The following is a 67,712-nucleotide window of genomic DNA, read 5'->3' as shown; positions in this document are numbered from 1 at the left end:
TAGTTTAATTTATATAGTTGATCCGAACATTCATATTCTATTTCCAATTAATCGAGTTCTTTCCTGTTGGAGCATAACGATGCTTCTGATTTTCTTACTTATACAAAATGGCGACTGGTTGATTTTTAGTATCCATATATAATGATAGTGAGAACACATATATGTTTGAGTTTGTATTAGAAGGCTTCACTACTTGTAATATGTACTTACTTATCCCTTTCTTGTTATTGATGTCTTCTTTGTCATTGCAGGTGTTTGTTAAGGGAGTGGACAAGGGCGATGTAGTACTAATGGCTGCAAGAGCATCGAGGTTAGAGAATCAAGATGCAATTGATGCTGCTATCGTTACAATGTTGGCAGACCCTAAACAGGTATTTTTAGATGTTTTTAGATAATAGAGATGTTCCTCTTGTGATGCGAAGCAGCTAAATTATACTTGAATTCATGTTTTACTGAAGGCACGAGCTGGAATAACTGAGATCCATTTTCTGCCATTTAATCCAACTGACAAAAGAACAGCACTGACATACATTGACAAAGATGGTACAATGCATAGAGTTAGTAAATGTGCACCAGAGCAGGTAAAACTAGTTCTTGTAGTCTAAAGGTATCGGAGAAATTTCAGAGAATGCATTTGATAAGTTTGTTTGGTCTGGTGTTATGTAGATTCTTGACCTGGCACACAACAAAATCCAAAATTGAAAAGAAGGTACATTCAGTAATTGACAATTTTGCAGAACATGGACTTCGATCACTTGGCGTTGCTCGTCAGGTAACTGATAAAGATCTCATAGACAGTAGCTTAAGTACTTTTGATGCAAATGTTTATGTTAGTGTACTTAATTTTTTTTTCGGTTTCTTTCTACAGGAAGTGCCTGAGCGCAACAAAGACAGTTCTGGTGGGCCTTGGGAGTTCATTGCACTTCTTCCTCTCTTTGATCCACCGCGTCATGATAGTGCTGAAACAATTAGAAGAGCTCTGGAACTTGGTGTCAGTGATATTCTCCATTAGTAGTTGTAATTTCAAAAATCAGGTACTATGATATCGTATTTGTTTAAGTAAATATTTTATGTGCTTATCTATACAGTGGTAAAAGCATGGAGAATGCTATGCGTGCTTGTTGCAAAGGAATAAAGATTGGGAAAATTCTAATCCATCGTGATGGTGATAATGGTAAACAGGTATAGTGTTCTAATTTCTAAATTTATTTCTTTGAGTGTGTTTAACACTTTTTGCTGTTGAATTTTTTTCTCCTTGGTTTCTGAATAACATTCATTTGTATATTTACAGCTTATATACGAAAAACTTCCAAAAGATATCTCAGAACGACATGTCTTGCTCTTGGATCTAGTTCTTGGAACTGGTAATATTTGTTGCATATCAAGAGAGTGAGGGAGGGGGATTCCTTTTACTTTCACTTGTTTTCTGAAGTTATTACAAAATAACAAACTTCTTTCTGAAGTTATTTTGTTGGGAAGGCAATTTGGAGTCATTTTAAATGTCAAAACTAAGACTTTTGGGACATCACTTGTTTATAATAAAGCATCAGGGCGTTTCACGAGAGATGATGTGAACTTTGAACTTTGAAGTATTTAGTTTTTCACTTTTTTAGGGTGCCAAGATATTTTCTTTTCATATAGAGCTTTCTACTTGTGTAATATAAATATTGCCTGTGTCATCAGACAGTTGGTATTTCTTTCACCATATTAATCTGATGTAGGATAGATATATCCGCTACTGACTTGCATACATTTTAAAAGGCATTTACCTACAGTTTTTAGGATCTGAAAATGATACAATTTATCTGTTGTATTCATAAGTTGTTTGCTTCATTTATATTTCAGTTTTATGTAATATAATTTCAGGATCGGTATATGCTGGAGTTGATTTCTGCAAGAAATTGTGTGGTGTCTCGATTGTTCGAAGGTGAGCGCTGAGGAATCTTTAAAACAAAAGAGTATTCTGTTTAAGACTTCTGTTTTGTTAGTCATGCTATGAAGGAGTTGATTACATATTTCAGCATTCCCTTCTTTTAAACATATATGAAACTCCAATATTATGTTACACCAGCAGGGAAGGGATTCACTATTGCACCAGGCGATTGAATTACTCATACAGAAGGGAGTACCGGAATCCCATATTATATTTCTTAATCTTATATTTGTAAGTGTTATAAGTAAATTGTTTGCATTTACAGTTATGCCTTAGAGTTCCCTTGTCACTGATTCATTTGTCATTGATTCGTATAGGCTCCTGAAGGAATACATTGTGTCAGCAAGAGGTTCCCAACGCTTAAAATAGTTACTTCAGAGATTAATGTAGCATTAAATGAAGAGTTTCGTGTAATACCGGGTATGGGGGAGTTTGGAGATCGTTACTTTGGTACCGATGATTGATTACTCAGAAGAGTGATATCAGCAATTATCTTGGTGTTTACTCTCGAAGGACGTACCACATCAGCCTATGTAATATAGAGTTAGAGAGTGTAAATGTAGATCAACTCGTGCACACAAGTGAGTTTGTATTTTGTCTTTTATCTAGCAATTATGTTGGAGGAAGCTTTGAGTTTTGCATATATATATAAAATCTTTGGCTACTGCATGAGGAATGTGATGTATGATATTCTTAATTGTTTAATGGTATTATTAACCCAGAAACCTAACAGTTTAAGTTTGATTCTGACATTCAAGTGTTTGGGACCCGTACATATGATTATTGTCATCATACGGGACGAGGCTACATGAGCTTTAGTAAGGAGTGGGAAGATGCAGAAGAACGAGGGCGTTCCTCAAATGATATTTTACATGCTATTGTCGGTACCAAGTCAAATTCTTTGTATAGACAGTAGTAGAATATATGAATGGATATGTGTAGTACTTGATATTTGGATTAGACGAATCTGTTGTACCTGATGTTTGAATATTGATTGTTAGATTTATAGATGATTGGTATTATGCAGCAATTGGGTTTGGTACTTCATTGGTTTTTGGAATCTATAGTTTTAAAATATGCATTAATAAAACAGGTACAAACATCATTACAATGGAAAATGATGTCTGTCAAAGCTTAATACATCAGTTTTAGTGGACCATTAACATCAGTAAAAACTGATGTTAAATACTACAACAAAAAAAATTATTAAAACAAAAAACTGATGTTATTAAGTATTATAGACATCAGTTTGTTACAAATAGACATCGGTTACCAATTAAGAACCGATGTCAAAGGTATTGTTAACATCGGTTTTTGATGAAAATTGTTGTTACTGGTACTAGTAACATCAGTTTATTGGTTAAATTGAAAGATTTTGCTTAGCTCATATATATTTAAACTGATAAAAATATCATATTCTGATGATATATGAATATTAGATATGCATGAGAAATTTAATATCAAGATATAGAAATCGGTTTTAAACAAAGAACTGACGTTATATGTTGTATTTAACATCAGTTTAAAACCGATGTTAAATGGGGGGTCTTTAACATCACCCACGAAGACGTCGGATTTTTGCATTCATAGACATCGGTTTTTAGCCGATGTCTATTGACGTTTTTCTAGTAGTGTGTGGAGGAAGATATGGAGTTTTTGGAGAGGAAGGATAAGTTGCAGAATTTCGAAAATCAGATTAGTAATGCTTCTCAGCAGGTCTATTGAACTCTTTTGATGTAAATTATAAATTTTGAGTGCTATGTTTGTCGGTTTATATAATTAGTAATGTTTCTCGATTCAAATATATATTGATATTTGTCTGATAATGCTGATCTAGCGAGACCATTTTGAGTTGCGACATCTCAGACTTGATTGAGCTTAAATGTATGTTAATCAATTTCCTAGCTCCATATAATAAAGGAATTATCGATATTTGCCTCAGTGTTATATGTAAATTTGTAATATTATTACTGTCATGTAGTTAATTTAGGTACTAATAATATGTGTAATGAAATGGGAAGTATGCTATTGATATGAAATTAATTAATTGCAAGTTGAAATTACCCAAGGCTATCTGCTTATAAATCCGGTATTTAATATGATCTTGCAAGCTGAAACTCTTGTTAAAGCTCAACAAGATATTGGGGAGACGATGGGGCTGGAGTTGGATTTTGTCAAGCTAACGAAGTTTGAGGCGGATGAGGCAATGTTCAACTCTCAAAGGGTTAGATCTGCAGACATGAAAAATATGGCTACTGTTGCTGTCAAAGTTACTGGATTGTTGTACTTTCCCAGACTTGAATTGCTAACTTTTATCATGATCCTTTATTTTTTCAAGCATCTTGTTCCACTCGAAGTGCTAGATATTTACAGATGCTCTATTCTTATACTGCAGGATAAGCTTCATGACTATCTTGGGGTGATGTTGGCAGTTAACAATGCATTTTCTGACCGCGCAAACGCTTTGTTGACGATGCAAACTCTTTTATCCGAACTGGCCTCCTTGAATGTAAGGATTGAAAAGCTTGAAGCTGCTTCATCAAAGATTTTTGGTGGTGACAGGTCTAGAATTCACAAAATAGATGAGTTGGAAGAAACTGTAAGAGTAATAGAGGAAGCTAAAACCTGTGCAATCAGAGAATATGAACGGATCAAGGTAACATGTTCTTCCTTCTAGTGAATGTATTACTCGAACACTTCAGAAATTTTGGTGACACCAGTTATCCATAAATTTAGTGACACCAGTTATCCATAAATTTTGTTACAGTGTCTTAATTGGTTGACCTATTTTTTGAGCTGAGATAATATATTCTTTAACTAGTGTTTTCCTTCATCCAATAACAATCATTATAAAAAACTGAATACAATAGGAGGGTCTTGCACTAAGAAAAAGAGTTAATTGTGTGTGTCCTTAAGTGGATATTAGAACTATTTCTTCAACTGCTTTATAAAATAAATGTGCATAAGCTTTGCCCTTGCTTGAGTTATGCTGACAAATTAAACATAAAACAATTATTCATTTTGTTGAATTGGATCTTGATATTCTTATAAACGAGGACTTAATTTTTTAGCAAACAATATATAGTTAGCAGTACATAGTCACTCAGACTTATTGCTTAGCATGTAGCATAATAAGCGACGAAGAGTTAAGCACCTCAGATTTTTAGAAGCAAGCAAGCAAACAGAATAGGATGAAGTACTTAGCAAAAGTATACAAAGTAATTAACACAGAAGGAGCATAAATGTGCAACACTGAGTATATAATAGAAGCGGAGTCGGTCATTTGCAATGGGATCACCAAATTCAATATAAGTAATCATTATTTAGAAACACTGAATATAAGTTCTAGGGTCTATTATTTGATTGTGGCTACCAGACTGTGGTGGTATGTTATGGATGATATTGCTAGCGACATGGGAAGGTAGAGTATATCCATGCAGTCCCTTAACCACTTTTCATGGTTCTATTCAATTAGATAACAAGGCCACCTAGGTTACATGAAGCTTCCTATCTATACTATGACATTGTTGTTAATTCTTATTCTAAACTGTATATTTGTGTTGTATTTGCAGTGCTTGCCTATTACAATCGACGTCGGCACAAATAACCAAAAGTTGATGGATGATGATTTCATTATTGGGCTCAAACAAAAGAGGGCAACTGGGCATGTACTTTTTATCTTCTTTTCTGTAATTCATAGATATAATTACTTGCGTTCTACAACTAAAAACTAATTTTGTATGCATTCACCTGCATCAAGGAATTTGCCGAGCTTCCGGAGGAGTTTATGTCTTCAGTTAAGCAGAACTATGGAGAGAAAATCCTCATACAGGTCTGTTTGCAGTTTCAAACATTCAAGCAGATAATGGATTTTTATATATTATAAATTCTAATCATTTGACATTGATTCTCAGTTTAAAGATTTTGCAAACCACAATTCTTTTGAACTTCTGTCAAAATATCGCACTAGTCATCTTGTGTTTAATGATGATATTCAGGTAGCAACTTTCTTTTCAATATTTTTCTAAATACAGTTGCACCATCTCTGTTCTACATGATGTTTGTTAAACTGTAATTTTCTCCAACATAGGGTACATCATTCGTTATTTTAGCTGGGCTCATTGCATCTCTAAAACTAGTTGGTGGTACCTTGGATGACCATACATTCTTATTCCTCGGTGTTGGAGAGGTAATCCTATAAGCCCTTTATATAATTTGCATCTGGACTGTTTATTTCTATACTTAATGTACTGGTGAGAAGATCAAAAGTACTTAACTATCTGACTTGATGTAATTGCAGACCCATACACCTGTCGAAGAAAACCGCAAGAAGATTTGGAAGAAAACCGCAAGCAGCCATGGACTCACGAGCACGAGCCAGTTAAAATCTTTTAGATTTTGTCAAGGTAAACATCACATCTCTATCTTAGTTTCAGTTTTTCTAATGAAACATTTATAAAACTTTTTCCAATGCGAAGAAACAAATCAGTGCAATGACGGGACAATGCCTTTACACCTTTCATCTCATTATGGTTTTTAAATCTTGCAAGGGAAATCAAAGACCTTCAGTAGGAAGGCAGCTATAGATGTTAGCAGTGTTACATGCAAAGAGTGGATATTGCGGTACAGATGGTGGCAAACCTGTCACTTCAGCTTAAGTATAATTGCGTCAGAACTTGAAGCAGGTATCATTTTCCATATATATGTGATTTGGGCACCTATCTTATCTTAAAGGTTTTATTTACTTGATTATAATAAGCTTACTTGTGTGAAATAACATGCTGACTGAGCTTAATGTTAATTTTAAAACAACTTCTTGACTTTGTCAATTATTGTTATCCCTACAATGTAATTAAACGAATAATGGATATGCATGTTCTAACATCAACAGTTGATACAAAGCTTGTAGTGTGTTCTAGCGTTATTAGATGGGGAATCTTGTTATTCTTATTTTGTTAATTTTTATTTTCTAGGATAAAGTTCCATTTAGCTTCCTTGCATCAACATCGCCTCAGGGTCTATTTTTAAAAGGTTTTCATTCGAAGATGTACCACGGTTTCCAGTGATCAAGAGGAAAACGGTACTACAGTCATTCAAGGCACTCAAGGCACAACTTCTTAGTGACTTAGTTCTTTGGTATCTTTGTTCGTTTGAAGAAAGATTTGACGTACTTTTGGTGTTTTAAATTTAGAATTGGGCATATGTATTTTAGTATTTTTTGTATGTTTAAAACTTGTTGGATTCCTGATATAGATGTTTTTGTTGGATGCCACTTATGGCAGGTATCATATAAAAACAGACCAATTATGGCCAAATTTTTATGTTTTCTAGTGTTGCATATTCCATAGTATGATGTTGCATATTGCTTTTCACTGTGTTACATTTGATTATAATACTGTTGTAATTTAAAAAATGGCGTTGCATAATGTGGTATATATTGTTGCATATGCAACAAAATGGTGTTTCATACGCATCAAAATAGTGTTGTATAAACAATATGGGCCCCACATATGATGTGGCAAAAGGTCCCACTGCTGACGTGGCATTGTGGGCCCACATGCTGATGTGGCATTATGGTCCACAAAGCTGATGTGACAGGATGGGACCCAGCTGACGTGGCATGCTAATGTGGCTCTGGGGACCCCGTATTGCTGACGTGGCATCTGATGTGTCAGTTTCCACGTAGGACCAAGTGTACTATCTTGTCAGGTCTAATGCAACACTTTCTGTTGTTGCCAATAGGTGATTTACTGTTGCAAAATCTACCTGATGTAATACTTTCAAGTGTTGCACAAAATGTTGCATTAGGTGTCTACGGCCACTTCCACATTGGCAACCAACCCTTGGTGTTGCCTATTACCTTATGCAACACCATTTGGGCCTTATGCAACTGTATAGTAGGGGTTGCCTATGTGCAATTATGGCGTAGTGTACAGTATCAGTACCTTATATATCACCACCATCTGAACCTAGTTCTTACAATGAAGCTGTTAAGTATCCAGAATGGCAGAATGCTATATCTGCAGAATTCTCAGCCTTGGAAGCTAATCGAACCTTGTCCCTTATTCCACTTCCCCAAGGAAAGAAGCCCGTATCTTGTAAATGGTTATTTAAAGTTAAACAAAATTCAGATAGAACAATTGAACGATATAAAGCCAGGTTGGTTGTTAGAGGTTATACACAAATGGAAGGTGTTGATTTCACGGAAACTTTCTCACCAGTAGTCAAAATGACAACGATAAGAAGCTTGGTGGCTACTACAGTTAAGAAAGGATGGAGTTTATCTCATTTGGATGTAAACAATGCTTTTCTACACGGAGATTTATTCGAGGATGTTTATATGACTCCTCCTCCTGGACTTCATATGACAAATCGGTCTTTGGTATGTAAGCTTGAAAAATCTCTATATGGTTTGAGGCAAACCTCTAGAAACTGGAACACAAAGCTAAAGGCCACATTACTTACCAAAGGTTACACGGTTTCTGAAAATGATCCTTCCATGCTTTACAAGAAAAATGGTTCTTTAGTTGTATATTTGGCCGTATACGTATATGACATTTTGGTGGTTGGTAATAATGACACGGAGATTTCAGCTATTAAGACATATTTGGATGATGTTTTCAAAATTAAGGATCTGGGAAAGCTTCACTATTTCTGGGATTGGAGTTCATTGAAGTTCCTAATGGAATGGCCGTTTCACAAAGAAAGTTTACAATGGATTTACTCAAAAAATTTGATTGTACTAATGTTATACCTGTTGTCACACCTTTAGATTTGAACACAAAGTTGGTTCCTAATCAGGGCACATTATTTCCTGATGCATCTCTATATCGAAAGTTGGTAGGTAAGCTGAATTTTTTGACCAACACTCTTTCTGACCTTTCTTTCTGTGTCCAACATCTGAGCCAGTTTATGTCTGCACCTAGACAACCTCATTGGGATACTGCTTGTCGAGTTCTTCGATATCTTAGCAATGATCCATGTCAAGGATTACTATTCACCAATGATTCTTCTTTTACATTGGAAGCTTTCTATGATGCAGACTGGGCAGCTTGCCCTAACTCCAGAAAATCTGTCAGTGGTTTTATCATTTTACTTGGAGGAAGTCTTATTTCATAGAAATCCATTGTAAATTCTATATAACCTCACTTTCGTTAACCATTATGCTAAATTCTATATAACTAATATTCTCTTCAAGAATGTTGTAAATCTCACTAACAAATATAGCAACATAGAAGCAAGTGTATAAAGAATTTAGCAAGTTTAGGCCAAGACCACAGTTAACAAAATAAAACATGCAGGTAAACAAAATCAGTAACTGAAATAACGAAGAGAGAAAGAAAGATGTACCCGAAACCATAGCTTTTAACAGTGACTGAAATAAAGGTTCACAGATACAAAATGCCAAGAAAATGATCACAGCTGAGTCACCAGGCCTTGCTCGAAGTACTGGCTGCTCTTGAAGAGAATATTGCCCCTACCTGCTGCGTTTGGGATGCGCACAATATCTCCACCAGGATAAAACATCTCGGAGTTTATGTTAACAGCAGCAACAAAAGCTCCACTTCGACCAACACCTCAGTCGCCGGAAAATATCAGCACTTCAGGACTTTTGGGAGAGAAATGCAGAGAGGTTGAAGGGAAGAGAAGAGAATGTAGTGTGTATATTATACATTCAGTTTAGCCTCTATTTATAGGAGAGGAAAAATGAAACTGTCAACACACTTAATGTCTGAATTAAACTGCTTCATTAATGAAAAAATCAAAACTGATCAGATTTTGAATTCATTAATGAAAAAATCAAAACTGATCAGATTTTGAATTTAAATTATTTGTAACAGCTTTTCACATTAACACCCACATTATTATCAGAACTTAAGTTAAGTTCTGATTTGATTCATCAGTACTTAAGTTCTAATTCTGATATCAGAACTTGTTAAGTTTTGATTTTATTCATCAGTTCTTAAGTTCTGATTCTGATATCAGAACTTGTTACAGATCAGATTATTTGTAGGTTCAATATATTTAGACTAAGCCTACTAACAAAGTGACTTAGCCTATTTCAGTACCCAGCCCAATAATCCAGTCACCGATAAATAAATTCGAATTAAAATAATTCTCAAATAAATAAAATCCTCGCCCAGGTCGCCTCGCGTACGCGAGACGCCGAGACATTCGCCCAAATCACCCTTCGACCCGACCCGGTCCGGTCCGGTGCGGTGCGGTGTGGTGCGGTGCGTGGCGTGGCGGGGTGGGGCGCGCGTGTGTGTATGTCCGCGTGAAGCACATAACAACACAATGGACCATCACACACCTTAGTAGTTGTATACTACTCATGTGGGTAATACCATATAAAGCACACAACCCCCTTTATTTATTTCAATGTGGGACAAACATTCTCAAATTTTTCCAAGCTTTTCCAAGCTACTTTCAACTCTCATTTCATATGGATTTCATTAAGAAAATTCTTAAAACCATACATGAAAATTTAAGTTCAAATATCATTGAACAATTTCCAATCATTAGATTTTAGGATTAACATCAAGAACATAATTAAATTAAGCTCTAAAATCCTAATTTTCTAATAATAGCTTGGACAAAAAACAAAAACAAAAAGTATGTGAATGGCTAAAAGATCTTAAATTTCCAGATGGATATGTGTCAAATATGGGGTGTTGCATTAACATGAAAAATACAAGTTATTTGGAATGAAAAGTCATGATTGTCACATGTTTATGCAACGACTTCTTCCGATTGCTTTTCGAGAATTTCTTCCCAATAATATTTGGGAGGCCGTGACAGAATTAAGCCTTTTCTTCAGAGATCTCACTTCATGTACTTTGAGGGTAAGTGATATGCGTAGACTTGAAGAACAAATTCCTATCATACTTTGCAAGTAAGAGCACATATTTCCACCGACATTGTTCGACTCAATGGAACATCTCTTAGTGCACTTGCCATATGAAGCACGCATTGCAGGTCCCGTACAGTATCGTTAGATGTATCCGTTTGAAAGATTTTTACGCCACTTGAAGAATAATGTGAAAAATAAAGCATGGATTGAAGGATCAATATGCAATGCTTTTTTGGTAGAGGAAGCTTTCACTTTTTGCTCGCACTATTTTAAGCAACATGTTCAAACAAAACATAGAAAAGTTCCCAGAAACGATCCTAGTGGAGGTGATGAGAGTTTCGGGGGAAACATTTCTATATTTTCTCATCCTTGATGTGCACATGGTAGTGTCAATACACGTTATCTTGATGATCGAGAATACATGACATCTCACAATTATATCTTATTTAATTGTCCTGAGGTTGCACCATATATCGAGTAAGTTAATTGCAATTATTACGTACTTGTATGTCCACGCCATTAAAAAAAATATTCCATGTGATCTAGTTACTTTATTTTTGTTTAATAAGGATATTCATAAATCAACTTCGGGAACATAATCCACATCTAACTAGTGTTAAAGTTGATTGGAGCTTAGAAAGTGATTTTGCGATGTGGTTCAAAAATTATGTAAGTTAGTTGATACTTTCATAACTAATATTACAAAACTGTGAAATATTTTCTATATTTTAATAGTCACCACTAACAATTTTAGGCTCAAGATCTATCATTGGTTCCGAATAAATATATTCGGGATATTTCATTTGGACCTCTACATTTGGTAAAGTCATAACAAGTTTACTACGTGAATGGGTACAAATTGCACACACGGGAGTATGGGGCTGATAGGTCAACGTTCAACAGTGGAGTATGTATCAAAGGATCAAATTATAGTGAGACTTTTAATGATTACTTTGGAATAGTGGAAGAGATTTTGATTATCAAGTATCCACATTTTCCAGCAAAGAAAACAGTTTTATGTAAGTGTGAATGGTTCGATCCTACATTTAATATTGGAACAAGAAATAATCCACGGTAGAACATTGTTGAGGTTAACAAAAAAATGAGATTGCGTGTGTACGAACCATTTGTACTAGCAATGCAGGCCATGCAAGTCTACTTTTGTAATTATCCAAGTCTTAAACGAGAGATAATGGATTGGGTAGTTGCATGCAAAGTAAATGCTCGATCACTTGTTGAACTTCCTCAAACCCCAACATCAAATCAAGAACCGTTTCAAGATAAGATTCCTACACATCTAAATCATATTAGTATGAATGATATTCCCACACATCTAAATGATGAAAGCGGAATTGGAGTAGATTTAGATGATGGTGATGAAACTCCGGAGGAAGAAATGGAACATGAATCCGAAGATGATGGATCTTCAAAAACCGAAGATAGTTATAATTGTGAAGATGAATATATTGATTCCTCTGAATGATTTTTTTATCTATCAAAGTATGCACTTTTTTTAGATAAATGTATTTAATTATTATTAAATATATATATATATATATTATATATATTTAAAAGATAGATATAAATATAAATATTATAAATGTTGTTATATTATTGTAAGTTTAAGTTATTTCGTATAAGTGGCACAATATATCGAGTTCTATATTTTAATTGTATTTTTTATGAAAAATATAAATACAGGGACAACAGAGGATTGGGGCTGAAACACAAGCAAACTAGGGTTTTTCTCTCTATAAAAAGGCGCTGAACACAATCTCAATCGAGCTGTGAATGAAACCAAATGAAAATGAAAAAATTGGCAACTCTTTTATTTGTATGTACTTATTCATTTTCTTCTCTATATCTGTATGGGTATATAGTGTTCATTATCTATCTTTTTCTCTATCTCTATTTATGGATGAAATGGTGATATTCACTATTTTCTTCAATTAATTGAGTTTTGGGTATGTGTAACCCCTTAAAACTAGTTATTTTAAGGATGAGGGGTTGTTTTTATGTAACCCCTTAAAACCCCTATTTAATCTGCAAATTTAGATGTAAGAACAACCTAAATTGTAATGTAATGCTAGTGTACACTTTAGCTTTGTGTCAAACATGATTAATCAATGATAAATGTTGTATATATGATTCAATTAATTTGTTTCTTTTTTCAGCCCATGACTAAAGATGGTAGTCCTGATGAAGACAAGGGTATTAGGGATAAAGGTGTTGGTTTTTCTCATTATGTAAATCCAAAGAAATGCAGCGGAGGTGAAACTGATGGAAGTGCAGATGATATCCATGACTGTTTTGCTAAGGTGAACTTTAAATTCAATTAAAATTTCAGGTTATTTCTATGTATAACCATAATGTTATTGTTATATTTCAGATTGTAAAAAAAAAGAAAGCCAATCGGAGTGCAAATATTGGCAAGGAGGATGGTCTTGCTCATAATAGTCGGGTCCCTAAGATGACTACTGAGAAAGTTGGTTATAATGACCATGTAAGTCCTTAGTGTATAGTTTTTTAATGTAGTTTTATTAAAAGTTGTAGTCAGTGTCTGAGGTGTTTATCATCTGCGTTCCTATTGTATTTTTCGATTGCTTGTTTAAGGTGTCTGTCTTGTTGGTGTTTTTTTGCTATTTTTTAATTTTTGCTGCATCTTAAACTTGATATCATTACTATTCCTATAGAAGAGCTGACAGAAGTATGCCAACGCAATAGGACAGTACTAGAGATTGTTCAAGGAGTTGTGAGACCACTGGAGATGAATATATAGGTGATGTGTCATAGTGGGAAGTCATATATATAGAAGGCCATATTTTGCTTGGGCGTGGTCTATTCAGTTACAAATAATAATAGAGAGTTGATTTCTTTTCTCTCTTAATGCTTGGCTGGGGTTCTCGAGTAGTTGGGGTATGGTGAAGGGGGAGTTGCTGGTGTTGGGTTTTCAGTTGTTTTGTTGGTGAGAGCGAGTGTGTTGGTGTTTTTTTTCTCCTGGTGGGGACTGTTCGACCTTTTACTTTGGTTTTAAGATTATTATTCAACTCTATTAATTTTTCTATTTTTTAATTTTTGATGCATTTTAAACTTGAATTGTAAATATATGTTTAATTATGATAAAAATACTACAATGATAAATACATCATCTATAAGTCTACTTGTTCATCACCAGGTTAATGCTCATTCAAATTAACCAATTTGTAATGTATATTAGTACAGGCAAGAATGGGGAGGTATGTGAGTCCATCTGAAGCATACCATAAAAATCAGGACATGGCAATTCAACTCAGTCAGGCCAACGGATTTCACCCCAATATGCACGTGTACCAGAAAAATCTGGACAGGGCAACTCAAATCAGCTAGGCCAGCCGGTTCTACCCCAATCTGCACGACGCCTACCAGAAAAATCCGGACAGGGAAACTCAAGTCAATCAGGACAGGGCATCCAAGCCCAATTTGCACAGCGTGTAAGACAACATCTAATCTCTGAGTGTCTGCGACTTCCCTGCAACTGCGATGATATGTTAGGTCGCATAACATCTCGTATATAACTTGTTACATTAATATGTTAGGGTTTTAAATTTTAATTGACGGTGTTGTTATCGCAGGTAATCTGAACTAGCATGTGAATCAGAGATCTTGGAATCTTATAGTATCCTATTAGAGTTTAATCTGTATAAATCTTTTGTGATTGTTGATGGTTTAGGGTTTAAGGTGTTAGATATGTTGAATATCTAATTATAATTAGGAATGAAGCTGTTGTTTGGTGCATTAAGCTGATACTCTATATATTTCGTTTTGTGTAGCTGCATTCCTGTCTTATAAATTATATATTCTTACACTAACGATAAAGCTTAATAAAAAATATATTCATTCATATATATATGAGAAACTTTTCACCAATAGGGGAGAATTGCTGGGTAAAAAATTGAAGGAAGCCACTCAGCAGCGACCTATAGTGTTAAGAAAAGGAGGTGTATTAAATTACAGCTCTAACTTGTACTAGATATTAGAAATCAAACTTGTGAATATTTGTAGCATTGTGAATGTGGATGGCTACTAGCTAGGTAATGGCATCTTTGTGTTGAATCGATTATTTCATATATGATGCAGTCTTTTGAAGTCCGAGAAGCGGAGGTTCTTAACTACCATCCCTGAATCATATACACATTCATTTTAGGTTAATGAGAATATGGGGTAGGAGGAGAACTATGAGATCTTTTAAAACCAATATGATTTAACATCACATTGCTTAAAATCTTAAGTTGTTATATATGGATGGCTTACGAGATCATAAAATATAAATCTTTTTCACCTTTTCAAGGAATACTATTATCTCTGGATAGTGATTCATTTTTCACTCAAATTAGGTTACCACACTTTATAGTAGACATCCAGACACCGAGCCCTGTACTTGACCTTCTTAGTTTTCACAGTTCACCGTGCACACGCACAAACGCCCTCAACCGCGAGCCAAAAAGAACATATCAGCATGTGGAGTCACATTACACGCATTCCTGTTGTATTTTTCGATTGCTTGGCTGGGGTTCTGGAGTAGTTGGGGTATGGAGAAGGAGGAGCTGCTGGTGTTGGGTTTTTCTGTTGCTTTTTTGGTGAGAGCGAGTGTGCTGGTGGTTTTTTTGCTAATTTTTAATTTTTGCTGCATTTTAAACTTGAATCATAATTATATGTTTGATTTTTAATTGTATTTCTAGAAATTAGCTAGTTAATATTACTTTATTACTGTACTTGATTTTCACTTAATTAATATTACTTTTTGAACTAAAATTAAAATGACAATTAATTTAAGAAAATCAAGGAGCGCGTATCGGAAAAAGCTGGACAACATAAATCATCTCAATCAGGACCGCGCATACCCGTCCAACCAGTAGAGTGTGTACAAGAAAAAATTGGACAACGCAATTCACATCAATTTGGACAGCCGAATCCTTCTCGATCAGAACCTCAGTACACCATCCAAGTAAATCACGAATTCAGTCACATTAGAAAGTCTGAACACAGTTTGCTTGTTTACGTTACGAACCTCAATAACTAACAACGTACAACATATGCAACTCTGAAAAATTTGTTTGGAAGCTTTAGGAGCCCTGCTGGAAATAGACCAGCCCTATCGCAACATTCACCTGTTCTATCAAGACAACATGCAGTTCACTCAGGACCAAGCACCCCGGATCAATCAAAACAATCACTGCACCTTACTGCTCAATCACGTTAACTCACACTAAACACACAAAATGTATCTTCTACAGCTGGAAATGATTTCGGTTATTGCTCTATTGGCACTACACATACTGATGGACGAATTCAAGTACAAGTCATTGAAAACGTGTAAGTTTTAAGTTAATCTTTTTTACTTATGAAAATGGGGTATTTTCTGCAAATTCAAGCAGTGTTATTAATATGCCTTGCATAAATTTTATTTTTCAAGGTTGGAACCTTCATATCAATGTTCTGCTAAGATTAGAAAAACCTTCTATGAAAGACTTGAGCCCAAAGGATATAACTGGAAGTCAGTTTCAAAAGAAACCCAAGATTTCTATTTTGAAGAATTTAAGGTAATTACATAATATCTTTTCATGTACTTGAATTTATTTATAAATTGATTCGTGACAAGTATTTGTTTATTATCGTAGAAATAATTTGTGTGGAGGCAATCAGATAAAATAATATATAAGGGCTGTTTAGGAAATGCACGGAAGAAGTATTTAGAAATTTGTAGCGTAGCTCGTGTTGGATGGGAAAATGGTGAAGAATGAGATAAAAGAATTGATGAGATTGTTCTTTTGAGCTGGATTAAATTTTGGGAAACTTCAGAATTTCAGAGGAAGTCTATGATTCAGAAAAATAATCATTCCAGCGGGGTTGATGGCCACCATTCAACACATACTAGTGGTTCTGCTTCTCATAGGACAGTTGCAGCTCGTTGGGTAATCTTGCAGTGATTCATTTATCAACTTAGTTTTTAAAATTATTATCACTTGCTCTAATGTTTGCAATAAATACAATTTTATAGAAAATGAAGTATAATCGAGAGCCGACTGTAGATCAGGTATTTTTATTGACACACACTAGATGTGTGAAGAAAAAAAAGAATATAGATGGTGAGAATGGAAACGATTACGATGATGATGAGGATGGCGAGGACTCTGATGAAGAAAGGGTAGTATGTCTTTTGGCCAAAAACATTACAAATATATGGTGCTAGTACTAGTGACTACTGCTTTCATGGGTATTATATAGTTCTCCTCACTTATTTTTCTATCATCTCTTATGAGTTAAATGTCACAATACAAGTAGCAAAAATGGTTTGGCAACTTTTCTATGATGATACTTTATAAATTTACCTTTTTTTTGCTAACACTACGCCATAGATGACCTATTTGCACGTTTTTTCCTGGTGTTGCCTTAGAAAACGTTGCAATAGGTATGAAATTATGGCTCTATCACAACACCCAGATTTTGGTGTTGCGATAGGTATAATAACATGTTGCAATAGATCAATAAATCTTTGGTATTGACATATATGTCTTCTCTATTGCAACACATAGACCGTGTTGCCATAAGTGGTTGATTTTTTTTAATTTGAATTTAAAATTAATTTTTTCTTTCAAAGTAGTATATTTGAATAAAATAATTTGTAGAGTTTCTTATAAAATGAAAGCCCAAAAGATAAACAAATTATTCTTAAATTTATAGAAATTGAAATATTTTATTATAATTTAAAAATTAAATGAAGTATTTTATAATTAATTTAATAAAATAAAAAAATTAATTGATATCCCTAAAATATTTTATAAAAAATAATACCCTGTAGTACTATTATTTTTTCATATTTATTTAATTAAATAAATTTATGATAATATTCATAATATCTATGATTTAATAAATCATAGATATCTATCATTCAACAATATTATAAAATTTATATAATTAAAAAATGAATTAATATGGGCTGCTGAAAAATTGGATAGGGCCACTATATTTTAGAGAACTGAAATATTCAGATAATAGGGGAAAAATAATTTTAGGGATTCACTTTCGGTTTCTCACCTATCTCCTTCCTTCTTCATTCAATGGCCCCTAGTTTCTCACGTTCTCCTTCCTTCCTTCCTCTCAGTTTTCTCTCTATTCGCTCTTTCTCTTGACATTATCTCTATCGGTCAAGCTCAATTAGGGTTTAAACAATTTTGAACGCGGGCACATTTAATAGCAAATTCGAGTTCAAATCAATTGGGTTTCATCTAGGTTTAGATTTGATTCAATTAGGGTTTTGAATGTGTACGGAAAGCGGAGGAGATGGAGAGTGAAGGCGGCTGCGAGGAGTGATGTGAATGGGAATATGTTTGTGATTGAGAAGAGTAGTGGTACTGGTAATGGTATTGGCGGTAGTAATCTGAATGGTAACCGTAGTTGTATTGTCGATATTCCTGTCTCTTGCTACCAGGTAATTTGTCTGTGTATGTGTGTTAAGTTGCTTGTGTCTCTGTGTATATGAAAGTGAGAGAGAGATAAAGCTAAAGAGATAAATACGGATGGAGGGGGAGAGAGGGGGGTGTAATTTAGAAATCAGTATCTCAATTTAGTTAATTTGGTAAGGAGCTCGTAATCTTTGACAGGGTGTTCTAACTGATATTTATACATATTTCTTAATCTTTATGCTCAATCCTTTTGATAACAAATCAAAAGGACGGAGGGAGTATTAGATTTGCGCTGCTAAATAATATACTAGAAAATATGCTTATTGCTACAAACATCTTGTCAGATCACTTCTGTATTATATTTTAATGTACTGTTAGGCATTTTGTGTTACTAGTATTTCTAAATGCTTGCTGTTGACATGTTGTGTTTCAATGTTACTAGTACTTCTAAATGCTAATGGCGAGCGACAATGTTGTAGAAATATTTTATATTGGAGGTCATTAAATTATGAATTAGAAAAATGCGATGATAGACGTGCAACTTATACTACGTCAATTGCAATAAAATAATATTAGAAATATATACGCGTATACGAATTCACAGCATCTTTCCAAGGGATTCTTGATTATTGGCCTATAAATTGGTAGATTAGTAAATTGGAAGTTTGTACTGGCAGGTGTTGCTCAGGAGACACTGCAGAATGTCCGTTAATGAAGAAAAACAATCACAGAGCAGGAGGCTAGGAAAATTCTTGGTGTGTATTTTTTCTTTTTTCAAAAAATTAGAGAAAGTTAGCTAGATTTAATTAGCAAAGAAAAAAGGTTAGCTCGCTGCAGTTTCTGGTTCCTTTGAGAAACAGAAAAACTAACTCTAATATAAGATTATCCGGATGCTTTAAAAAGAAATATTATCTTGTTACATTGATATTTATTTATGTTCTTTATAACCATATCTCATTTATATATTAGCTATATATGTAAAATTTTGATGTTTCCTCTCAAAAATCTCTAATAAATTCATCATTTGAATAAGAGTATTTTCTTCATTCTGAACAGAAATATGATACTTTATTTGAAAGAAATGCCGAGGGGAGCTGTTATCTTCAATCTAAAGTTCACAGAGCTAAAGAATGTTTAGAGACGGTCTATGGTCACAAAGATCAAGAGAGTCCAGGTGGGGAAAAATGACACGGGGTTAAACTTCATCCTTATTTTTCCCTTAAAATTGTGGTTTGCTCTAGTGTATAGTAAACATCTAGTACAGGGTGTTCCCTGATACTGAGTTGCCAAAGAAGTGTCAAATTCCTGTTATTGACTAGATGGGCTACTTGAAGTTGTGATTTTGATCTTGATTTATATATATCATGTGCAGGTTTTGATTCTATCAAGAAACAAGATTAAAGTCTGGCCAAGTGCAGTTTTGAAGTCACTATCTAATCTCTTATGTTTGAAGCTTGATAATAATCTACTCGGGTAAATAAACTAAATTTTAGTGAGATACCTCAATCCATTCAGAAACTTTATCTAGAGTTTATAGAAGCAGTTGTATTCTTAAGAGGCGACATTTCTTAGTGGGGGTATGATACTATGATCACATAGCTGTAACATTTGTACCTAAATAATTTATGGGATGCGTAAAGATTAGATAGTCTGAATTGTAATTTATATTTTCAAACAAATCATATTTAAGTTTAGCTCTTCTTTATTATAGATATAATTGCGTGTTATCTAATAAATATGCTAATTATTCTATCTCCACGGAAGTTTATTGCATGGTACCATATTTCATGAAATTCTGCATATCAGTTCTATTTTACTTGGAAGATCATTTTTTTTGTATATATAGCTTGAAGGTTTTTCTTTCTCTGTTTGTGTGTAGGCTTATCACGATGGATATAACTATAAGCAACATTTAAGTCTTTAACTGATTTCAATTCTAATGTTTCCCTCTTAGTACAGACCTGTTTAGATTCTGGAAATATTCAAAATGTAGTCTAACATTCTTACAAAAGGACTTGAATAGTACCGTTAAGGACTAACTATGATGCCCTCCAAACCCGGGGTCTACATCTGGGGGTCACTAGCCACTAGACTATAATAAAATAATCCCAGCGGAATAATATAATAAATATGAGCCCTTGCATGCACTGGATCGATCATAGGTTATAGTATGGAACAGGCACTAATACAACTGTTATTACAAACCATAAGTCTAATTAGTTTTACAGATTATTCCAATTTTTATTACAAACCTCTAGACTATTCAAGCGTACCAAAACAGCCTACTTGGAAAACACACCAAACTATCTACAAACACTTGACTTCTGATCAAACATGGAACTCAAGCCTGCTCTGGATTAGATGAAAGATTAGATTAATAAACAAGTATGAGCGAAGAGATGCTCAGCAAGTGATATGAAGTTTGTAAGTGAACAACAATAACAATATCTGAGTAAAAATTAAAGCTGATATAAACTTTAAAGTTTAAGCGACATTTTAATCAAATACCATTATGCACTATTATGATGTTCCTGATGATCAGTCATGAAACAACACTGGTATCTCGCAGCCATACCGTAAATATAGGTATCGATATCCCGCAACCATATCATACCTATTGGATATCCATGAAAAGGCATATATTCGCCTAGCAAGATATTACACTTTCGCATAACAGCTCACGCTGGACCGGTGCCTCGGCCTCTTACGCTAACCAATAACCAATTCACCAAATCAATTTTTTTAAAGGAGTCGGATCAATGACATCCTTATCTATTCAACTCCCCATGTCACATGGTCCGGAGTTATCTCAACAACTGATGGTGAAATAACCAGAACAATTAGTTATTCGCTAATCTCAACTCAAAGTTTCACTGTATAGAGTATATCTGGATAGTATAGTTATTCACTATCTATCGAATCAAAAGATTGGTTCTAGAAGAATGATTGTTAGAATAAGAGAATGTCATTAAATCTAGGAGTATTGATATTCAATGCGCTATCAGAGTATTTATAAACAGTTCTTATATTTTGAATATGTAAAACAATAAACTATTCGGAATTTAGAATAGGGGAGAATACTTGCCTGGTATGCTCAATAACTTTTCACTAAAACCAAGGCTTATAACTGCTGGCTACCAACTCCGTCTAGTACTTGATTGCACTCCTTGCTACTCGATTCTATAAACAAAAGTTCTATCTAAACTGACAGAACCAAACTCAATCGACGTAATTATACGTCTCGACATCTACCCGATCGTTTATAACTAAGCATGACATTTTAAAACTGTAAACAGGTAGCATGCATATCACATAGCACGTAATCCTGGTATTCGTATAACATGTAATCACATATTTCATGTAACATATAAGTCAGATCGTTAAAAGATATGTCTCAGTGTGTTCAGAATTAAAATCAGGTCAATATTAGCATTTACCAATCAAATACCGATTCAAACTTATACACAAATCAAATGTCATTGCAATACAAAATAAATTAGGACTTAAAAGTATTTTTATTGAAAGCGTAATATTTTTCTGAGTCTGTACACGTTCGTTTCCTATTAAACGGACGAACATTTTAATTATTACAAATAAAATAAGAATTAAATGGAATTAAATCAATCAATAATAACATTAATTGACTTTTAAATACCAAAATATAATCATTAAAAGCTTAAAAATAATTTTTAGGAATTATTTGAATTAGTTATAAATAATTTATATTTATTTAACTATTTATAAATAAAATTAATTAATTAAATGAATTAATCAATCAATTAAACTCATAATTAATTAACTAAAATAAATTATAAATAATTAAATCAAATTATATTTTTGAAAATAATAAAAGAAAACAATTTTAGGAATTTAAAATAATTAAGTAAATAATATTTAGAATTTAAAATAATACTAAAATGATTTTTTTGAAATTAAAAGAAAAGATTTTTAGAATTAATAAAAACTCATTTTTGATTTTCTAAAAATATACTAAATAACTAATTATTTAGAAACAAATATCAGGAATTCAATTTGAGTCTGAAGGATCAAAACCGGTTCAACCACTCGAGTTGACTCCGGGTTCTGAAGAACAGTAACCGTGTTTCGCCGACCGGTTAAAATCCGGCGGCTTTACCCAGGTTCCGGCAAACCTTGTCCCCCTCCAAACACAACAATTTCGATCGGGAAATTTCGGGTTCTTCTTCCCCGTGACAACAAAAACACGACCCAGCCCCCAGTCGCCTTCAACCGCCCCTGCTGCGTCTTCTCTGGCCAACGCCGCTCCTGCCATCGGCGAGCTCAATACCCAGGTCTGGCGAGCGCGATTCAACATCAAAACAAGATCGTTTTCTTTGATTCAACCCTCCATTCCATTCAAAATCACACAAGCAATTCACCTCTACCATTATCCAATCCAAACAATACCTCTATTGAATTCTCCGGCTAAATTAAAGAAATTTCCGGCCAAAATCCAAAGTAACGATTTTATAAACGAAAAATTGCATAATAGCTTTAAATAAAGCTTAACACTCATATAATCTAACCCCTATCATCACATTAACCTCAGCTTACTACAAATTCAAAAATGATTAAAATAAAATCTGCATAAATCCTAGAATATGAACAACTACGCCCAAGGGTTATATTACTCAATTGAATACACAAAATCATTCTTGAACTTCATATAGAGCTACTGAAATCAACAAAACAACCAAAAAATTCATGAATCATAAACCCCTAATTCGAGCATAAAACCTAAAAAAATGAATTGAAAATCAAATCAACAAAACACGAAATTGATGGTATGAATAGAAAGTAGAGATCAAGAGGATTGTTTTGGTTACTCACATGATCAAATCAGACAACAGAATCACCTTCAAATCTAGGGATTAATTTCTAGATTGTTCTTCACCAACACAACCTATTTCTTGATTTTCTAAATTTTTTTTATAAAATAAAAATGAATAAAAAATCTGTCCAGCTATTTATATTAGTGTAAAAATTAATACTCTAAAATAAATTAAGGGTGTTTTTATCCCCTAATTATAATAATTAGACCCCAAAATAATAATTACGGGGAATAATTTTAAAAAAATGATAAAATATAAAATTAATGTCAAAATTCCCCAAAAATTGAGAATAATTAAAAAATGCGAAGATATTGGGGTGTTGAATTACGAGTAATTTTATAAAAATAAAAATACGAATGCTGTGGACTTTAATGTCCCGGTGGGGACCCGGTCCGTTGATTTTTTGAAAAACAGGAACGACTCCTAAATTACCAGAAAATCCTGAAAACACCTAAAATATATTCAAACACGCATAAGATGAAATAAAACGAGTACCTTAATAAAGACGCTAATAAACCCCCGTCCCGATTGCAGATAGATTCATATAATTGCAGTTTAAGCATATATTAATCAATTGAAAAATTTTCTAGCCCGCACAAAAACACACATAATAACTGTAACATCTAATATCATGGCAATAATCATTTCAAATTTATAAAATATATAATATTTACTCATTTAACATATAATATTCACATATTTTTCTCGGATATTACATCCTTCCCCCCCTTCACAGGATTCTGTCCCCAGAATCAGCCTAAGAAAACAAATGAGGATACTTGGATCACATTTCACTTTTAAACTCCCAAGTCGACTCTTCAACCTTGGGATTCCTCCATAAGACTCGTACTAACGACCCGGACTTATTCCTAAGCACTCTTTCTTTCTTATCAGAAATTTGTACTGGTTGGTCAACAAAAGATAAATCTGGCTGAGTCTCGATTAGCCCATATTCTATCACATGATTCGAATCAGGCAAATAACGCTTCAATATTTATCATACATGGAACACGTTGTGAATATACTGCATGTGAGGTGGTAACGCTAACTCGTAAGCAACCTTTCCCACACGCCTCAAAATCTCAAAAGGGCCAATATAACGCGGACTCAGCATTCCTTTCTTCCCAAATCTTGATAAACCCTTCCAAGGTGAAACCTTCAATAGCACTGCCTCACCAATTTCAAATTCCATGTCCTTTCTGGTAGGATCAGTATATTTGCGTTGACGATCTTGAGCTGCTACTAATCGTTTCCGAATGAGTTCTATTTTCTCTTTCGTCTGTTGGATCAATTCTGGACCCAAAATTTTTCTCTCACCAACTTCTTCCCAACATATTGGAGATCTGTATCTTCTCCCGTATAAAGCTTCATAAGGCGGCATCCCAATACTGGAATGATAACTGTTGTTGTAGGAGAATTCAACTAATGGCAAATGTTCGTCCCAACTCCCTTCAAAATCTAGTGCATATACCCTTAGCATATCTTATATGGTCTGAATTATCCTTTCACTTCGACCGTCTGTCTGCGGATGATACGCGGTACTCATATTCAGCTTCATTCCGAGATAATCTTGAAAACTTCTCCAAAATATTGAATTAAATCGAGGATCTCTGTCTGAAACAATGGATACTGGAACCCCATATCGTGTCATAATTTCCTTCAGATATACCCGAACCAATTTATCCATTGAGAATCTCTCGTTGATAGGAAGAAAATGCACTGACTTCGTCAATTTGTCAATTATAACCCAAATAGCATCATGAGTTGCCCTGGTCCTCGGTAATCCAACTATAAAATCCATTGCGATATGTTCCCACTTCCATTCTGGAATGTCCAATGGCTGTATCAGTCCACTGGGCCTTTGATGTTCCGCTTTGACTCACTGGCAAGTGTAACACTTGATTACCCATTTTGCAATTTCCTTCTTCATATTTGGCCACCAAAAGTTTCCTCTTAAATCTCTGTACATCTTCGTACTCCCGGGATGAATCGAATATCTGGAGTTGTGAGCATCTCGAAGAATTTCATCTTTCAGCTGGGCTACATTGGGTATCCATATTCTGAAAGAAAATCTTAATATCCCTTTATCATCCTTTTGACTCCCTATCTCTTCTCCTGTCAAACTGTCTCGTTCGTGGCTTATTACTTCTTCCTGACATCTTCTTATCTTCTCTAATAGTTCTGGTTGAAAAGACATTGCACATAACACCTCTGTAGACATACTTGGGATACTGACCTCTATTTCAAGATTCTCAAACTCCTTGATCAATTCCTCGGATGAAGTGATCATATTCAACCTTTCTTTTCTGCTCAGTGCGTCGGCCACCATATTTGTCAACGGCGTAGCTATCTTCGAAAAATCTTGCACGAATCTTCTGTAGTAACCTGCCAATCCCATGAAACTTCGTACTTCTGTTGGTGTCTTTGGTCTCTCCCAGTTGATTATGGCTTCAATCTTTGCTGGATCCACTTCCACTCCTTTATTGCTAATCACGTGCCCAAGAAATCGTACTTCTTTTAACCAAAATTCACACTTGGAAAATTTTGCATATAATTTCTCCTGTCACAGTATCTCAAGAACTATCCTTAAATGTTGTGCATGTTCTTCTTCTGTTTTGGAATAGATCAAAATGTCATCTATAAACACGATCACGAGTTTATCCAAATACTTCTTGAATACTCGATTCATTAGATCCATGAAAGCTGCTGGTGCGTTGGTTAATCCAAATACCATCACTAGAAATTTATAATGCCCATATCTGGTTCTGAATGCGGTCTTCGGAATATCTTCTGGCTTGATCTTCAGTTGATGATATCCGGATCTTAAATCAATTTTAGAAAACCATACAACGCCTCTTAATTGGTTAAATAAATCATCGATCCTTGGTTACAGGTACTTGTTCTTAATGGTCAGCTTATTCAATTCCCGATAGTCAATGCATAGTCACATACTCCCGTCATTCTTCTTGACAAACAGTACTGGTGCGCCCCACGGGGATACACTGGGTCTTATAACTTCTTTCTCCAAAAGATCTTGTAACTGAGTTTCCAATTCCTTCATCTCCATTGGTGCCATCCGGTACGGAGCTTTAGAAACTGGTTCTGTTCCGGGTGCTAGATCAATTGGAAACTGAATTTCTCTGTCGGGAGGTAATCCTGGAAGATCATCTGGAAAGACATCTGAAAACTCATTGACAACTGGAATTTCCTCTAGTGCTGGAACTTCCTTGTTGGTGTCTATCACATGGGCCAAATACGCTTCACAATTCTGACGCAATAACTTCTTCACTGGAGCTATCGTTAAGAACTTCTTCTCTTGCTTATTCCCTCGAAATATCACCCTCTTCTTATTATCCAAGATTTGAAGTATGACTCGTGTATTTTTTTTGAATTATTTAAATATGTGATTATGGAAATTATTAAATAAATAAAATATGTGTATTGGTTTTGACCACTATGTGTTGTTTGATTATTATCTATGTGTGAATTATAGTGTACCGGGTTGTTCACGTGATTAATTATGAAGTCGTATTGAATTGTTTTTAATTTCAAAAGTGGTTTTAGTGCAAAATTAATTGCATAAATATTTGGAATGTCTTTAAAATTGTTTTTATGGTTCTATAATTACATTAATTATTTTTAGGATTTTATAAAATTGAGAAATCAAAATTTTATTAATTATTTATCTTTAAATGATTTTCCGATTACTTTTATTGGTAAAATCCATATTTAATTCTAGAATTTTTTAAAAATTATAAAACTCATATTTATTCAAGTTGGGAATATTCCGGGAATTTTAAAATAATTTTAAGAATTTTGGCATTAACTTTACTCGCGCGTTGATTCGTTTATTTGAGAAAAGCGGGTATAAATTGCATTTCAGAAATTATTTTAAAATTACGAAATTTATGTTTTTATAAACTTCGGGATATTTATAACATTTTACAACTACTTTCGTGGTTTTATGAATTTGTTTTAAGTGCAGCTCGGTTCGTTAATTATAAAATGCGGGTATGAGTTGCCTTTCAAAAATATTTTAAAAATTATGAAAATTTTATTTTATTAGTATCGGGATTTTTAGAAAATTTTAATACTATTCTTGAAATTTTCTGAATTCATTTCAAGGGTAATTTAATACGTTATATTGCAAATTTCGAATTAAAAACGGGACTTGCGGGAAGGACGGGACACGCGTCTTATTTTTGTTGAGCATCGGATACGTGGAAGCCTCCCAATTAAAAAAACAGAAAGAAAGAAACAACACAGACCCTGTGTTCTTTCCTCACTCACTTCCATCTCAATTGTCATCCCTTTTATTTTTGATCTCTCGCCTACTTCTTTGCTCTCTCCCTGGGCTTTTCGCTCGTTGTTCTCCTGATTCCCTGTGGTTCGAGGTCTCCGCCGCCGTCTAAACCCTAGTGAGGCTGGTGGTTTCACCCGATCGTATATATATATATATATATATATATATATATATATATATATTAGTGTATCTATATATGCGTGCGATTTTCTGTGTGTGCGACATGTGTGTGTGTTTCTCTGTGTATTGTGTGTGTTCAGCAGGTGGGTGGACTCTGTGTTGTGGCCGTTCGCCGATTTTCCGGTGATACCCTGTGTTTCCGGTTGGCGCGTATAGCGCGTGTGTGCTGTGTGTTCTATTGGTTAATTCCCTGTGTTGATTCGTATGGTTAATTCCAAACGGAATTTTTAATTCTTTTTACAGAAAATTATTGATCAAGTATTCATGATAAAAATAATTTTGTGCGGGAATTATTAATTTTAATCGGTGAAATCTGTGACTGGAAACCCAATTCGGGTACCTCCGGATTTTACCGCCGTCAACGATGAATTCCGATGAGTTGACGGTGGACTGTGATGACACGATTCTGAGTCCTAATATTTTTAATAAATAAAATTTGTGTTGTGTTCTTATTCTGGATCAAATTAATTAATTAGTAAATATTGAATCGGGATGGTTGAGTTGGTTGTAATTATTGAATTGTATCGGTAATTGGTGAATTATTGTAGTTGTTATTGTTGTAAACTTTGTGGTTTGACGTCGATTGATGTTTCGATGGGTAGTCCGATAAACAAAGGAGACGTTGCCCAATTTCCGGGAAATCAACTATGGAAATGTAGGAGCGTATCTAGTAATTATCGGCACGTCAAGTGAATATATATACTTATACTTTATACGAACTTGATTGTATGTTGTGGTGAATGTTTTTTCCAAAACTCAGTAACCTTAATTTCGTAAAATGACGAGTATACGTATTTTCTAAAAATGAACACTGAATCGATTTCGAGAACGTGAACCCTAATTGTCGTATGTGGTATTATAATATGAATAATTACGAGTCAGAATATGCTATCGTATAGGTAGATTGTAGCGAGGATATGTCAAGCATAACTGGGTGTCTAACATAGAGTATTTCGATCCTGTAGGTTCTAGTCGGGAAACCGAAAGTGGACGTTGGACTAAAGATGACCTAATAGTAAGTCGACGAGCTCAGTAGAGTTTCAGCAGAAAAACCCGAGTGTCGGAGTCGAATCCAATGTGATCTAGTGGTTAGACGTTAAAGCTTGAGCGATAGAGTCGGCTCAGAGTTGATCAGTAATAGTTATAAAGCCCTGTAAGGCAAGTACTTCTAAACCTTTTTCAAGATATAATGCAAACGTTCCTAAATTCTCTCGTGAAATATTGATAAGTATTCAAAATTGCTCTGTTTTATACTGTAAGTACTTTGAATCATACAACCTTGAACCCGAATCACCTCATTTGATTCTTGAGCCGTAAGCCTTAAATTTTTCATAAACCATCCTTTGTTGATTTTCAGATACCAAATCACACAAGTATGAGACTACTCCCCAATTGTATAACTATCAAACACCAAACAATGGAACAAAATTGGTTGAAAACGCAAAAACTTTTATACCCCAACTATTCTTTATAACATCAAAGAACTATACCTTGAAAAATCAGTATTCGTCTAATACCTGATCATTTTATAAAGTGAAAACCGTTTCCTATACATACCCTGATATACCCTTGAGATATCCATGAGTTTCCTTACATTTTTATTCAAGTGTTTAATCATCATTGATTATGATCTTGTTTTATCGAATTATATTGTTTATCATATTGAACTGCTTTAGGATTGGATAGTTTTATATATGTGGACCAGATTCGTGGTCAGACCATACCAATGGTCAAGTTAGGCCAATGTGTGCCTTTGATCCAGTAATTAAAGCAGTGTTGTGTGCTTGCTTGGGGTTAGTGCGTGACTGATCAGCAGCCTAACCTTGGTTTTTAAAACTTAAAATGAATATCCAATTCTAATGATTGTTTAGCAATAAACTTGATTCCTCTGAATCATTTCGTTTGATCATTGATTAACCTCAATTATTGTCATTGTGACTTGCTGAGCTAGTTAGCTCACTCTTGCGAATCTTTTTATGTATTCTACAGTGAAGAAGGATACGGTTGATAGCGAGGTTTCCCAGTTCAATGTGCGAGCTAGGATTCCAGATTGAGTTGGATCGAGCTTGCATTAGCTTATTGCGGTAGTGAGATAATAAGATTATAAGAATAATTTTATTATCAGTTGTAAGTTAAATTAGTTGGGATTAGGTACGTTGTAATAAAAGTTAAGGTTGTGGCTTGTTTTCATACTTTAACCTGTTGCGATCCGTGGTTATGTAAAGCAGGGTCATTGTAAAGAATATTTCATATACAGGTTTATATATTATGTATGTGTTGTGGACCCCCAACTTCTGACCCGAGTTTGGAGGGCGCCACAGGTTGGTATCAGAGCTACAAGTTATAAGTAACTGAAACAAGCCTAGATTGTCGGGATTGGGTAGAGGGTTAGGATTAGGAATAGGAAATCGAAAGATAAGACGTTGTGAGGTTTAGTGCGACTGCATAATAGGTCTCCGACACGGTTCGTATTACAATTCAGGATTCTTAACATTGCGACGCGATTTCCAGACAACGACAATGGCAGATCCTGATTTCCCTGCATCATCTGATCGCTTGGAGCTTTCCGTTCGAGGATCGTCATCTTCTCCCAGATTTGATTTGCACCTTGTTCTTCCATCAATATTAAGGGTATTACCTTCTATTATGACTGTTGCCCCTCTTCAAGTTATTTTACGCTATTCTACCACCTCTTGATATGAGACTACCTATTTAAGAATCTCCATCTATTTATTCTTGTTTTATTGGACAATCGGCTGTGAGTACTGGAGATATAGATAAAGGTGAGAAGAAGTTTAGAAAGAAGATTCACGTGTTTCGAAGGATAGCTGCTACCAGATTAAATGAAGCCATTAGTGACTAGGCCCCCTGACTAGCTTGAGGAATGGGCTAGATGGGTTTTGAAAGAGGGTTAGGGAATAGTATGGATCTGGAGCTTTCTTAAATTTAGATAAGTGTGTTATGACGATGTGATATACTTATAGCAACAAGGTGATGTGACATTAGCGGACTTGTTGACTATTGGATAGTCTGCTCTACTTATCGATTGCAAAGTTGATGATGGGAGTATTACCAGTATGAAAGTTTTGATGTGAAGCTACGAATATGATAACATGCACGATAATTGAGGGGATCATCGATTAAGGAAGACAAATGGACCCACTAAAGGAGAGAAGGTAGATTGAATTGAATGGACCTTTATGTGATCATTCCTTTAATTTGGTACCTTGTGATAGGTAGGAAGGGCAACAACCAACTCATATAGTAAGGACAACCAGATTTGTGATTTTCAAAATTTTTAAACAAGTTTTCGAAAAAAAAATAAAAAAATTTCCCTTACAAAATTTTTAAAAGCCTTTTTGAATAAAATAAGTTTTAAACCTTGGTTGTCAGGTTACTACTTGAGTTTCTTGTTTGTTAAAAGACCCGGATTACCTGGAAGGATACTTTTTTTTAGACTTAGTATTGTTAATTCAGAGAATAAAGTAACCCGTGATAATGAAGAAGCTGATTATTCCTAGCGGTAAGGTGCAAATATTGTTTGACAAGAGTAATAACAGAATCCACATACGGAGTAATCATTCATCCAGTTGCAGAAACCATTAAAATTTAAAGAATTCAGTGATCTAAAAGGAGCCTGGGCGTGATCGAAGAAGATTGGGAAGATTTCCAGACTTTTCTAAAGAATAATATTATTAACAAAATGATTGTTATTTTAAATGATTCGTGGTTATTTTAACTAAAAAAAAGAAGAAACTCGAAGTTATTTGGTAAGAATGCCATTATGATCGAATTGTTAAAGTATTATACGTGTGGGTGCGATGTTAAAGATGTAAGACTTAACAAGTAAGAATCTACCATAATGCTTAATTTCCGAAGGCATTTCAGCGTACATTTTTTTAAAGTTGTTATATGACACAATTGGGATATGAATGAACAAACTCGAAAGATGAATACAAGTGAAATGTGGATGGTGACCAATGGTATCATTCTTGTCTTCAATATTACAGCATATATTCCTTTTTGATTCCTAAATAAGTATGAACTTCTTTTCTTAAATAATCTCTTTGCTATAATATCGAAAAGGAGGATATTGCATTCCTTTCAAATTTAATTGTTTCCCTCAAGTTTTGCTTTCTGATTGGGACAAACAGTGTTATGGTGAGACACTTTGTCAGAATGACGAAGAGTCGGGTGGGACGCCACCTAATCATGTGTTATATGCCATATGGTATGAAAGACTGGCCATCTTAAGTACCAATGTGGTTGTCTCATTCATATCCAAACCATTGTTTCTTCTTTCTTTTCAACTTCAAGTTTATTGAATAAAGAATCCTTCTAGTTATTTCATTATACCGTCGTTCTCTGTAAGAGTTTTTTTTTCCAAAACAAATCAACGTATTATGAACCAAGTGGGCAAAGTTCCAGCCACCTCTTATGCACGGAAAGGAGACCAGGGCATATGGCAAGGATTGCAATCACTAGCCCCAGTGAAGGATCCACTAAGAGCCAATGGAATCTACTCCAATAAGGAATACGTCTCCAAGAACGAGAGTTTACGAGTTGCTTGTAAAATATGTTATTCTGAATACGGACGTGATGACGTGAATGATTATTGTGGATACTTTATGTGTTAAAGTATTGAAAGATGTGAGAGCAACTTAATTGTTTATCCCTCAAGGTTTTATTGATAAAATGAATTACCCTGTTGAATTGATAAGATTATGACTGAAAGATTAGCAAATCAAGGACGTGTAATTGTTAAATAAGTAAGTACCAATGGTGGAATTGAGATTTCTGGCAGTAAGTTATGAAGAATTGATATCATTTGAGATAAAAGGATTTGTCATTATTTTAAAGAATGGATTAACTATTTAAGCATGATGCCCAGACAAACCGTCATGATGAAGAGATAGTCCCGAAGACGTCAAATGAGAATATGATGAGGAATAAAGGAAGAAGGAGAGTAAAGAATTTGTTAACGATGATTACGATGATCAAGATATGAGCATTATGGTGATTATGAGATAAATAAAAGTTAGAAGCAAACAAAATTTGAAGATTTTATAGCAATTAAGGAGTTTCAAGATATGTTTCCAGATGAGTTATTAACATTTCCTCCAGATAGAGAAATGAATCTCGTGATTGACTTAACACCTGAAACAAAGCCAGTGACCAAGGCCTTACACAAAATGGCACCAGTTAAAATGAGGAAATTAGCAAAGCAGATGTAAGAGATGTTAAAAAAAGGAGCGATTAGACCCAGTGTATCCCATGAGGTGCACTGGTACTAATTGTAATAATAAAATGGAAGTATGAGATTATGCATCGACTAAAGAAAGCTCAAAAAGTTTACTATCAAGAGTAAGTATCTGTTACCTCGAATTACTGATTTGTTTGCTCAAGCAGAAGAAGCAAAGTATTTTCTAAAATTGATTTAAGATTTGGGCGTTACCAATTGGAGATTGAACCTATGGACATATTAAGGATAATTTTCAGAACTAAGTACTGCTGCTATAAAGTTCTAGTGATGTCATTTGAATTAACCAATATACCCATAATATTTAAACTTGATGGACAGAATCTTTCAGGAATATCTGGATGAGTTGTATTTGTGTTACTTAAAGTCAATGGAGGACCATGCGAAGCATTTAATGACAACTGGGAAGTCAGAGAAGAATGAAGTTGTATGTAAAGTTTACAAGACGAAAGCTTTAATAGCAGGAAGCATAATTCTTAGCATAAATAGTCAGTTAGGAGGAGGCAAAAGGAGATCCAACAGGAATTAAAGTTACTATAAATGAAGGAAGACCAAAAGCACCAACAAAAGTAAGAAGTGTTATCATGGGCTGGTTATTATCGAAAATTTATGTAAGATTTCTTGAAAGTCACAATACCTTTGACGAAGCTAACTAAGAAAAGCAAGAAGTTATATGAAATGGAGAAGGGTGAAGAAAGTTTTGTGGAATTAAAGTAAAGAATGGTTACAACACCTGCTTTATCACTTTGAAAGTATCAAGGAAATTTGGTAGTTATAGTGATACTTCTCATAAGGGAATAGGATGTGTGTTGATGCAACAAAATAAAATTATCGTATATACATCCAGACAACCGAAACCTCATAAGCAGAAGTATCCTACTCATAATTTGGGACTAGTAGTAATAATATTCGCTTTGAAAGATTGGGGAAACAAGATATATATGGAGAAATGTGTAAGATCTATATGGACCATAAGTGTTTGAAATATGTATTCACGAAGAAAAGCAAAGGTAGATGCAAGCGATAAGCAAAAATGAGAGAACGAACATAGAAACTATAGCAGAAGAATTATCTATGGAAATTTAGAAGTTGGAATTAAAAGTCAGAGCTTATAATCTAAAAGGAGCAAGGATAGATAGTATGAACCTTCAGTCAAAATTGTTAAGGGAAAGATAAAGAGATGTCAAGAGAAGATAATGGATCACGATGTTAGCAGTTAATAAGAGGAAATTTATGCGCCCAGGAGAACGATCACGATATCCCCAGGTTTTCTTCCAGCACTTGGATGCTATAAGTAGAAGGATTAAGAAATGAGATCCCACAGGGAATTCACAATATAAAGTATATAATTTATTGAAGAAATGCCTAGATATACGGAAATTTAAAGAAAAATAGTGATAACCAAGTATAAGAAGGAAATTTCAAGATAGATTAGGAAGTGTTGGACATGTCAAAGAAGTAAGGCGAAGTATTGGAGGCCTAGTGGATAAGGCAGACCCGGGAAGTGATTTTACAAGAAGCGAATCGTGAAATGTACCAATGATGTTAAGGGAAAAAAACAATGACATTATGGGGGTATGTACTGAGTATCGGGAGTTTAACAAAACAACGAATAAGAATAAGTGACCTCTATAAAGAATTAATTACTTATGAGACTTAATTCAAGAAATGTGTTATGTATCGAGAATTATCTTAAGATCCGACCTGAGAACATAACAAAGATTACGATCAAAATGAGTTAAGAGCATTGCAAGATCTGGTGATATTATGTGAAATAACAAGGGTATCAGTTGGCTATAAGGAATTAAGGAACATGTTGTAAAAGGAGTACTAATTGTATTTATTGATAATATCTTCAACTATTCGGAGAATAAGAGAGTCTGTGTGAAATGCCCAAGGATTTTTCCCAAAGGTTGAAAGGAAAGTAGCTATACGTTGAGTTTTCAAGTATGAAATTTTGACAGAGGTTAATAAAAGATTCTGGTTAATCCATTAACAACTACCTAAACAAAGCCGTATGGTTACAGATGCCTTGTGTAGAAAGAAAGGATTGGATTAATTAAGAACCCTGAGGAGTTAATAAAAGAATTGGGAAAAAAATGGAATATGAAGTTCAAGTACCTAAAGGTGATAAGAAGTGAATATATGAGATACCTTTTCAGCCTTAACTGATGGAAAATAGTAAGAGATGTTTAAATGTGTGGATATTAAGTTGAAAATGAGCACCGCCTATCATCCTTAAACAAAGGGTCAGAGTAAGGAAGCGATTCAGGAAATATGAGATATGTTGAGAGGTTGAGTTTTAAGGAGAACCGGGATGATCATTTATCATCGATGTGAGCTTTAGAATGCCACTTTACCAAACCTTATGTTGACGCAAGTATAGGCCCCCACTTTATAAAGATAAAGTGGGAGAAAGGAAGTTTTCGAATTCTAAGTTAATCCAGCACACCAAGGGCATAACGATAGTGATTGAAGTAGCTTAGAGTAGATAAAGAAAGAAGCGAAATTGTATCGAGGGAGAGTATGAATATAGAAATAGGACTAGTAATGTTAGTAAAACTTCACTTTGAAAGCGATTGGATAAATATGAATAGAGGGGACAAGTTGAGTCCTAAATTCAGTGAACCATTCAAGGTATTGATAAATATAGATAAAGTTGTTCATGAGTCGATATTACTGTTATAGCAGTATGTACATATAATGTGTTCTGCGTGTCAATCTTAAGGTGATAAGTATCATATTCAAATTAAGTGATTGATTAGGAGCCAATGGGCTCTTGTCCAAGTTTGTTCTACATATAGTGATCGATCCACATTCTTGATCGTTAAAGGTGAGTCCTTGGAAATTAGAGTCAGATATGCTTGACAAATATTCTCACTTGTTTAGTTAGACCAGATTCTGAGGACAGAATCTTTTTAAGGGGGGAAGGATATAATGACTCGTGTATTTTTTTGAATTATTTAAATATGTGATTATGGAAATTATTAAATAAATAAAATATGTGTATTGGTTTTGACCGCTATGTGTTGTTTGATTATTATCTATGTGTGAATTATAGTGTACCGGGTTGTTCGCGTGATTAATTATGAAGTCATATTGAATTGTTTTCAATTTCAAAAGTGGTTTTAGCGCAAAATTAATTGCATAAATATTTGGAATGTCTTTAAAATTGTTTTTATGGTTCTATAATTACATTAATTATTTTTAGGATTTTATAAAATTGAGAAATCAAAAATTTATTAATTATTTATCTTAAAATGATTTTCTGATTACTTTTATTGGTAAAATCCATATTTAATTCTAGAATTTTTCAAAAATTATAAAACTCATATTTATTTAAGTTGGGAATATTCCGGGAATTTTAAAATAATTTTGGGAATTTTTGGGATTAACTTTACCCGCGCGTTGATTCATTTATTTGAGAAAAGCGGGTATAAATTGCATTTCAGAAATTATTTTAAAATTACGAAATTTATGTTTTTATAAACTTCGGGATATTTATAGCATTTTACAACTACTTTCGTGATTTTATGAATTTGTTTTAAGTGCAGCTCGGTTCGTTAATTGTAAAATGCGGGTATGAGTTGGGTTACAAAAATATTTTAAAAATTATGAAAATTTTATTTTATTAGTATCGGGATTTTTAGAAAATTTTAAGACTATTCTTGAAATTTTCTGAATTCGTTTCAAGGGTAATTTAATTCGTTATATTGCAAATTTCGAATTAAAAATGGGACTTTCGGGAAGGACGGGACACGCGTCTTGTTTTTGTTGAGCATCAGATACGTGAAAGCCTCCCAATTAAAAAGACAGAAAGAAAGAAACAACACAGACCCTGTGTTCTTTCCTCCCTCACTTCCATCTCAATTCTCATCCCTTTTATTTTTGATCTCTCTCCTACTTCTTTGCTCTCTCCCTGGGCTTTTCGCTCGTTGTTCTCCTGATTCCCTGTGGTTCGAGGTCGCCGCCGTCGTGTAAACCCCGGTGAGGCTAGTGGTTTCTGTTAGGTCACACGTTCACTGTAGAGGGGGTGAATACAGTGTTTATTACAATCAAATCAAACTTCAAGAACTTATGTAACAGAAAACAAACTTTATTGAAACAATAAACTCTGTTACAATCTGGAACTGTTATCTCTCAGTGATGAACAAAATATCACGAGAGCTGCTAGGGTTACAGTAAATAATATTCTCGATAATGATAACACTTATAGTGTAAACCCTATGTCTGTGTTTATATATTACACAGTTACAAGATAATCGCTAATTGATATGGAATATAATTCTGCTTCCTAATATATATCAATCAGATATCTTTCCTTCCAAGTATTCCATTCTTTACGGAATTCCTTCTTCATGCATATCTCTTCTTATGTTTATCTTGATCTTCTTAACTTTAATCAGCTACTGTCCTTATCTGATCGTCCTTCAGCACTTAAGTTCTGATATCTATCTCCTGATGCTTATCTCCTGATAACATAAGTACTGATATCCCTTAAGTTCTGACGTCCAGTATAAGTACTGATCAGTTAAGTACTGATTTGTTCTGTTCAAATAAGATCTGAAATCTAAACATAAAACATATTAGCCATGACATTATCAAATATATCTAACAATCTCCCCCAACTTGTAAATTAGCAAAATATACAAGTTTAACAGATATTTGATGATGTCAAAAACATTAAGTACAAATGCATGAGAAATAGACAAGATAACTACAACTTACAGTCCTTAAAGCTTTTACCAATTCAACTTCTGATAACAACTTTAGTCTGTATACACATCAGAATTTAAGTAGTTGTAGATCTTTGACTTGGCTTCATCATTTTCTGATCTCTCTGATGTCAGGAGTTGTTCTGAGATAATTCTTCAACAAACATTTCTCAGCATATCTGAGTTCATCAATCATTCTCCGTTTGACATCTTTAAGCTCTGCAGTATCTTCACCAGTTTGAAATATTGCAGCTCTGAGATCATTAATCTTTGCTTTTCTCAACTCCCGATCTAGTCGTATGACATAAGCTTTGTCAGACTCTAGATTGAATTCAAGCCCCTTAATACCAAGATATGTTCTGATCTGTGCAGTATTAGCCTTCATATCAACAATATCACCATTGTGATTTCTGTACTTTGGAACATATATGCTGTCAGACTTAATAGAATAAAGTCTTTTCTGTCTCTGAATCTGTTCTTTCAAATAATTTGCAGCAGTCCCTGTCAATCTGTCATCCACTTGAAGTAAGAATAATACATGCTCCAATTCTTCAAAATACTTCAATGGAATGGCATTTTGTCTTATATGATAAACCCTACCATCTGTCATGAAATACAACAAGATGTGTTCCTTCAAGTAGGTATGGTAAACCATTTGTACAGATTCCAATTGATTCAATCTTTCAGGAGTTGCTCCAATTCCTGGTTCACACAAGGAAGTTGGATCATTGGTAGTGTTGTGTACTCTTCTTTCATCAGCACTTCCCAATCCAGTTTTATCTCTTGCTTCCTTTCCAGTAACTACTCTAGCTTCAAAACGACTTGCAGTAGTCTTCAAAGGTTGAGTTTGTTTTGCTTTAGTGAATCCTGGTAGGAGTGTTTTTGATCTTCCTTCTGATATCAAGTTAACTTGAGCTGTGTCAGAGGTTACTTGCTTCTTTTGAATATCAGAACTTTTAATTTCTTGACTCTGAACAACTTGAGCTGTGTCAGAGGTTGTTTTAAGAACTTTTCTTGAAGTCAGAGCAAGATTATCTTTGTCATCAGTAATTTCTTCATCTTCAGGAGGTACATAAATTTTAACAGGTTCACCAACCTTTTCTTTACCCTTGGATCTTGGATCTATCTTTGGTTGTGATTTAGCAAATATTGCTTCAGTTTGTGCCTTTTCTTTAATCACAATACCTTTCAGTTTTGGAAGTGACTTTTTACCAGAAGCTTCAGATTTAGATGTGACTTTCTCTGATTTAAGTCTAGCTTCTTCTTCCTTTAAACTTTCCAAGTCCATTCCTGGATTTTCTTGAAGAAATAACTGTATTGACATTTTTTCATCAAGATCTAGAAGTTCATCAGAATTTATTCTTTTACCAGTATCAGAACTTAATCTCTTCCCAGTATCAGAACTTATCCTGTGACTTGCAATTTCAGCATTTCTTGATGAGAATCTTTTACTTTGACTATGACCTCCACCCATTCCAGAGTTTCCTTGGTCATCTTTTTCATCATCCTTTCCTTGCAGTGTCTTGTCATCCTTGCATTTGGACTTAATCACTTTCTCCCCCTTTTTGGCATCAGCAGGAAGTAGAAGAGAGATAAGCAATTCTACTGAAGATTGGATTTCTGTTAGTTGTGATTGCTGAGAAGCTTGATTTTGAAGAATTTTATCAATCTGTGCTTGTTGGCGATCTTGAGTCTTCTCAATATAAGCAATCCTGTCCATAGATGGTTGAAAGAACTTTTTCTTATCAAGTTTCCAAACTTGTTCTTGTTTGGTAAAGTTCTCCTGAATCTTGTGTATTTCGGCATGAGTAGTTGAATGAAGACCTTGTAGATTTTTAGTACTCAATGCAGTGACACGAAGCTGAGCTTTGAAATCATCAGAATTTAACATTTCATCAGCTTTAGTAAAGTGCTCAGTAAGATGTAACGCAGATGGAATACATGAGACTGAGTTCCATTCCTTAGTCCACTCCTGTCCTGCAGGAGTTTCACTCCAAGGCACTGGTGGTTCCTCTGTAACATACTTCTTTACTAGTTCAGACTTAGAAAGAGGAATGTGTCCTGAAGGACCTGCTGCATCAGTATTTGCAGTTGGAGCAGCATCACCAGTATCTCCAGCATGTGCAGCATCAGAACTTATAGAATCAGCATCATCTGATAAAATAGCAGTGTGAGTAGCAATGGAGGCGTCAGCATCCTCTAATTGCTGATCTGATGCTAAGTTCTGATCAACAGCCAAATCCTGATGCTCACCTAAAGTCTGATCATCAGTGTCGAGATGCAGAGAAGGTGACTTAGATAATTCCGGAGTTTTAATAGCATCAGTAACAGTTGTTGGCAAAAGATTTGTTGCTGTTGGAGCTTCTAAGAAAATTACTCCAGGCACAACTAAGTATTGATCAGCATTATCAGCACTTGTGCCTTGATGACCAAGAGACATAGATGGGAAATTAGCCTTGTCAGATACAGTTTCCTGAGATGGAGTGGATGGAGAAGAAGTAACTGGAGCAAAGTCTTTTTCTTGTGAGATCAAAGATTCCTGATCCCCTTCCTTAGCTACTTCCTCCTCATCATCTAAAACTGGCCTTTTTGCCCTCTGTTTCTTGTATGTCCTTAGTAATTTAGAGTCCTTGGAAGTGTTAGGAATTGTCATTTTTCTAAGCCTCTTGAGAAGCTTAGATCCTCCAAGTTCAGAATCCTTCTGAGAAATCTTTTTCTCAGCTGCAGTTACCACAGGTTCTGAAGAAAGAATCGGTTCCTCAGAATCTGAGTCATCTCTCAAGGTGATCCTCCTCTTCTTCTGAGGTGTGTGAGAAACAGTCTTTGTTCTCTTTGGCTTGGAAGATGTAGGTTTCACATAGGACTTGAGATATGTTCTGAGAGATGGTTGAGAGGTTTGAGGTGGCTGAGTAGAGATGGTAGGTGCTGATGAACCAGGTTCTGATGTTTGAACATCAGGATAAAGTGCAGTGTACTTAACAGGATCATAGGTGATTAAGGCTTGTTTGACAGATAAAGGTATTAAGAGGGGTCTTAACACAGCCTTTTTATTATCAGAAGATAATAAATCAGTAAAAGCTCTCTTAGCTATTCTGAAAGATGGAATGAGATCACCAAAATTTTGGGGGGAATTACAACAAAAATTATAAATAAGCTGACAAAATCTTGCAAAATATACAGTATTGCGATCTTCTGTCATCCTATCCCCAATAAAACCCAAAACTGCACGTGCATAATCAAAATCAGTGTGATTTAGAAGTGCATACCCGATTTGTTGGCTGAATATGGGAATTGCATCAAAATTTGTACATTTGTTGGTGAAAGCTTTGGTAATGCAATCAAAGAAGAAACTCCATTCCCTCCGTATGAAAGATCTCTTCAACTGTCCAAGCTTGGTCAATGTTCCTTCATATCCCAGACTAACCATCATATTTTGAAGAACTGAGTCATCAATAGTAGAATAAACACAGTCCTCAGGAAGCTGTAATGCCTGTCTAACCGTAGACAGAGTCACAACATACTCATTTTCCCCTGATGAAAATATTAAACTTGGGGACCCGTGAGCACCACCATTGTCATATACTCCACTCCTCCAAAACTCCAGTACTTGAACCCCAGAAATTGATGTAGGCTCAGTTAGAGCAAACCCAATATCAGAACTTGTGAGAAAGTCCTGAATAAAATGAAATTCAGAGGGTGCCTCTGTAGTGTGTAGTATCGCAGAGAAGTTATTAGGAACAAACTTTGCTCCATCAAAGAGAATGTCCTTGGGTGCCATTATGTTTTGAAAAGAAAACGGTAACCTGTAATGTGTTTGAGAAAATTCCTATGAAAAGAAAATCGTCAGGAGATGAGAGAGTTTAAAAGTAAAGAGAGAGATAAAATATAATGGTAAATAAAAGATTTGACAATCTTTGCTCTCTTTTACTTATACACAAAAAGTAACCGTTGAGGACACATGGCAGACATGCATTTAAAAGTAGTGGTAAATACCTTGACACTTGTTTTTCATAGAGAAGGCAAAAAGTAATGGGCACGGTAAATAAGGAATAATTACCACCCACTTGCAGTTTTTCAAGGAAAAACAAACCGTTCCACTTACCTAGATTCCATTAATCAAGGTGAATCAGTTTTAATTTAAAATTGAAACTGTTCCCACTAATTCAAATATTTTACTCTGCAATATTAATATTCCGAAAAAAAAACTGTGTGTGAGAATGAGTAAAATCAATCAGTTAAGTAAGTACTGATAAAACATTATCAGAACTTAAAATCAGACACAATTTATACGATCATCAGAATATTGATCAGGATTTATCAATGCGTATCAAAATTTCTCAGAGACAAGATCATAAGATTTAAAACAAATTCCATTAATATATCAAAATAATACATTGATGAAATTGAAATTACATCAGAACTTTTACATTCTTGTCCTAAGCTTCTAAATCTAACATCAACAGCCTTAGTCCTAGCTAAGAAGCCTGACAAAGCTGAGGATGAAGAAGAACAGGAAGAAGACGAGATTAAGTCATCTTCCTCTTCCTATCTTCGACAAACAAGATAGCGAGTCGAATGATTCGCTCTTGCTGACGGATAGCTTCCCTCCGTTCCGCCTCCAATCGATCAAGATGAAGCTGGTAGTCCATCTCGAAGAACAGAAGTTGGTTCAGCACCGCCTGTGGGACAGAGCCCCATATCTCTTCAGGAATGGCAGTTACATGCCACTCCTGCTGCCAGTCGGCGCAGCTTAGCTCCATATGAAAATTTTGGTAGTTCAAAAACATGTTGAATCGAACCATGATGCTTTTGAAAAAGAATATGAAGTTAAGATTGTGAGAAAAATTGATGAAAGGGCTAATGTGAAGTGGCTGATTATATAGGCAAGAGAATGCCAGGAGACGCGAAGATATTTAATGCTGACAGATAGAGTTAAGTCTACCTCGTCTCCCTAGACTTGAAAAAGAATAATAGTCATTTGAAAAGGAATGTGCACATGTAACAAGAGTGAACTGTTCAAGGACGAGTGCCATTAGTCCTAACCATAGACTATTAATCTTCCACTTCAACATTTCGAAATTAATCTGAGACTGTTACCAAATTTTACTCACAGATAAGTCAAGTAAAGGGTTAGACTGAAAAATCAGAACTTAGACCTATACCAGAACTTAACAGTCATCAGAACATAATGTCTTAACTCGAACAAGGAATATCTATCTTAGTAAGTTTTCATACAAGTTCTGAGTTATAGTCTTCAGGACTTAATCATCAGAGCATATAACTAGAACGTGTCCTCAGAATTTGTGCAAAGGGACACAGTGACTGTTTGTCTAAAAGAACATAGACCACCACAAAAATTTCATCATTCATATGGAGTGATTTGTGTATGCATTAAGCTAAATAACTAATAAAGAGTAAAGTCTGATTTACTTCAGTACATCTTAGAAATAAGTCATAATTAAAATTTTGCTAAAGAGTTGTCATTATCCTGAAACCTACTGATAAATGAGTTCATGCATGAGTCCACCTCAACTGTTTTTGTGCTAATTTTATGCATCTTTGAAATTCTCTTTTACAGTGGCTTCTCAGTGTAAGTGAGTCACGACTGCTTATCAGAATTTATGCTATTATCAGAGTATTTCTCCAGTAATCATAGAGTGTGAACAGTCACCAAGAAAATATTTTGTTTTTCTAATGCATATTTACTTAATACCAGCTATGCACTTGGGTCGTCCCATTCACATTTTTACTCTAGATGTCAAAGGAGTACCTGATATTATTCTTTGATTCTTTTCTTCTTCTTTTGATAAGTGAGGTTTATCAGCACTTAGTACATTCAGCAGTTTTACTAGAATCAGAACTTAAACAGATGAGTAGCATTATTCTAATTTGGGACTTAGTAATAAGATGAATAAAGTAAACTAAACTAAGCTCAAGTATCAGAATTTGCTTGTGTCATAAGATTTCCACAGAAATAATTACTTCTTTCATGGGATCATTTGTTTATTGAAGACTAGTAGGTCAGTATCTAGCACAATTATCCTCATAGGATTGAATGATTACTTAAACAGATATATCACTTATTAGAGTTAAGAGATATGTATCAAACAACAGTCAGTACTTAAAAACATTTATCAATTAATGCACAGAATATACAAAGAGATTAATTCTGTAAATACTGATCATAAAGTCTGATAACATAGAACAAGTTTAAGCAGATTTAGAGAAAGAACCTGAAATCATTCCAAGTTCATTTACCAATTTTGTAAAGGTAGCTTCACACAGTGGTTTTGTGAAGATATCTGCTACTTGTTGATCTGTGGGAACAAAATGCAATTCCACTGTACCTTCATCCACATGTTCCCTGATGAAATGGTACCTGATGCTGATGTGCTTTGTCATAGAATGTTGAACTGGATTACCTGTCATAGCAATAGCACTTTGATTATCACAGTAAATAGGGATTTTGAAATATGTTAACCCATAATCCAGTAACTGATTCTTCATCCAAAGAATCTGTGCACAGCAGCTTCCTGCAGCAATATACTCTGCTTCTGCAGTTGATGTGGAAATTGACTTTTGTTTCTTGCTATACCAAGAAACCAACCTGCCTCCAAGAAATTGGCATCTACCACTTGTGCTTTTCCTGTCAATTTTGCAACCTGCAAAATCTGCATCTGAGTAACCTATTAATTTAAAATCTGATTCTCTAGGATACCATAATCCTAGATCAGCTGTTCCTTTAAGATACTTAAAGATTCTTTTTACAGCTGTTAAGTGAGGTTCTCTTGGATCTGCTTGAAATCTTGCACAAAGACAGGTAGTAAACATGATATCTGGTCTACTAGCAGTTAGATAGAGAAGTGAGCCAATCATACCTCTGTAATCAGTAATATCTACTGAATTACCAGTATCCTTATCCAGTTTTGTTGCAGTGGCCATGGGAGTGGATGCACTTGAACAGTCTTGCATTCCAAATTTCTTCAGCAAGTTTCTGGTGTACTTAGATTGACAAATAAAAGTTCCTTCTTCACTCTGCTTGACTTGAAGGCCCAAAAAATAACTAATTTCTCCCATCATACTCATCTGATATCTTGACTGCATTAGTTTGGCAAACTTTTTGCAAAGTTTGTCATTTGGAGACCCAAAAATAATATCATCAACATAAATCTGGATCAAAAGTAAGTCCTTGCCATGGTTGAGATAGAACAGTGTTTTGTCAATAGTTCCTCTGTTGAATCCACTTTCCAGAAGAAACTGAGCTAAAGTCTCATACCATGCTCTAGGAGCTTGCTTAAGTCCATAAAGTGCTTTATCAAGCCTGTAGACATAATCTGGATGTTTGGAATCTACAAAGCCTGGAGGTTGTTCAACATATACTTCCTCTTCCAATTCTCCATTGAGAAAAGCACTTTTCACATCCATTTGAAAGACAGTAAACTTTTTGTGAGCAGCATAAGCCATGAATATCCTTATGGCTTCTAACCTAGCAACTGGCGCAAATGTTTCATCATAGTCAATTCCCTCATGTTGAGAATATCCTTTTGCAACCAGCCTTGCCTTGTTCCTTACAATTATGCCATCACTGTCAGTTTTGTTTCTGAATACCCACTTTGTACCAACAACCGATCTATTCTTAGGTCTTGGCACTAAGGTCCAGACTTTGTTTCTTTCAAATTCATTCAACTCTTCCTGCATTGCTTGCACCCAATCAGCATCTTGAAGAGCTTCTTCCACTTTCTTTGGCTCAGACTGAGAGAGAAAAGAATTGTAAAGACATTCATTCGAAGTACCTGTTCTAGTTCTGACACCTGCCTCAGGATTTCCAATTATCAAATCAGGTGTATGTGATTTTGTCCACTTCCTTGCAGATGGAAGATTTTCTCTAGAACTGGATGCTCCCCCATGATTCATGCTGTCTTCGGTTTCATTTTCTGATGCTCCCCCTGAAACTATGCTCTCTGAGTTGGATCCTTCAGCATTTAGATTTTCAGTACTGTCAGTACTTGGCTTATCAGAACTTGACGAATTAGAATTTGAAGAGTCAGATGTATGTTCTGATGCTTCTTGAGATGTGATAATATCTTGAGTATGCTCCCCCTGCATTGGTGCATCTTCCTTTGACGTAGTCACCACAGTTTCAATAACATCAGAGTTTAATCCATCATAATTTACAGTATCAGGACTTATTAGACTGTCAGGACTTGAGGTATCAGAATATGAATCTTCATTTTCAAATCTCAGCTGATCATGATCAATGCAATCTTCAAGTCCAGTGATCTTCTTGTCATCAAAAGAGACATTGATAGATTCCATGACCACTTTTGTTCTCAAATTATAGACTCTGAAGGCATTTGTAGAAAGTGGATATCCAACAAAGATTCCCTCATCAGCTTTTAGATCAAACTTGGATAGCTGTTCAGGATGAGTCTTGAGAACAAAACACTTACATCCAAATACATGAAAGTATTTGAGATTTGGCTTCTTGTTCTTCACCATCTCATATGGTGTTTTTCCATGCTTGTTAATGAGTGTTGCATTTTGAGTAAAACAAGCAGTCTGCACAGCTTCAGCCCAGAAATAGGTTGGAAGCTTTGCTTCTTCAAGCATTGTTCGTGCAGCTTCAATGAGAGTTCTATTCTTCCTTTCAACAACTCCATTTTGCTGTGGAGTTCCAGGAGCAGAAAATTCCTGCTTTATTCCATGATTTTTGCAGAACTCTTCCATTATCAGATTCTTGAATTCAGTGCCATTATCACTCCTCAAAATTTTCACAGAATCTTTGATCAATTTATCCAGATGTTTGACATGATCAATCAGGATAGATGCAGTTTCACTTTTTGTGTGCAAGAAATACACCCATGTGTATCTGGTGAACTCATCTACTATGACCAACGCATATTTCTTCTTTGCAATAGACATGACATTCACTGGACCAAATAGATCAACATGAAGTAGATAATAAGGCTCAAGAATTGATGATTCAGTCTTGCTCTTGAACGAAGATTTTCTTTGTTTAGCCTTCTAACATGAGTCACAAAGACCATCAGGAACAAACACTGATTTTGGCAGTCCTCTCACAAGATCTTTCTTGATCAGTTCATTTATCTTGTTGAAGTTTAAATGAGAGAGTTTCTTGTGCCAATTCCAGCTTTCTTTAGTTGAGGCTCTACTCACTAAACAGATTGCAGAACCATCAGAACTTGTTGAAAGCTTAGCTTCATAAATGTTACCACGCCTGAATCCCTTCAGAACAATTTTTTCTTTAGATTTACTAACTATTTCACAATGTTCTGCAAAGAAATCAACATGATAACCTCTGTCACAGATTTGACTTATACTCAGTAAGTTGTGTTTAAGTCCTGAGACCAGAGCTACATCTTGAATGCTGACATTCCCAAGATTGATATTGCCATATCCCAAAGTTTTTCCAATGTTGCCATCTCCATAAGAAACACTTGGGCCAGCTTTCTCCACAAAATCCGATAGCAGGGCCTTATTTCCAGTCATATGTCCTGAACATCCACTGTCCAGAACTAAAATATTTTTCCCGTTGCCCTGCAATCAAAAAGACCACTAATTATTAGTTTTAAGGACCCAGACTTGCTTGGATCCTTTGGCCTTTTTAGGTTTGGTAACATTTGCAGCGGATTTAGCATCAGATTTTATGTTAACAGTTTTCTTATCAAAAACTTATACTACCAGACTTTGAATCAGAACTTACACTAGAAGGAACAACATAAACTTTCTTTAAAGAAGGTTTTATTTGATAATAATCATAGTACAAACTATGATATTCCTTACAAGTATAAATGGAATGCCATAAACTACCACAATGAAAACAAGGATTTTGTGGTTTGTATCTAACAGACTGACTCTTAACTCCTGATTTTGAAGATAAGAAGTTAATATTCTTATTCTTCCTGCAAAAAGAAGCCAGATGGTTAGAACTTCCACAGTTATGACACGCTTTCCTAGGAGCATCAGGAACAGATTTATAGTTATTGCTTTTATTCACACCTTCCTTTCCATTCCTGTTTTTCCTAGGTGATTTTACCTTGTTTGCATTCTTAACATCTTTCAGCTTATGCTTAAGTTGCTTCTTTGTCATTAAGCCTATGTTAACTTGAGCTGTCTTTTCCTGTTTTAGTTTGTCAGAAGCTAATTCCTTTTTAACTTCTGATTTCTCATTTTCAGATTTTTCAGTTACAAACTTAACAGGTTTTAACTTCGGCTTTTGCTTATCAACATGCTTAATTTCTACAGTTCCTTTTTCATTTTTATTTTCTCCATAACCTAAGCCCTCTTTCCAGTTTCCACTGCTTAGCAAATTTTGAGTTGTTTTGCCAGAGTTAGTCCAAGTTCTGATAATCTCTCTCTCCTTTTCTAACTCAGTTTTTAGAGATTCATTCATTTTTAGCACTTCATCCCTAATATAAAAAGCATCATCTCTATCCTTCTGAGTTTGATGGAACATGACTAACTCTTTTTCTAAGAAATCATTTCTTTTCCTAAAAGCAAGATTTTCAGAAGTTAATCTTTCACATGTTAAAGTTTGATCTCTATAAATAACAAACATGGTTTCAAGATATCTTCTCAACTCATTAATATCATCAGTATGAAAAGCATAAGTAGTCTGAGGTACCTTTGTTTCAGCAGCTTCAGAATTGCTCTCAGAACTTGATTTATCAGCATTTGCCATCAATGCATAGTTCTCCTCACTTTCAGAGTCTGAGGTGTCTGTCCAGCTTTTCTGCTTTGTGACAAGAGCTTTGCCTTTGTCACTCTTGGTCTTCTTGCAATCAGGAGATATGTGGCCTTTCTCACCACAATTATAACATTTAACATTAGCGTAATCTCCTCTGTCAGACTTTCCTCCTCTTCCTTCAGATCTTCTGAAATTCTTCTTATCAGAACTTATGCCTTTCCTGGAAAACTTCTTTCCCTTCCTGAACTTCCTGTATGCAATCTTTGTGATTCCTTTCACCATAAGAGCACACAGCTTCATCATCTCCTCATCAGCATCAGTTTCAGGCAAGCTTTCAGAATCTGAGTCATCATCACTCTCAGAACTTGATGACTCAGTATCAGACTTTATGATAAGAGCTTTACCCTTGTCTTTCTTTGAGGAAGGTGGTTTGGGGGATTCCTCTTCAGCCTTGAGAGCAACTGTCCTTGACTTTCCTCCTTTCCTCTTGCTTCTTTGTTCCATCTCAAGTTCATGAGTCTTGAGCATTCCATAGATTTCATCAAGAGTTGTTTCATCAAGATTGTAGTTGTCTCTTATTGTTGTTGCCTTCAAATCCCAACATTCAGGAAGAGCTAACAGGAATTTAAGGTTTGTATCTTCAAGATCATACTCCTTATTAACCAATGACAAGTCATTCAAGAGTTTGACAAATCTATCATATACATCAGTCAATGACTCATTAGTCCTAGAGTCAAAGTGTTCATACTCTTGAGTGAGTATTGTCTTCCTGTTCTTCTTAACTGTTTCAGTTCCTTGACACCTTGTCTCCAGTGCATCCCATATCTCCTTAGCAGTCTTGCAGTTGATTACCCTGTTTGACATTACATTATCAATGGCACTATGCAATAAGTGTCGTACCTTGGCATCCTTAGCAATAGATGCTATATCTTCAGCAGTGTAATCACTTTTTTCCTTTGGTATGGTCTTTGCTGCTTCACCTGCAACTACAACAGCGAGCTTGGTAGGTTTGTGAGGCCCTTCCTTGATTCTATCAAGGTATTCTGGATCTGTTGCTTCCAGGAACATGGTCATCCTTACCTTCCATATGGGATATTCAGATGGTCTCAATATGGGAACTCTGATAGTCTCATATCGACTCTGAGTTGATGTCTTTGATGATTCCTCAGTTTTGGTAGGCTTAGTTGGAGTTTCTGTGTCAGACATGATTGTGTTTGGATCTTTAACTGTATGTGTGTTAACAGAAGGCTCTGATACCACTTGTTAGGTCACACTTTCACTGTAGAGGGGGTGAATACAGTGTTTATTACAATCAAATCAAACTTCAAGAACTTATGTAACAGAAAACAAACTTTATTGAAACAATAAACTCTGTTACAATCTGGAACTGTTATCTCTCAGTGATGAACAAAATATCACGAGAGCTGCTAGGGTTACAGTAAATAATATTCTCGATAATGATAACACTTATAGTGTAAACCCTATGTCTGTGTTTATATATTACACAGTTACAAGATAATCGCTAATTGATATGGAATATAATTTTGCTTCCTAATATATATCAATCAGATATCTTTCCTTCCAAGTATTCCATTCTTTACGGAATTCCTTCTTCATGCATATCTCTTCTTATGTTTATCTTGATCTTCTTAACTTTAATCAGCTACTGTCCTTATCTGATCGTCCTTCAGCACTTAAGTTCTGATATCTATCTCCTGATGCTTATCTCCTGATAACATAAGTACTGATATCCCTTAAGTTCTGACGTCCAGTATAAGTACTGATCAGTTAAGTACTGATTTGTTCTGTTCAAATAAGATCTGAAATCTAAACATAAAACATATTAGCCATGACATTATCAAATATATCTAACAGTTTCACCTGATCATATATATATATATATACTAGTGTATCTATATATGTTTGCGATTTTCTAGTGTGTGCGACATGTGTGTTTGTTTCTCTTTGTATTGTACCTCCGGATTTTACCGCCGTCAACGATGAATTCCGATGAGTTGACGGTGGACTTTGATGACATGATTCTGAGTCTTAATATTTTTAATAAATAAAATTCGTGTTGTGTTCTTATTCTGGATAAAATTAATTAATTAGTAAATATTGAATCGGGATGGTTGAGTTGGTTGTGATTATTGAATTATATCGGTAATTGGTGAATTATTGTAGTTGTTATTGTTGTAAACTTTGTGGTTTGACGTCGATTGATGTTTCGACGGGTAGTCCGATAAACAAAGGAGACGCTGCCCGATTTCCGGGAAATCAACTATGGAAATGCGGGAGCGTATCCAGTAATTATCGAGACGTCAAGTGAATATATATACTTATACTTTATACGAACTTGATTCTATGTTGTGGTGAATGTAATGTCCAAAACTCAGTAACCCTAATTTCGTAAAATGACGAGTATACGTATTTTCTGAAAATGAACACTGAATCGATTTCGAGAACGTGAACCCTAATTGTCGTATGTGGTATTACAATATGAATAATTACGAGTCAGAATATGCTATCGTATGGGTAGATTGTAGCGAGGATATGTCAAGCATGACTGGGTGTCTAACATAGAGTATTTCGACCATGTAGGTTCTAGTCAGGAAACCGAAAGTGGACGTTGGACTAAAGATGACCTAGTAGTCAGTCGACGAGCTCAATAGAGTTTCAGTAGAAAAACTTGAGTGTCGGAGTCGAATCCAATGTGATCTAGTGGTTAGACGTTAAAGCTTGAGCGACAGAGTTGGCTCAGAGTTGATCAGTAATAGTTGTAAAGCCCTGTAAGGCAAGTACTTCTAAACCTTTTTCAAGATATAATGCAAACGTTTCTAAATTCTCTCGTGAAATATTGATAAGTATTCAAAATAGCTCTGTTTTATACTGTAAGTACTTTGATTCATACAACCTTGAACCCGAATCACCTCATTTGATTCTTGAGCCATAAGCCTTAAATTTTTCGTAAACCATCCTTTGTTGATTTTCAGATACCAAATCACACAAATATGACACTACTCCCCAATTGTATAACTATCAAACACCAAACACTGGAACAAAATTGGTTGAAAATGCAGAAACTTTTATACCCCAACCATTCTTTATAACATCAAAGAACTATACCTTGAAAAATCAGTATTCGTCTAATACCTGAATATTTTACAAACTGAAAACCGTTTCGTATACATACCCTGATATACCCTTGAGATATCCATGAGTTTTCTTATGTTTTTATTCATGTGTTTAACCATCATTGATTATGATCTTGTTTTATCGAATTATATTGTTTATCATATTGAACTGCTTTGGGATTGGATAGTTTTATATATGTGGACCAGATTCGTGGTCAGACCATACCAATGGTCAAGTTAGGCCAATATGTGCCTTGGATCCAGTAATTAGAGTAGTGTTGTGTGCTTGCTCGGGGTTAGTGCGTGACTGATCAGCAGCCTAACCTTGGTTTTTAAAACTTAAAATGAATATCCAATTCTAATGATTGTTTAGCAATACACTTGATTCCTCAGAATCATTTCGTTTGATCATTGATTAACCTCAATTATTGTCATTGTGACTTGCTGAGCTAGTTAGCTCACTCTTGCAAATCCTTTTATGTATTCTACCGTTAAGAAGGATACGGTTGATAGCGAGGTTTCTCAGTTCAATGTGCGAGCTAGGATTCAGATTGAGTTGGATCGAGCTAGCACGAGCTTATTGCGGTAGTGAGATAATAAGATTGTAAGAATAATTTTATTATTAGTTGTAAGTTAAATTAGTTGGGATTTGGTACGTTGTAATAAAAGTTAAGGTTGTGGCTTGTTTTCATACTTTAACCTGTTGCGATCCATGGTTATGTAAAGCAGGGGTCATTGCAAAGAATATTTCATATACAGGTTTATATATTATGTATGTATTGTGGACCCCAAACTTCTGACCCGAGTTTGGAGGGCGCCACATGAAGTCTTACTTTCCTATTCCTATAATCAATATGAGAGTTATTCTCTAACAACCAATCCATTCCTAAGATAACATCAAATTCTCCTAACTTAAAAGGTATTAAGTTAGCATAGAAATGATGTTCTCCTATCTCAATGTCGCACCTTGGGCATACTCGGTCGATGGGAACTTGATCCTTATTAGATAACTCTATCATTAATGCTTGTCCTAACAACTTAACTTCACAATGCAGTTTATTGACAAAACTTTGAGAAATAAATGACCTTGTAGCTCCAGAATGAAATAAAACTTTAGCATCTACGGAGTTGACTGGAAGCGTACCTGCAAGCACATCAGAACTCTGAACAGCATCCTGCATAGTCATATTAAATGTCCGGGCCTTTGGCTGATTCTTTGCTGGTGCCCCCTCAATCCTTGGCACACCTTGAGAGGATGGTCCTGTGACCCGTGGTACATTTGCACCCTTGAGCTTGCTCTTTACAGTTGTTGGCGTAATGACCTGTCTTTCCACATCGGAAACATGTAACTTCTGGCATCCACTACACCATAGATGGCCTATCGCAATGGTTTAATCATGCATGTTACAAAATTATATTACCTTAGGTATGCTCATCTTAGCCTACCGCAACGTAGTATTTTTGATGTTACCATAGCCTTTAAAACATGTTACTATAGCTTCAAAGTGTTACATACGAGTAACATGTGGCAATTTATGTTACAATAGGGTATTATTGGATAAAAAAGTAGTATATTTTACAAAGAATTAAATATATATAATTATTTGACATGAAAATTAATCAATTTTTATAATAAAATTAAGCAAAAATATTAATATTAGTTAAGATTGATAAAATATTTTTTTAAAAAAATTTATAAACTGTATTAATTAATAATTGATAAATTTTTATCAATAAAAAATTTAAAGACAATTAAAACTTAATTTTTTTTAAAAAAGAGATGAAATTAGCTGAGCTTTTTCAGGCGGGCTCAAATTTTTTGGAGAAGCGCTAAAATTTCAGACAAATTAACTTCTCCCTCTAATTTCATTCTCCCTCATTCTCTCACTCTCTCTCTCATTCTCTCTCTCCCAGTAGCTATTCTCTTTCATTCCTCTCTCGAGCTAGGGTTTCTAATTGGGGGTAACATTTTGGCGAAGCTGGTCACATTTTGGAGAAGTGGGTCACAGATTGGAGCTAGGGTTTCTAATTGGGGTTTCAAATCAGCTTGCGGTTCAACATTAAGGTACTACATCTCTCTCTCTCTCTCTCTCTCTCTCTCTCTCTCTCTCTCTCTCTCTCTCTCTCTCTCCCTCTCTCTCTCTCTCTCTCTCTCTCTCTCTCTCGCTCTCGCTCTCTCTGATTTTGTGTATCTCTCTCTCTCTCTCTCTCGCCCCCTCTATTTCTGTTAGTTTCTTCTCTAATTTGTTACATTCGTGTTTTTGTGTATTTTATACAAGTATATGTATGTTATATGCATGTTTTTGTGTAATTTTAATTGGAATTGGGGTTTTTTATTTTTGTAGATCTGTAAGTGTGATTTTTGTATTAAATTTGTTTCTCGATATTTGCTTTTTATCCGGTTGATTTTCATGTTAGGCTTTAGTTATAACTTACATGTAAATCATCATAGTCAAGTGGATATAATTGATTGTGTAAGTAGATATCTGTTGTCTCTATAATGCAATTGTTTATGAGTATTTACATTTATGTTAATTTGACCTTTATTCCTGAGAGTTTCAACCCTTTACGAGTATTTAAATTTTTGTTAACATCAACTGTCACAGTTCGGTAGGTAGGAGGAGTGGGATAATACGGAAATGGGTGTATGCACATGTATATTCATGGTCATATAACATGGATTCGATACGTATAATCTAATATGGATTTACGATTTCAGCGCTGTGTTGTTATGCTGTGTTGTTATTAATACATATAATCTATAATATTGGTTTAGGATTTCACTTCTGCGTTGTTATTAGTACGCATATCTAATATGGGTTTAGGGTTTCACGGTTGTGTCGTTATTAGTATGTACAACCAATGAAAAGGAGAACATAAAATATTACCTCGGTCTGCTTAGGGCTTCACGGCTGCGTTGTGTTGTTAGAACGTATAACCAATATGTGTGTATGTTTCAAGACTACGTTGTTTTCTTTTAGGAATATAACATTATTGTCATGTTTTCTGTAGTGATGGACGATGATCTAAGTCAATGGATAACCCTTCCAAAATACAGTACACCTTACATTAAGGGGATAAAGGATTTTTTAGAAAATGCATTTCCCAAATTTTCCGTAGGCGATGAAATGTTGTGCCCTTGCAAGAATTGTAGAAATGGCAAGTGGCATACTCAAGATCTTATTTATGATCATCTTATTTATCATGGCCCTTGTCCATTGTATGCGAATTGGATTTGTGAGGTTTCGAGCAAAGATCATAGGATAGATATTGAACGGGTAGAAAATATGGGTTTTGAAGATTCCTTTACCTTCGGAGATAATTTGGACGAGATGTTACATCGTACTAATGATACTACTGGACCGAATGATGATGCCAAAAAATTTTATGGCCATCTTGAAGAAGGAAAGCAGCCCTTATATCCGGGCTGCAAAAAATTTTCCCGCTTAAGTTTTATCATTAGGCTGTACTCTTTAAAGTGCATTCATGGGATTTCGGAGTCGGGTTTCGGGGATTTATTAGAGCTGATAAAAGATGCTTTTCCAGAAGCACACATTCCTTTGTCTTTTAATGCGGCAAAGAATGTTATTAAAGATTTAGGGCTCGATTATCAAAGGATACACGCCTGCCCCAATAATTGTATGCTGTTTTGGGCTGAAAATGAAAAAGAAGAAAATTATAAAACTTGCGGTGCTTCAAGGTGGGTCGTAGTGGAAAAAAAAGGCGCCGTGGACAATAATGAGAAGAAGTTAATTCACAAGGTCCCGGCAAATGTGATACGCTACTTTCCACTAAAAAAAGGTTGCAACGCATGTTTATGAGCAAAGAGTTATCAGAATTGATGTTATGGCATGCAAAAGGTCGAAAAAAGGACGACAAACTTCGACATCCCGCTGATGCAGAGGCTTGGAAGGCATTGGATGCTCGTTATCCTCAATTTTCATCCGAGAACAGAAACATCAGATTGGGCCTAGCCGCTGATGGTTTCAATCCTTTTAGTTATATCACAGCCAATACTGTTATATCACAGAAGCAAGGAACCGAGGATGCTACTGAGAAGGAAAATCAGTCATTATCACATATGGAACCTGCAGAACCTCTGATTCAGCTACCGTCTATTGAAGCAAATGGTTCAATGGAGGCTTTTTGGGCTATGCGAAAGCGCCAAAAGGAAGCAGCTGCAGCGACATCGAAGATTTCTCCAAGTACAACTGCAACTACAAAGACTGCTATTGAAAATCTTGTTGAAGAAAATGTTTTTCCGGACATTGAAGAAGAGGAGGAAGCAGGTATCTTCTTTCCTTTATTTATGATTACATAAACTGATTATTTATAAAGGAATTATTCCTTTAAGGCCCCCTAAAGAATACTCACTTTGAGGCTACCCACATTTATATATTTTCCATAATTGATTAATTTGCATCAGTTTAGTAAATTACTTATAATTGAGGTTAATTGGCATAAGGTTATTTATGTCATTTAAGTTAATGAAATTGTGAAGTTAACCATGGTTAATTATGTGATAGATGTAAAACTTCTTGCATAAATTTAATTAGCATATGTAATCTATAATGCTGTTAATTGTTATTTTTGTTTTTATATAATTATTAAAACACAACCCCCATGAGAATTAATGTATTCTTTATGACAGTAGGTCCTTTAGAGTGTCCAGAATCCAAGGTATGCGTTATCTATATTTATCATTTTAAAAATAAGGGTTGCTTATTATAAAGACACCCATTAAAAAAATAAAAACTAAAAATAAGACATCTTTATTGATCAATCTTTGAAATACGATATATTAGAAAAACACCCATAAATATAATCAAATTTATTATAATATTCCTACTTTGTTTGATTTTCCTGCAAGTAATTTTTGCTCATATGTAGTTGAAGTTCCTATAAGGCTGAGAGGACCGACGAGGATGGATAGGGTTCATACCAGAAATATGGACCATCGAGTTGTCCTTCAGATGAATGAAAGGTTCCAGCCCGTTTCAGATGAGGACAAAGTAATTTCTGAACTTAGTAACTTCTTGGGGACACTCGCAAAGCGATGCGTGTCATTTACCTATGTTTCTTGGCGTGATGTTCCGAAAACTTTGAAAAATACACTGTGGAATTATGTCAAGTTATCACGTACATTGTTTAATTATCGTGATTTATTTTTCTACAACATTACCTTTGATTAACTGTACCTGTGTTCTTTATTTTGTTGACTTTTTCCAGCAAAGATACATTATACCTGATGAATGTGAAACATGGGTGTTGAAAACCATTCAGTCATCTTGGAAGACACGTAAGAGCCGAATTAAGAAGGCGCATTATAAAGCATTTGAAACTGATGAAGAACGGATGGAAAATAGGCCATATGATATTCCCCTTGAGAGTTTCAAGATGTTGCTGGAGTACTGGAATGATCAAAGCATTAAGGTTTTCTAATTCCCCTTGCACTTTCATATTTAATTATGTATTTATATTTGATATAAGTGACATAAAGGTATTTCACATTTTTGTAGAAAAGAGCAGCGACAAATGCATGAAGTCGATGTCAGTATACAGACACACACACTACTGGTCCAAAGACTTTCGCACAAATTCGAAACAATATGGTATGGCCAGAATCTCAATTACGCAAATTAACCTCAATAAGCTAGTTGTTACACAAATATATGAATGTGGGCAGCCTTCTGGTTACATATATTACTATATATCTAGAAATTAATTTCTATATTTCTTTTGGCTAACTTGTTCATTTTTGTCAGAAAAAAGGCAAAGAATCAGCGTCCACCACCTGAAGCAGAGGTTTTTGTTGAGACTCGTGAGCGTACTGATGGTCGTGAGTATAAGACCAACACTGAAGAAATAAAAAACAAGATTGTAAGTGTTTTTTATTAATCTTAGTGCTTTTGAATATCCGTTAATGTCGCAAGATGGTTAATTAGTTGTGTTTTATGATTTATTTGGTGTTTAGAAGTTTTATTTATGTACCTGCATGCATTTTTATTTAATGATTACTAATTGTGAATTTAATTGGATTAAATTATTCGGTTATTTTGAAATTAGTTAGTGAAGCATTTAAATTATTGTGTGACCAAGTGTTCGTTTGTTTTTCTGGTATGTTGAAAAAGATTAAGGAAAAAATCAGTACGAGCGAAGATCCCAACGAGGAACTACTTTCTGATGGAAAAAAACATTGGCCATCTTGGCTCCATGGAAGATGTCCTGATGCTGCAAAAGGTTACTCCAGTACTGCTGGTTCGACAAATACTTATGTACAGGAGTTGGCAGGAAAGATAAAGCAGACTCTGGTGAGTGAAGTCGAGGCATCGATGACAAAGAAGGTACAAGAAGAAGTGGATATGCAAGTCAACAAGAAGGTGCAGGAGAATATGGCCTGGTTACTTAAGAAAATAGCCGACGCAAATCAAGGCATCACAATCAACCATCAAGATTTCAGCACAACCAGCGATAATGACAATTACCTCATACCAGTTACCGGAGGCTCTGGACTTTAGATTTCAGATGTGCACCTTTTTACATATCTTATTTTGCGTACTAGTAACAAGTGTTATCGTACTAGCTTTTGGATGTTTATTTATCGTCCTAGACTAAGTAACTGTTCTTTGGAGTATGTGGAGTATGTGGAGTTGGTGAATTGTGTGAAACCGCAGTACTTGGTGGGGGTTTGTGAAAACTGATATGGAGTTTGGTTGAAATTGTTTATTTGGTTGACTTGGATGAAAAACAGATTTTATGGCATGTTGAATTTACAAACCATTCCTGTCAATTTTTTTTTTGAAAAATATGTTACATTAGGTACTAAAAATGTTACAAAGAAATTGGTATAATACAAAACATTACTGTTACAATATGCATCAAAGGTAACATTAAAGTATGTCTATAGTATCACATTATGTATGTTACCTTTGCAAACAAATAGGGCCCCAAAATGGGGCCCACCAGTGGGCCCTACATGTGGGCCCCATTTTTTTTTGAAAATTCTGAGTCCAAAGGTAACATACATATTGTGATACTATAGACATAGATTAATGTTACCTTTGACAGCTATTGTAACATAAAAGTGAATGTTACAGCAGGGCAAAAGTAATGTTACCTTAGGGGCCAAAGGTAACTCGAAAAAAAGCAACTTAATTTTTATGTTACCTTAGGCCTTTTTCTGGCTGTGGTAACACTTTTTTGGGCCTGTTGTAAGATTTTCTTGGTGTTGCTGTAGGCCATTTATGGTATAGTGATCTGATTGCGACATTCATATGCATGATGTCCCTTCATATTGCACTTCTAGCACACATAATTAGCATTACAAACCCCAAAGTGTTTTCTACCACAAAACTTAGAATATGGTATTGGTGGACGATTGGGCCTCTGCTGATTTGAATTTTGAAAACGGTTGCCTTGTCCTCAATTTCCTGATTGTAGTCTCTTGAATCCCCCATTCCTATTACCCTGAAATCCTGGCCTTTTGTTGAAACGGCCCTGAAAATTACCTTCCTGCTGACCTCCTTCTGAGGTTTCTATTTTCCTTTTCTTCCCATCCTTTCCTTTCTGAGACATGTCACTCCTACTTTCAATCACCATTGCTTTCTGAACCACTGCCACATATGAAGTCAACTCAAACATGGCCACCCTATTCTGAATCCAAAATTTTAATCCCTGTTCAAATCTCCTGGCCTTCTTTACTTTAGCTTCTTTATTAGCTATATTTTACTAATTATTGCCAATTTGCTATTATTTACTTTAGAGATTACCGTGATGAAGCCTTGCATTATTTCTTCTAATAGCTTTTTTATACAACTAAACACTTAATTAATATAAAATATATTTTACTAATTAAAAAATCAAATAAATATATATGGGTATTAAAGTATGGCAATGTCTTTTAATGGTCATATAAACAGGGAAACGGTGATAACTTAAGTAAGATTTTATGATGGCATTGTTGTTTAATCATAGAAACTTTCTTGTGATTGTCGTGAGAATACAAAAATTAATAATGATACACGTGTAGTCTTCAAAACATGTTGGATGCATCTATCATCTAAATAAGAGAAAACGATCTTTTGATGTTTATATGTACAATTGGAGCATGCTACGGAGTACTTGTAAGCATGAGTTTTATTGGATATGCCTAGGACCATGAAATGCACACGATCCTAAGGCGTGTAACAGTTATTAGGAGACTGTGAAGAGAGTAGAATGTAAATTTGTTAGGCTTAGAGCATCGGATCAGGAATAAATCAAGAGATATGCTCATTATTATGAAAGATGGGCTGTAACTGAAAAGTCAAGAGAGAAAGAATTAGCAGATCAAAGCGAGATAAAAAATAAGAAACTTCGGAAACGCGAGAAAAAACATTGTCAGCAAGGAGAACACTTAAGCTTTATTACGGAAGCTTTGGAGTAGATTTTTGAATGAAGGCAAGTGTTAAAATGGACTTACATTTATGGATATTTTGTTCCACCAGAAGCATATACGAAAACATAACTATTTGAGTAACTATAAGGTAACGCCGAGGTGGCTTTAGAAAGGCTATATGATTACGCAGAGTATAAGCTGTAAAAATACTATTGGGATGAGGCTAGCTCATAAGAATTTAATAAAGTTTTTCATAAGGAGCTTACAAATTTAACTAAGGTAACTTGAAGATATTTTTTGAACTTTCTCAAAGGATTAGAAAATGGGCTATCTGAAGTTGATGTTACTCCAGTGAAAGAAAAACATGTCCAATTGACATATGCCTGGCAGTGTCAACACTGTACTGCCCTAAATGATTGTGACCATAACATGTGCTAAGAGTGCTTAGTGCTTGGTTCCTAAAGGGGGATAAAATAGAGACACCATTCTAGAATTTTGAGGTAAGAGTTTCGTCAAGGCAGCAAGGTAATTTTTTTCTTATTTTTCAAGTCTTCTTAATTTAAGAGATTTGGTAAGTAGTTGCTACTGCTTGGTTTGCAAGTGAACTGGTTTCATTTTTACCTTAAATTTTCTTATTGCTTAGATTTTTCTTTCCTTATGTTGGACAATTCCTATATTTTAATGTTTGTTTGATTGGAATGTGAATGTAGTAGAATTTTTATGAAGTGATTTTAAGTCTTCTACATCTCATATGAAAGTGGAGAACTACTTATAGACTTATAGTATTCTGTGATAAGCTAATCAATGAAAAATAAATTAAAATAGTCGGGAGAAAGGGGAATTCGGAGAATTAAACTCGGAACCTCTCACGCCCTAAGCAAGAATCATACAACTAGACTAAATGCCATCATGGGTGCAAACTAAAAAATAGTTTAGAACATATATATCACCCCCAAAAGCATAAAAAGTAACACAAAAAGATTTAAAGAATCCCATTATCTGGTTTTTGTCGTTAATCCTAAGAGTTTATGTCGGAGAGCATTAATTTGGTAGCAAACAATATTAATTTGGTAGCAACTTTTTAGACGATTATTGGACAAACTATTTTAAAGTATTCATTATGGTTTCTCTTGTAATTCACTGGAACAGCAGTTACCTCCTACCTCTTTGTTTCTAACCGTTGGTTGTGGCCTGAGGGTCAAGCATATTAGGAGCTAAAATATTATCGTAAATTATAATTGAATATAGACATTATGAAATTGATTTTTGATGATGAGCGAAAGAGCTGCAAACGTCCATCACATCTCGAACCAAAAATGGATAAAGCTACCAATCCACTTTGAACACGTTCATCTAATACAAACAGAAACATCCTCGGACTAAAGATGTCCAATTTTCTGCTCACAATTAAAATTATTATACATGTAAATGGCGACATACTATTATTACATATTTGTATAGTCTTAAATGAAATCCATCAATTTTGTATTCTTTTTTATTATTAAATTTCATATCTAGACTCGCTAGAAAATGTAGACAAAATTCAAAGCACAAAGGAACATAGGCAAAAATTGAAAGGAATATACGCAAGGCTGTTAAACAAAGTGAAGAATCCATAAACATAATGTTATATAATTTATGCATTCAGTCACATATATGTGCTTCTTTGATGCTTCAACCAATTCTTTTAGAGAAAATTATACACAGACCATAATTATAAATTGGTCTTGGTCACTTCAATGGATTACACTGAAGGCTAGAGCAAGACCGAACCCGTGTAGTTTATGCAGACTGCTTCTCCATTGGTGCCATCAAAACACTTGCAAATTAATCCGAGCATTCCCTAAAATTTCAATTTACCTCCTATATTCATCGTATCATTATTCATTTTGCTAAGAGAGGACCATCAAATAAATTTAATTGAAATGAATTTCTAATTACATGTCAATTTATTTATGGGGTTTACTTACAGGCATATCACCATCATGAAATAGAAACTTCAATCCCATGTATCTCCCAGTGTTATATAGTATTAGACACCCCAATTCACTCTAATATGTTCACGTATGGATAAACTAGCATTTATGAGTCACATGTGGTGATATTATAGTACATCCTGACCACATTCAAATAGTAGTTTGTAAGACTTCTATACCATATTTGAATGTCGTCAAACTATATTCTTTAGTATCATAAGTAAAACTCATTATCAGGTAGTCCACGATTACATGTCAAATGAAAATTTATAAAACCCATTACACACATATCAGCGGATCAGAATGGACTTACAGGTGTGAGATACTAGATAACATATAGGAGATAAAGAGATTGGATGATTTTTCAAAGACCTCTTCATTGTTAGAGACAAACTGATATAGTAAGGAACAGAGTGATGATATATTACGTGAAAAACAATTGGGAAACTCTTTGCATTGAAATAAAGCAGTACATCTGTTAATAAAAGAAAGCAGCTAACTTAAACTCCTACAAACCATCTAAAACTATTGCAACATTCATGTTCATTTATTCAAACAAATAAAACAAAATAAATAAATAAAACATGTTTATAATTAACTCCAACATGCTCCCTCTTAATTCTAAACATGTTCCAGGTTCCTGACTCCAAGCAAAGTCCTCATCTTTTAAAATTTTGCAGCAGATAAAGCTTTTTTCAATATGTCTGCTCGCTGTTCTCTTGTACTTAAGTGTTAGATCACTATTAAACCTTGCTCGACACAATCTCTTATGAAATTATAACGCACATCGATGTGCTTGCTTCTACCATGAAAGACTGGATTTTTCGCGAGATCGATATCTGATTTATTATCGATTTAAAGAACAACTAGACCAGCCTTTATGTTCATAATCTGACTTAGCACTCTTTGAAGCCATATGCCTTGACATGCTACAGTGGTGGTAGCCATAAACTCGGCTTCACATGATGATAATGCCATGCATCTTTGCTTCCGTGAGACCCAAGTAATAAAGCTTTTATCAAGGTAAAACACCATGCCACCTGTGCTCTTTCGATCCTCAATACTCCCACCAAGATCACTATTAAAAAAACCAGATAGTAAGTAACAACCACGGCCTTTTGTGTAAACCAAACTGTAGTGTATAGTGCCTTTCATATATCGACATATTCGCTTTATTGCATTTAAATGCATCATGGTAGGTCTCTCCATGAATTTACTGCTTCACAATCTCAATCCACATATATTTGTAACTTGAGTTCCATAGGGAACTTCACAGTATTGCAGTCGCTCAAACCAGCTCTGTGCAGTACCTTTTTTGCATACGCCATCTATTTTATCTCGATACAGCCATTTTACCATGCTACTTCCAAACCCAAATAGTAAGATAACTTGCTAAGATCAGTCATGTCGAATTCACGGCTCATTTCCCCTTGAATTTGACAATGACTGAAACGAAGGTACCTGTGATAATCAAATCATCCACGTACACACCAACCAGTAACAACTAAGTCCAGTCCTTTCGTGTATAAACAGCGTGTTCATAAGGACATTTGATGAAATCCAAATGAAGTAGACACTTGTTCAATTGAGAGTACCATGCTCGAGGAGCCTGACAAAGTCCGTAGAGTGCCTTCAATAGTTTAAAGACTTTCTATTTGTACCCAGCTTTGACATAACCTTTGGGTTGTGAAACGTATACTTCTTCATTAAGGATTCCATTCAAGAAAGTTGACTTTATATCAAGGTGATGCACCTCCCATTCATGTTTTGCAACTAAAGCCAGAAGCAAACGTACCCTTTCAAGGCGAGTAACTAGGGCAAAAACTTCATTATAGTCAATGCCAGGTTGTTGAGCATATCCTTTCACCACAAGGCGAGCTTTATGTTTAATGATTTCACCTGAGGTATCTCGTTTCAGTTTAAACACCCACTTGAGAGCTATAGCCTTGTGACCATGTGGTAAATCTGTCAGTTCCTAAGTGTGATTCTTCTCAATCGTTTCAATCTCCATATCCATGCCTACTCGCCGAGCTTCAGTTTTGATGGCCTGTTCAAACGTAACAGGTTCATCTATATCAGACAAGAGTAACTCCTCTTCCATCTCTACAACCTCTGTAGTATTATGAATGTCTGAGAGAAGCCTGAATCTCTATGGCATAGTTGGCTCTGTTGGAATAATCTTAAATTTAGTTATTAATTATTTGTTTATTTAATTATTAGATATTTTAGATATTTAGCAATAGATTAATTATTAGAGAAAAATATTATTTTAGAATTGTTTAGTAGTGGGGTAGTGGAGTTGTGAAGTAAATTATGGACATGTAATTTACCCATTAATTAGTAGTGGTTAGTTTGGGTAGTAGTTAGTTTTAATATATTTGTAAAGCCTATATAATGGCTAGTTTACCTTGAGTTTTATAACTAGAAAAATAGCAGTACAAGTTCTCTGCAAAATGTAGGTGTCTTCTTTTTCTCTAAGTTTTTTCAACATGGTATCAGAGCTATATGTTCTAGGGCTTGTGAGACTCTTATAAAAATACATACATATATATATATATATATTAAGTATTTATCTGTGATTTACAATGGCATAAAAAAAATCTCCGTCTATATTGAATGAGGTATCAAAATGAAAGCATTCTTGATAGAGAAGCATGGGAAAAAAAGAGAATCAAGAACAAAAATCAAGGAGGAACATGAGCGGTGAAAATAATGAGAAAGATATCATGGCACAAGTGGCCATGAAATAAATTTTATTTTAGAAGTGTGGGTGAGAAGTGCACCCTGGAGAGAAGTACTCCAAAAGTGTTTTTGATGAGAAAGTGCATCAAAATTGATGGTGGTCAGAAGTGCATCACAGGCGAAGAGAAAGTGCTTCATAAATTTAAGATTATGGGGGTGAATGGTGGAATAATATTAAATTTAGTTATTAATTATTTGTTTATTTAATTATTAGATATTTTAGATATTTAGCAATAGATTAATTATTAGAGAAAAATATTATTTTAGAATTTTTTAGTAGTGGGGTAGTGGAGTTGTGGAGTAAATTATGGACATGTAATTTACCCATTAATTAGTAGTGGTTAGTTTGGGTAGTAGTTAGTTTTAATATGTTTGTAAAGCCTATATAATGGCAAGTTTATCTTGAGTTTTATAACAAGAAAATTAGCAGTACAAGTTCTCTACAAAATGTAGGTGTCTTCTTTTTTCTCTAAGTTTTTATAACAGGCTCTTCATTCTCATTCTCAGAGCTGAAATCTGGAAATACAAGTGGCTGTTGCAGAGCAGCACCTGCGGTATGACCATGGGCTGACCAATCCTAGCTTTTGTGTTCATTAAATGTTACATCACGAGAAATATGAATACGATCTGAGATGGGGTTGTACGGGCGGTACGCCTTCGTTCTAGATTCTCTTCCAAAATTCACCAATAACTGACTTCTATCATCACGTTTTCGAGTAAGAGTTGATAGAACTTTTATATAAAAAACACATCGAAAAACTTTCAGGTCTGCACAACTGGGTTTTTTTCCAAACCATACTTCATGAGGAGTGACTTGTGAGAGAGACCTTGTAGGTAATTTGTTGAGAATATAGACTGCATGATTTACTGCTTCGCCCCAAAATTTTACTGGTACATCTTTCTCTTTTAACAGGCTCCTTGTCATGGTTGTCACTGTACGGTTATGGCACTCTATAACACCATTTTGTTGTGGTGTGTAGGGCGCTATATAGTGCCTGAGAATTCCAAAATTTTCACAGAAGTCTTCGAATTTTTTGGATCAAAATTCGCCTCCACGATTAGTGCAAAAAACCTGTATAGTATTCCTGGTGCCATTCTCAACTAGCAATTTAAACTTCTTAAAATAACTCAGAGCTTCATCTTTGGTTTTTAACATACAAACCCATATTTTACGACTAAAGTCATCTACTAATAACATGAAATACTTGTTACCGGCTGGGTGGAGGGTGATATAGGACCACATAGATCACCGTATATTAATTTCAACACATGTTTAGCAACAAAACTAGAGTGTGAGAAAGACTTACGATGTTGTTTAGTCATGAGACAACCGCTGCATAATTCTTTTGGCAAGATGGTTGAGGGAAAATTGTGTGCCATATTATTTCTCTTCATCAATTGCATGGCCTTGAAGTTTACATGCCCGAGCCTCAAATGCCAAAGCCATGTTTCCTCTTCTACCTTAGTCAATAAACAGACCTCTTTACTGTTCTCAATATATATCTTATAGAGACGATTTGTAGACCTCTTTACGTGCATTAATAGTTTTCCACAACTATCAAAAACCATAGACTTTACCCATTTAGGACAACTCAATATCCTTCTTCTGAGAGCTGGCCAAAGCTTATGATGTTACAGCATAAATTTGGTATGTAATATACTTCATGAAGCTTTCTGGTCTCACCATTTCTACAGACCATGTTTATTCTGCCTTTTCCCTCGATTTTAACCAAATTTCACTTGTCCTCGTAAGGTTTTATCTAGTTTCTAGAACTTTTCTCGACACCCCATCATATGGTTTGAAGCTCCATTATCAAGGTACCACATATTCTCTGCAGCCTCCTGTCCAATCAATTTTTGGCCTTCACTGAAAATGATCATGCCGTCTTTATCACCCTCAGTCATAGCCATCAAGAGAGCAGATTCATTATCATTGGTTAGTGTCAAATTCACCTCCCCTCATTGTACTTTGTCCCTCCTTGGCTTTCTACACTCAGCGGAGAAGTGCCCATATGCTCCACAGTTAAAACATTTTACCTTGCTCCTGTCAATTCTGTTGGAAAACCTTAGATAAAAAAGACACCTACATTTTGCAGAGAACTTGTACTTCTATATTTCTTGTTATAAAAACTCAAGGTAAACTAGCCATTATATAGGCTTTACAAACATATTAAAACTAACTACTACCCAAACTAACCACTACTAATTAATGGGTAAATTACATGTCCATAATTTACTCCACTACCCCACTACTAAACAATTCTAAAATTATATTTTTCTCTAATAATTAATCTATTGCTAAATATCTAAAATATTTAATAATTAAATAAACAAATAATTAATAACTAAATTTAAGATTATTCCACCAGTCACCCCCATAATCTTAAATTTACGAAGCACTTTCTCTTCGCCTGTGATGCACTTCTCACCACCATCAATTTTGATGCACTTTCTCATCAAAAACAATTTGGAGCACTTTCTCTCCACAACTCTAAAGGAGTGGTTCTCCCTCGATCAATTATGCCATCCTTTCTTCATCATTCTGAAATCTACAATTCTTTGCCAGATGCCCATATTTTTTGCATTTGTAGCATTGTGGCTTTCCTTTGTACCAACCGTCTTTTTCTTCATGTCCCATCTTATGACAATGGTTGCATTAAACTTTGTTGCCTGTGCCTTTTGAGGATGAAGCTTTAGCTAATAGCAGTCCCTCATTTTTTTGTCCAATTTCTTCCTCCCTCATTGATCTCCTTTGGTCCACGACGTGAAGTGAATTGATCAATTCTGAAATAGTTAATTTCGAAAGATCTTTAGTATCTTCAAGTGAGGAAATTTTAGTTTCATACCTCTCAGGAAGAGTCACTAAAAGTTTGTCCACAACTATTTGACTTGAGAAATCTCCACCAAGTAATTTGATTTGGTTAACAATGGACATCAACCTACTCCCATATTCCTTGACGCCTTCATTATTTTTCATTCTCATCATCTCAAACTCTCTCTTGAGGTTCAGAATTTACATCAGTTTGGTTTGTTGGTTGCCTTCAAATTCTTCCTTAATTTTTGTCCATGCTTCTTTAGGAGTATCACAACCCATAATAGTTGTAAAGATCTCTTCCGACACAGCCAAATATAGACATGAAAGTCCCTTTATGTGGCGCCCTCCAAACTCGGGTCAGAAGTTTGGGGTCCACACACACATATAACCTGCTTATAACAATAATAAAGATAATTATAATAT

General features: G+C 34.9%; 1 protein-coding gene across 1 annotated transcript; it reads left to right on the top strand.

Annotated features, from left to right (window-relative positions):
- The first annotated feature begins 17,811 nt into the window (after nucleotides 1–17,811).
- LOC141689310 (uncharacterized) lies at nucleotides 17,812–19,957 on the top strand. The gene is made up of 4 exons (XM_074493568.1): nucleotides 17,812–18,255; nucleotides 18,907–18,984; nucleotides 19,286–19,403; nucleotides 19,602–19,957. Exons 1-4 carry the CDS (start codon nucleotides 18,151–18,153, stop codon nucleotides 19,628–19,630), a joined length of 330 nt encoding a protein of 109 aa, XP_074349669.1. The 5' UTR covers nucleotides 17,812–18,150; the 3' UTR covers nucleotides 19,631–19,957.
- Nucleotides 19,958–67,712: the final 47,755 nt, after the last annotated feature.

This window comes from Apium graveolens, chromosome 10 (assembly GCF_009905375.1).
Source record: "Apium graveolens cultivar Ventura chromosome 10, ASM990537v1, whole genome shotgun sequence".
NCBI lineage: Eukaryota > Viridiplantae > Streptophyta > Magnoliopsida > Apiales > Apiaceae > Apium > Apium graveolens.
Note: the sequence above shows the minus strand (reverse complement) of the source record. Positions and strands in the feature narration are given on the sequence as shown.

Bases quoted from the DNA above. Each gene is read 5' to 3' on its own strand.
- LOC141689310 (XM_074493568.1), top strand. From the start codon at position 18,151: ATGTTTGTGATTGAGAAGAGTAGTGGTACTGGTAATGGTATTGGCGGT. The intron at 18,256-18,906 runs GTAATTTGTCTG...TTGTACTGGCAG, and splicing joins TTCCTGTCTCTTGCTACCAG to GTGTTGCTCAGGAGACACTG. The intron at 19,404-19,601 runs GTGGGGAAAAAT...TATCATGTGCAG, and splicing joins CAAAGATCAAGAGAGTCCAG to GTTTTGATTCTATCAAGAAA.